This window comes from Eucyclogobius newberryi, unplaced genomic scaffold (assembly GCF_026437365.1).
Source record: "Eucyclogobius newberryi isolate DKJ021-1_F unplaced genomic scaffold, fEucNew1.0.hap1 SCAF_5, whole genome shotgun sequence".
NCBI classification, from domain to species: domain Eukaryota; kingdom Metazoa; phylum Chordata; class Actinopteri; order Gobiiformes; family Gobiidae; genus Eucyclogobius; species Eucyclogobius newberryi.
The window spans coordinates 15,638,700-15,705,165 of record NW_027316167.1 but is presented as its reverse complement, the minus strand read 5'-3'; the positions used below and the strand labels follow the sequence as shown (position 1 = coordinate 15,705,165).

The 66,466-nt window shown below is 39.6% G+C and overlaps 3 protein-coding genes across 4 annotated transcripts; 2 read left to right on the top strand and 1 right to left on the bottom strand.

The window, feature by feature from the left end:
• The first annotated feature begins 13,852 nt into the window (after positions 1-13,852).
• On the top strand, positions 13,853-16,433 carry mnx2b (motor neuron and pancreas homeobox 2b). Its single transcript, XM_072465174.1, has 3 exons — positions 13,853-14,237; positions 15,539-15,699; positions 15,905-16,433. Exons 1-3 carry the CDS (start codon positions 13,853-13,855, stop codon positions 16,256-16,258), a joined length of 900 nt encoding a protein of 299 aa, XP_072321275.1. The 3' UTR covers positions 16,259-16,433.
• Positions 16,434-19,566: 3,133 nt separating this feature from the next.
• On the top strand, positions 19,567-25,622 carry atic (5-aminoimidazole-4-carboxamide ribonucleotide formyltransferase/IMP cyclohydrolase). Its single transcript, XM_072465344.1, has 16 exons — positions 19,567-19,675; positions 19,821-19,947; positions 20,123-20,266; positions 20,665-20,753; positions 20,826-20,977; positions 21,806-21,962; positions 22,219-22,344; positions 22,673-22,780; positions 22,946-23,031; positions 23,105-23,194; positions 23,704-23,829; positions 23,972-24,064; positions 24,142-24,324; positions 24,816-24,971; positions 25,286-25,478; positions 25,509-25,622. Exons 1-15 carry the CDS (start codon positions 19,660-19,662, stop codon positions 25,403-25,405), a joined length of 1,773 nt encoding a protein of 590 aa, XP_072321445.1. The 5' UTR covers positions 19,567-19,659; the 3' UTR covers positions 25,406-25,478; positions 25,509-25,622.
• Positions 25,623-26,499: 877 nt separating this feature from the next.
• On the bottom strand, positions 26,500-52,804 carry fn1b (fibronectin 1b). Of its 2 annotated transcripts, XM_072464983.1 has the most exons (46): positions 52,618-52,804; positions 52,300-52,425; positions 52,073-52,210; positions 51,843-51,974; positions 50,997-51,134; positions 50,387-50,530; positions 49,794-49,988; positions 48,840-49,022; positions 48,294-48,470; positions 47,328-47,483; positions 46,567-46,695; positions 46,342-46,485; positions 45,330-45,451; positions 42,892-43,060; positions 42,304-42,480; positions 42,083-42,211; positions 41,475-41,564; positions 41,202-41,396; positions 39,689-39,967; positions 38,692-38,955; positions 38,515-38,609; positions 37,940-38,108; positions 37,717-37,803; positions 37,381-37,572; positions 36,415-36,693; positions 35,941-36,132; positions 35,783-35,872; positions 35,382-35,648; positions 35,197-35,313; positions 34,928-35,086; positions 34,654-34,809; positions 34,209-34,325; positions 33,086-33,355; positions 32,671-32,858; positions 32,504-32,591; positions 31,854-32,033; positions 31,530-31,619; positions 31,016-31,204; positions 30,686-30,775; positions 29,650-30,068; positions 29,437-29,575; positions 28,932-29,093; positions 28,561-28,686; positions 27,885-27,991; positions 27,712-27,804; positions 26,500-26,684 (listed from the first exon to the last, which is right to left on the bottom strand). In XM_072464983.1, exons 1-46 carry the CDS (start codon positions 52,751-52,753, stop codon positions 26,607-26,609), a joined length of 7,362 nt encoding a protein of 2,453 aa, XP_072321084.1. In that variant the 5' UTR covers positions 52,754-52,804; the 3' UTR covers positions 26,500-26,606. The 2 variants fall into 2 exon arrangements, with proteins under 2 accessions (XP_072321084.1, XP_072321085.1); XM_072464984.1 differs by lacking the exon at positions 36,415-36,693 and having other exon boundaries at positions 52,618-52,803.
• Between the last annotated feature and the right edge of the window lie 13,662 nt (positions 52,805-66,466).

Below are 66,466 nucleotides of genomic sequence, written 5' to 3'. Positions count from 1 at the left end.
GTATTTTTTTAAATTCTCTTTTATTCCTGAAATATAACAATTATTGTCTTGTGTAAGTTTAGTTTTCTCAGGGTTCACGCAAATCTTAGTATGTTTTTTAAATCTGTTGTGTGGTGATATGGGGCATTTATTTAATGGTTTAGTGGCTTTTTTGAGAGGGACCTGGAGCTTGAAATACACTACACGTGGCAGTAAAATTGTGCATATGTTGAAAGTAGAAACAGAAATTGACATTTTTAATTATTTGGATATATCATATTACTTTGTTGTGTACTTGTATACAATGGTTTCACCCTGATGACAAATTAAAGCTTTGCATTCGAGTTTTGCTGATTCTGTTCATGGTCTAGAAATGTAAATCTGATGGGGTTTCAGATGTAGGGCTGATGAGGAATGATGATGGAAAATAAATCTTTATCTGATCCATGTTACAATATGCTATTTTGATTAAATTTCCATATAATGATTTAGTAAATACCTGTTTAACCCAGCAGCTCAAATGAAGACACTTTTTAAACTCATCTTCTGTTGGTCAGCCTCCATCATGCCTCGAGTGAGTGACAGGTGGATTTCACCAATCATAGTGAAGTGTGTATTCTCAGAAGCAGTAGTTTTAGTTACTTCCTACAGGCTACTTATTTCAAGTAGACATAAATTGTGATAAAATCAAAATAGTTGTCAACGCTCTTGGGATATGACGTCCCTATTCAGAAGACATCACAACATTAATATCTATTGACATGCTTTTTAAAATATTTAGTACTTTAAAACAAAACAGCATTATAGAAATTAGTCTATTGACTTCCTCTTAAAAACTGCAGATCTAAGAAACTAAGTCATAGTAGCATTTCATTATAACCAATTATAGGTGAAAACACATTTTCTGAGCATGGGAGCCTCGAATTCAGGACAATAAAGAATTCACTTTCAATTTCAACTTACTCATTTAGGCTTTATTTTACTGCACCTGAAATGAAGCAAATGAAATGAAGCAAAGAGTAGGGAGAAACATTGAGCAGAAAATCTAACAATGTAGAGGTCAAGACGGTGCATTGCACGTGTGCTGTAAACAAACCCCTTTGACCATCCTGCAACACTTACAATGTTTTATTTGTATTGTTATTACCAGTGGTGAAAAGTAACCAAATACGAAAGTAAAAATACTGTACTTTTACGTTTATTTTGTTAATAAATCTGTTGTTGTTTAGATTGTGGAAAGCCTGTGGATTTACACAAACTTTGCTCCAGATGAAGTGATGCTACTTAAGGAGTTCTTGACAGTGTCATCAAAAACACAAGGTTTCCTGTGTATTTTTTATGTTCTATTTACTTGTTTTAATCCTGCTGTACTTAAGAAAACATATTTTGTATCTGTACTTTACTTTTAATTACTACCATTTTCTTACTTATAATTTATGTTGAGATCTTGCCTAACTAACTAACCAACTAACTAACCAACTAACTAACCAACTAACTAAATTTAATGAATTAATGAATAAATAAAAATAAAAATTAAGACATTAATTCACTTGCTTCTGTTGACCAAGAATAAGTGAATTCTTTATCAAAGTAGTATAGTTGAATTAATACTTTTACTTTTTAGTTTAAAGGATACATCGTAACATTCATCCGAGTAGATCTTTTAATGTGATACTCTACTGCTTCCCCCACTGATCATTACTATAGTGGGATTAGCCTTATCCTTGCCACTTTAACAATTATACAAATCATTGCACTGCTCATATCAATTTGTGTATAAATTCAGACCAAGTTAATTGTATATTATTTTTAAATTCTAAATTGTATCCTCTTTGATATATTTTGCTTCTATTAGTATTCAATGTTGTATATTGCACCTTAATGCCAGAGCATGGTCCTAGTTTGTGAATAAACCCCAGTCTAATTCTGATTCTAATTCTATTTCCTGCCTAGAGACCCCAGCAACCAAGGCCCTCCTCCCTTCCCCATTCTCAAATACATACACAGCACACTTTAGCTCTCAACTCATAAAACATATGGAAGTTTTATCGATTTGGCAATGAATCAATTAGTGAATTATTTAATTAGCGAAGCATTATAGGTCAGTGCAGAACTGCTGCCTTCCAACCGTGCCCTATAGGTCTTACTAAATCATTAGACGCATTTCATGTTTGTGTAGCACTCAAAAGTTTTTAGACATGATTTGAGTTGGACCTTGTTAAAAAGGCTTGTAAAGTTTCCACAGTTTGACAAAAGACTCCAGAGCTTTAAAGTTTATGTGAATGGACTGAACTTTTTCTGTCCGTCAAGCCTAAATTACTCTTAGAGAAATAGGAGCATTACGTCTGCTCTGTTTTGTGGATGAGTTATGACTTGTGTTTCCCAGTGGCACTTGTTAATTCATGGGAGTGTTTGGGTTAAAATGCATAATGGCTTCATTAAAGGGGATTGGAGTAATCAGTAAAGGTATTGCCTTAATTACTGGCTCTCCTCCAGACCTATCCGTCCCGGTTTGAGATCTGCAACCCACCCTGTCCGCGCGCCGCGCTAATTTAATTAAGTGTACAAAAAGCTACACCCTAACGTCACCCTTGGGGGCAATTATGGAGCGTGAGATTGAAGGATCTCCACCAGGGCTTTTTTTTACTTACTGGCAGGAGATTGCCTGTGTCAGTTAGCTGATTGCATTGATTATATTGATTTGTAACAGCTTTTCGGGTAATTTCATCTGCAAAGGTGAGAGCACGTTGGCCCAAAGACTTTATTATTTACTCTTTCTTTATTTAGACCTTGGACTCTATGGCCAAGTGATTAGATGAAATGAAGCTACACAATAAGTCTTTTAAAGTGGGAGTTGGGCAGAGAGGATCGATGTTTTTTTATTTTCAGAATAAGGTCACCGCAGGTTGGATGTTATGACTTTTTTAAAGAGCTCAAAACCACTTTGTTGCAACACTGTTTTTGCTGAAGAGTAAGTTAACAAGATACAATAGATACAGCATTTTATTCTCTTCTCTAAAATATATTTGATTTGGTTTCAAAAGGTTAATTGACACCACTTTATAATAAGGATGATTTAGGCTTAGTAACTACTTAATTAAGGGGTTAGGGTATTAAGAAGTTAATAATAATAATAATCTTGAAAAACTACTGGTACTTGTTCATCATGAATTAAGCCTTTGTTCATGCTTTATTAAAAGTCTAGTTATTACAAAGTTTTAATGCAGTAACTACTTTAACCAAGGTATATATCAAAATACCACAAACTAATTCAGTGAAATGTGTCAACAGTTTTTTTTAGTTTTTGATAATGCAATCGATTTTTTCAATATGCTCTCTCATACAAGTGTTCATTATGACATTTTGTAACCCCTTTGCATTTATAAAACACTTAAATTAAAACTATCAAATCATACGCTGCCTGTCCAAAAAAAAACTAGATTCAACTAAGTAAATGCAGTAGGAAGTAGGAATGCCTAATCTGCTTTTGAACCTAATCTGTGTTGCAACACAGATTAGGATTTTCCCATTGTGGGACAAATATCTTATATTATCTTATGGATAACTGCTGCAGGTGATGATCTTTCAGCTGCAACATGGTATGTAACCATTTCTGAAACAACTATATGGAAAGACAAATCCCATGGTTATGGAATAGCATTGTGTTTGAGAAGGGTCAAATCATTGGCACCAAGCAGAGAAAACGTCTAAGGAGAAGCAGAAAGTAGTCTACAGATCTGAAGCCCAGTGAGAGTCTTTGGGATGAGCATTATTTTCTTGATGAAAAAATAATGCAACACTGGAATGAAGTAATCTTTTGACATTGTTATTGAAGTTTGTGTCAGCCATTTCTTTGTGATGGCCTTTTTCCTGCTACCAAAAGTGTGTTCTAAAGGTTTCCATTTATTTATATATTCCATGTATCCATGGCAGGAGTTTTGAGGTCCAAACACATACATAGTTCTAAAGTTGAGTGGGATGACAATGTCAAAAACAGTCTATGCATTGTTAATTAAAACATTGTTAAATGTCATCGTTTCTCTAGCATTTAGCCCTTCCTTGTTAACTTGGACATGGTGTTATAAAACAGAATTATTTTCAGACATGGAATGGGATATACATATATTTTCCCATTCTTCGTCAGTCGGGTTAGGGTTTTTCCCCATTTACTTTAATATTAGTAGAGTGGCTATCCATATTGTTAATACACATATATGATTTAAGTATTACACCCCTTGATTGATATGCCTTAATAAATCAGCGGGTTATAATGGTCGTTGTTCGGGAATAAGAACTCCTTATTTGTAAATATCTATAAAAGATTTTAATTTGATTATCTTTTACAACTTGGTAGAAAATTGTTATTATTTTTGTTAGCCAGACCTTCAATCTCAGACCTGTACTGTTTGGTGTAAAACTTCGATCACAAGCTAACCAGTTTAAGATTTTAGGCAGTGTATTTTTAAAACCCTTATAGGAATTTACTAGATATCCCTATTTAGGGATTATTCATTAATGTTATTTTGACAATCCACAGCTAACCCTAATCCTCTACCCTAACCTTTTTTAGAAAAATAGTGGAGTGGAAAGGAATATTTCTCTCTCAAATAGTGGAATCAATGTAACAACTACTCTACTAAACTATGACTCAAAAATATAGTTCCTCTCCTCCTATTCTATTCTGGATGTTGACCGCTGTTGTTACTAGTCGACGTTGTACATTCACATTCTAAAGAATATTGTTTATTACGTGATTATTATTGCTTTATTACTGCTTAATACTAGGTTGTTATAAAGTTGTTTAATACTCAATAAACCCATGAAGCATTGATATTATTTGTGATTAGCTTTAGTCATTTGTTACACACTGTGATCCTTGACACTGTCCCGTTTGTGGACAGAGGCAGAGCCGCTAATGGTGTGATGAGCAGTTCATCAACACTGATTAAGAGCAGCAGATGACAAGATAATCCAGAGGTGGCCCACTCATTAACGTACGCCACAGGAGAGTAAATTAGCTGATTAAACAAGTGCTGCGGCCAATAGCAGGTGTCCTCCAGGGAGGGGCACCCTGAGTGATGGGATGGGGCTGTTTGTGTCGCCTGCCAGCAGAGTTGTCAGTGAATGACTGAAGTGTCTTCATCAATTTGGAGCCATTACCATGTCAAAAGGAGCGGCGTGAGTACAAACCTGGGGGAGGAGAGAGGCACACGTCCCATCTGCATACGACAAGCCTATTCATTTGGCTCAGCGCTCTACCCCTCCTCCTGCCGTCCCGTTTACCGTAAGGCCCTTTAATTTTCCTGAAATAGGGCCGTGACAGTGGTGTCATGCTGATGAGGAGAGTGGCAGCCTGTCACATCTCATCTATCTCCGCTCTGCTCCTCCCTCCTTGTGCCGTTTTTCTTTCCTTTCTGGGCTTTTTCCCCTAAATAAACACTCCGGGCCCTATCTGTCGCTCCGTTTGTTGGCACAGAGCCGTGATTGACGCTGAAAAAGGGCAAAAGTAATAAGCGGGAGATGTTTTTTATTTCACCTGCATCGGTCGTTATAGCACTCTTTATCATCTGACCTGGCTCAATTATGCCAATTGGCAAATGCAGTGACACGGTGAAGTTATGAGGACGGTAAAATGAAACAGCTACAAAATCTAAACGGTGGGTCACATCGGTGGGTTTTGTAAGCAGAAGAAATTGCTTTTCTTTAGTGGAAAACACAGCATTAGGATGTATTACTGGACACAGAAAAGGACAACAATTTAAATGTTAGTGATGTCATTTCCACCTGTCACTCACGCCCCACTGCAATAAACTGGGCCCCATTACAGAAATGAGATGTTGTTGTGACCCCCCATGTGCACATGCTGTTTGGGGCTTTATGTAAATTGGACACAAATCTAGTAAATGACACTGGGGTAAAATCACGCATCAAAGCTTGAAATCTCCATAAAATAAGTTTGTAAAGCGGGTAAAATCAACAGTGTGAGTTGGTTGTGTTTGTGAAGCCGTAACCTCACTATTATCACCAGACGTCCACCTTTAAATTAATATGTTTCTCACAGTTTTTGTGCCATGTAATAAACTCATGTAATATGGCCAAAACAGCCGTCATGAGCTCATCTTTTTAAGGGTTAAAGGTGCACTATGTAACTTTCCAGTGCTTGTCTTCATGGATTTGCCTGGAATGCCACAGTGTAGCATTATTAAGCTTCTATCTCCATGAGACATTTCCTTTTGATTCATCTGCCATTTCTGACCATTATATCAGCAAATCTTTCTAAAACCACTGTAAATTGAGACATTTTTTAAATCAATTGCAGCACACTTCATGCATTTACCTCAGACCTTACCACAAACACAGATAAACTGCATATTTGATTTAATATTTTACTACTATTTCATTTATTTATTTATTTCTATAACAAAGGTAACCTTTGTGGGAGCTTCTGCTTTGCAAATTGAAACCCATTCTCTGAAAATGAATAAAACAGTATAAATTGAATGGTCTGTTGTTATGTTATTGTCCCGTGAGTTTAAGGGCATGTTTGGGTGGGGCGACTTGACCTCCCCATGATTGGAGCATGTCCCGCCTCTCGTGTTCACACGTGCATAAAAGACTTAATTTGATCCCTGAAAATCATCACTGTTCCTGTGTTTCCCTCACCCTCTCTCTTCCCCGAAGCCTGCGCTGTCTCACTTTTATGATTCAAATATGATTTAAATGAAAAGGCCACTGGCTGGTGACACGTAAACAAGGCCCCAGTGAGATTAAACTGTGCCTTTAACATCTTTCACATTGTGTGTTTGTGATCAAATACAATACTATACTATATAATATTTATTTATTTAGATTTTTTACTAGAATTGATACTGATATTTTTATAGTTTTTATACTGATAATCTCAATGAAAGGATATTTGAACTGTGGTTAGACATGAAGCTTCTTATCAGTTAACATGGTAATTGCTAATCATCAATGACCACTACAGTCTTAGTTTAAATCAAACACAAAGCTATTTAAATACTTATGAAGACAGTTGCCCTCCTGAACTCCTGAACTCCTTCCTCAAACATCAAACTACTTTCGGCGGAGGAGCACAATGACTTCAAACGCACCGCTGGCCCTTGTCTTTCTCTACAAAGACCCGCTTTATCAAATGTCTGTAAAACTAACTGCCTGCAGGAGTTTACAGAAACATTAAAGAACTTATCAGCAATTACAGGCATAATTTTCAATCATTACCACCGCTCAGACAGTGGGCTGGTCATATAACTGGCTCAGGTATGTCGTCTATGTGCATATTCAGCACAACTGGGTTGCTTTATCCTCTGGGTTTGTTTAACCTGCTGATAACATATTTTGTACTGTTCATAATTGTCTGATAGTAATTATTTTGGTGTTTAAGAAAATGTAAAAAGCTGCACTGTGGCCTAGGGGTTTGGTCGCTGCACACATTCAAGGCAAATACAAGCCTTGGCATCATGAGCTCAGTTGGTCAAATGTCTCATCTCCCTCTTTATTATTAGTTATTCATTAGTTTCGTTACCGACCTTTTGTGGTTGAGTTTTTTGGTCTTAACTCACAATGCAACAGAATAAAATGTCCTTGAATCCTGAGCAAACTCAAAAAATGTATAGCAATTAAAGACATTTTTAAAGTGGGATTATAAATTGTGGATTGTTATCAGTTGGTAAGTGCAGGCAGATGCATCTAATTCTGCACATGCCGAGGATGTCCTGGGCTCTGAGCTGGCCGCAGGGTTGCGAGTTTGATTCCCGTCTCCAGCGATGTGCTACATTTTTTATCCTCGTAATACTGTCCATAACTGGAGTCAGTCCCTCTAAGAGTAGGAGGTTGGATTGTTTGCATATCCTGTTTTTCCTACATCTGGTCTTTTGTTTATTTATTTTAGCATTGGACTGATCTCGCAACCTTTTGATAGTCTAGTAAACTTTAATCTTTATTGCACCAGAATTCCATTCTCTGGACTTTTTTTTAACCTGCACCACGTCCAAGGCCACCTGCTTGAGTTTTCCCACTGGATTCCATCATCAGCGCTGACCATGGATGTGATAAATGGATGGGCAGCACAATGGTCTGTCTGTACACAGAAAACATGCCCCGTGTGCCTCTGGTAATTAGACTAATTCCCACAACGTTGGCAGCAATCAATAAATCAACCAGCTTTTCCACCAGACCTTGATCCCAAAATGAATGTCAACTCATTAAAAAGATAAAAGTAATTTATTTTAAGTTTTACTTTTCTACACAGTCTTGTGCCTAGTGCAGATTACTCATTGACCAGGATTTAACACTGCAGGTGTAATAGATCTATGGACATATATTATATTCACATGGATCACAGGCCTCTCTTTCTATGCAAGCCTAGACACTATAGGGGGCCTCCAAAACAGTACTGAGTTATTAGTGGGTGCTAATATTTTATTTTATTTTGGTGACAAAAACAGAGCAAAATATCTTGCACAGGGCCCATGGCATAGGCTACAGAAACAACCCAATAATAGCGACAAAAGGGTTGTTATAGCGACAAAAGTGGAACGCTGAAGACTACACCCTGAAGAGAGAGGCTGCGACACTCTCAACCTTTGCCAATGGACAACTAAGGTCCAGAGTGAAAACCATAGAGGAGGATATCAAGAACTTCTGCTTCACAAAGGGAACTTGAGCAGAGAATGGATCACATGAAGGCAGAAGAGATCCACATAATTTCAGGAGGAGGAGTGCTGTCTGGAGAAGGAACTGAGAATAGAGCAGCAGCAGAGCAGCTCTGTGGAGGAGGAGCGCCGCAAAATACTTAATTGCAGAGGATCTGCAATTGGTGGAAAAGGTAAAGAAAGTGGAAAAGAAGAGGAACAAATGGTGCAGAAGAATGTTCAAAAGTTTCATAGAGCCATGCTTCACCCTGTAATCTGCATTTAAGAAAGAAAAAAAGCAGGAACATTAAAAATATAACATTACATGAAAGATATTTTTTTCCTTTAGTACAGACCACAAAATATGTCATATGTAAATGTTTAGGAAAAACTTTGGTGCTTAGACCCACACAAGTTGCAGTGGGACGAGTCATTTTTAAATGGAAATGTCCAAACATAAACATTGCACTGCTAAAGTTTCCAATATAAAATGAATGTCCAAAATATTGCAGATTTTCTTAATTTGAACTGCTGTTACTCATAATTACAATATTATGTGCATTAATATAAGGTATGTCAGATTATTATATTATGTTGTGTAGTCGATGCTTGTGAAACTGATTGCAACAAGACATCTCAATGCAGAAGTACAAGTGCATTTTACAGTGGATACTACGGTACATTTGAGAGCAGGTATGTTCTTTATACTCCGCTCATTTGTTGCCACGTGTTACAACAATTGAATAATAATGTCCGTTTCCCTCTATCTAATGAAGGATGATGTGATATGAATTGCTCTGTTGTATATCACTAATCATTGCCAGTTTAATAATGCAGGGGAATTTGATAAACTTCACTCGGGACGGGCCAAACAGCGCAGGTACAGAGTCTAATTTGGGGAATTCCACCTCGTCCCTCTCCCTCACCTGTCTCACCTGTTTATTTTTTCCGCTGAGAAAACAAAAGCCTTCTTTGATCACAATCTCCAGCAGCGAGAGTTTATGACCATTTAATAGGTTCTTCCATTTAACTGCCACAGGTTTTACTGTCCCATACAAGGGCTCCTTTGTCAGATAGGACGGATGAAAGATAAAGGAGGCTTATCAGAAACAACAAGGATCATTATTTTCACCAGGCTATCACATTGTCCCGCTCTATCACACATTATCTGACCACTTACGAGATATTCGGACCATCAAGGGCTTTGAAGAGTCCCGACATTTAAAGCAAATCAATTCTTTGACAGGCCTGAATACAATGTCTCAATGGGGTTTGTAACACCTTTATAGTCACAGGCAATTACTCGGATTACAAGGTTTAGGAATAAGACCAGGTAAAAACGAAGTATTACATTTCCATTTTGGGCCTTTAAAGCACAAGTTTGATCTGCCAGTAATGAACATGGCTAGATGATTTTAACAATATTCTTTATGCTAATTTTGGAAAGATTTGCTTTTCACCTTTCACCTAAATTTCTTTTGTATAAAGTCCTACATAGTGCATATGACAGGTTATTCTACACATTTCACCAAAACATAGTGAACTTGAGTATATTTAAGATTTTACTAAAAGGTTTGCTTAAGTTTCCCCAGTTTGACCATTTTTGTGGCGTTTTGTACTTCCTGGTTGGACATGAGCAGCAGATGTGACAGAGGTAATTCCACAACTGTTACCTAGCAACCATACTGTAAACAAGGACCAAAGTTCAAATAATACACACAATAGTTGTGATTTGACAAATAATAATACCTGAAAAGACCTTTATTTTGTTAAATTATTGTTTAAAAGGTCATATAAATGTGTCGGTTGGGTGTAAATTGCCCCTGCTTTTTGGATGAAATGTCGCTTTTTGATGACCTGGACATTGAAAAAACTGCTGTTGTAATTTTGTAATATTTACATAATAAATTGAATTGAAGTTCTGTAATTTTCAACTTTTCTTTTTTTTTCTGTGCCACTTGACTGATGTAATACTATACTAACATGATAATGTGTCCTATATATATATATAACATGCACTTTTATGTTCTTATTTGAGAACTCTTTCCCTAAGTAGCTCACAGCACAGAAAGAATGCATGTTTTATTTTGTTTTATGTGTTATCTTTTAATAAAAACATTTGTATTCAAACAAATGTGACATTAGTTTAATACTATAATGTGGATTAAGATCAAGGCGGTTATGGTACATTTTATTGTCCCCATAGGTAAATGTGCACTTCTCTGCACATTTATATCTATGGCTAAGGAGGCACATAATGATTTTCTTTTTTTAGACAATTGCAGCTTCCACATTTAATTTCCTTAACTTAATTAGACAAGTCACTTTGGGTTGAAAAGTGGCTAACATTTTACGAAAATCAATCTGTTTTTGTTAATGCAAATCATGAACCCTTTTTGTCAAAGACCCTGGTGTCAATATCTGCAAAATTTGAATGATCCAATCAGTCAATAAACTAATGCATCGCAGTTGGCGTTTGTCACTCAATGAAATGTGCAGCAGAAGTAAATCACAGCCCTGTGTTGTGTTTTAATGTTACTCAATTGATCAAAATGTCGCAGAGGTGTGACAAAGCGCGGAGTCAAAATACCAAAACATGCTGTGTGAATGAAAGATATATCTTATTACTATGAAGAACTTTGCACTAAGAATAAGCCAATAAAGATACCAATTATCAGTTATATAAATATTGCTATGGTATGTTTTGACTATTTCTCCACATTATATAGGCCCTATATTTACTGCTCCAAGGGTAAAGGGGTCATAAGAGTCATCCCTCTCTGTCACAGTGCTAATTGCTTTGAATTTGCAGCCACTCCTCTCAATAAACGGTGTGTGCTCAATCTTTAACGGGCCTAAATCATTTTTAGTCTACCTGTCACAAATAATTAAAGAATTTAACAGAAGGACAAATGTGTGGTCTCTGCAAAGAATGAGCCACAAAGACGTCAGAGGAACGGGATGTGCAAATTGTTGACTACCGGTACATCCATTATTCATTTCAACTTTAACCTTATGTTGGATGTGATCAGACAGTTTTAATAGCCAAATAGCTGAAATTATTGTAGTCTTATGGCACGAGATGGTTAATTGTAGATCCAAACAACTGAAGGTTACTGGTCTTTGGTTCTGCAAAAGTCAACAATGAATGAACAGATGTGCTTTGATTACAAAACGCAAAATAAAAACGAAATAAATCATTCATGACTAGCTGACCAGCTCTGCTAGCAAATATTATTTTTTTTAGAATACATTTTTCACATGCAGGGCAAGGTTAGGATTAGGATTAGGTTTAGGAACAGTTAATTTGGTTAAGTTTAGGGCTTTGAGACAGCGTTGCTAACTGGGTCTCGGCGGAAGGGCTCATTTTTGTAGATTGTCAAACTTAATCGTCAACATATCAACATCTGAAAATGCATAGGACTTTATATAAGCTAATATTTAGTTAGCTTTAGGTCACAGCTCCTGCGCTCAGATGCACAGGTGTGTGTCTGATCTCATTCATCAGGCCTGTTAACCCTTGGCAGGAGCAGTATACGCAGTGATACAGAGTGACACAGAGCAGGGGCCCGGTGGGGGACACAGGCACTTGGTCTAATGAAAATCCCCCTTTCACAGCCCACCCACGACACACTGCCCCTCCCTCACAGACCAGAGAGAACTGACCTACCGACCCAGCAACAGTTCAACCAATGCGACCTAGGCTTTTGCATATTACGCTCACACAAGTATAATTTACTGTTTGGGTTTGCACCACTGAATATAGAATACTTAGATACAGTTTATATTTTGCACTGAGACAAGAAAATCAAGATTTTAGTCTGTTTTTGTAACAAAAAATTATAATTTTTCTGTAAGTTTTTTAACAAAGATGCAGACGGCTATTTTTCATTTTTTAACACCAATTATTTTAGAAAGAATTCAATGAAACAAATATGGGATCAACTTTGCCTTCCAAAGGCTTAAGTGCATCCTGTTTCAACTTATTCCAGGCTGTTTGCACTGTGCAGCGCATGCATTTAATACTGGCTCAAAAGAAATGTTTCATCATTGACATGTAAGTGACATTAATGTGAGCGTGTGTTTGAACAGTATCTAAGTACAGTTATAGTTTTGTGAGGAACCGGGGTCACTTCAGGGTTAAGAACAGTGCAATCTGTCTAACTGACAGCACAGGTCACAGCAAAGACCAGATTTATCAACCTTGAACTTTGGCAGGTCTGGACACAGAGTGAAAGTAATTATTCTTCACCTTTACACCTTTACACCTTTACTGCAAGACTTTGTGATTAGGAAATGTCTCAGAAATATGGGCTTCATACAATATAAAAATGTACTTTCAAATATGAATTAAAATGGAAGTAATAGGTTATATATTCAGCTCTGGTCCTATGTAGTCAGTGTAAATGCATAATGAACTTTCCTGCTTTTTTACACATTTAGGGAGTTTTTCTGAAATCAATTTAATATCAAAAAGGTCCTTAAAACATTTTCACACTGTAATGAGACATTGAAATTCTTTGGCCTGTACAGCATTTAAAATGTGTCTGTCATTTAACTGTGTTCTGAGCTGAAAGTTATTGCACTTTTAAAAGCTTCAAGTGCAATTCTTCGCCGTAAACAAACAACGTAAATGGTTTTACACAGGCTCAGTCAATAATATCAATTAATTTGGTTTTGACGCATGCATTGCGGTTAAAAGTGCGCATTTCACCAGTTCTATGTTTGGGACAAAGTCAGGCAGTTTTTGGCTCGCGTCAGTTATATCAGCATCTGGCGGTGTGATGGCTCCTGAAACATCGGGCTAATCTTCTAATGCACGGAGCTTGATATAGCTGAAGGTGTTCGAGGCGGGACAGGGGTTGAACATTACCTCACTCATAGCTCTTTGTGCAGAGAGAAACGAGCAGGTAATTAGCTGATTAGAGGCCCGTCAGAGCGCATTCAGAGCAGCCAATCAGCGCAGAGCAACGCGAGGGGAAAAGGACACTGATGGAGGGACTGAGTGAAGAAGTTGGTGTGGGACAGAGGCGTGATGCTGCAAGAGGAAGTGGCGCGTGAGTTTCTGCCCAGAGGAACGAGGATGTTTTAGGGATGAATGAACGCTTTAACTTCAAGTCAAGAGAAGCTGTGTCAAAAACTTTTTGACTCGCGCAAACAGTCTAAATGACGCTGTGAAGACAAACTCGGTCCGTACATTCTTTCTTGCAAACTCTCCAATGGAAAAGTCTAAGAACTTCTGCATCGACGCGCTCCTGGCGGACAAGTGCACGAGTGCGAGCAGAGACTTGTCCCCGGGTTTGAGCAGTGAAAGTCCAACCGGAAGCCCCGGATCAACGCCGTCACCGCGCGCGCCTCAGCTCTTCTCCAAATCGGGCGTCCTGAACATACCGCACGCCGGGATGTCCGTGCTCCCGGGCCTGTACCCCGCACCCATGTACCCACTGTCGGCCCTGAGCGCGCAGCATCCAGCCTTTTACGGCGGCTTCTCGCAGCTGCACACTTACCCCGAGCACCTGAAGGCGGCGGCACTCGCGGGCTCTCTGCCGCTGGAGCACTGGATCCGCGCCGGGATCATGATGCCCCGGATCCCCGACTACGGCTGTGAGTTTACACAAACCCATCGTTTTGTCTCAAAGAAGGACATGCGTCTGCTCTAAACTTTGGTGTCCACTGAGCAGTCCATTGTAGCCAACTTTTTGAATGTTAAACGACCATCTAAATTTAGGCTATGTGTTTATTTATTGTATTATTTATTTATGTATTTATTTTCATCCTCTAGTTATTCAATAGGTCTATATTCACCAGACCAACCACTGGGTAAATAGGAATAAAACAATAAAACAATTATGGTCCAGATCCCACATTTTACGCACATATTAAACGATGATTAGCTAACTGAATGGTCGATCTGCCAATTTATTTATTTGTATTATTATATTGTATAAATATTTGTATTTGTTTAACCACAAATGCAAAGCCACAACATCATGAAGATAACATTTGATAACAAAATATCTGTAATAAATCTGGAAGCATTTTAAATTTGAGCCTATTTCAGCCCATTTCATTACATTTAATTTTAGGTTTGAACTAAAAAGCTTAACTGTCTATCGTATTCATTATATTACATCCATTCATAGCTTTTAGTTTCTGACCCTTTGTGAGATTTGTTTTGTGTTGAGGCACAGTCACAATCTCCATAAATGAATTGGCTGCTTATTTTAATTTACAGGCTCTCTGAAAGCACATTCCCAAGCCTTGAGTTGAGAAGTAAATTATTGTAATCAACAGTGGCCCCTTCACATCTCCACAGCATTATCCCACACCGGCCTCAGATTTTCATTTGGCCTCATTTATTTATCTATAAACGGCTTGCCGATTGAAACTGTCTTTGTGTGACAAAGAGACGATAAACAAACACCTAAAACACTCTGTAGTTCATCAATAAAAGCCCAAAAGCATTCATTGAATTTTCATTAAGTTAATGGCACGCCTGTGTTTTTATGGCCTCTGCGCCGTGTCCCCTCATCAACAATAAACTGGAGTAAAGCTATTACAGTTAATGATGGCCACACAGTGCAGGCATATGTCTACTGTTCCCTCCCACAAAATTATACTTCCTCTGCCCTTGGCTTTATGTAAAAAACAATGAAAGATACAAGACTATGAGCAGCAGCAAAAAGCGATGTCAATTTATGTATAACAAAGCGTCACCGGCGGGAGACACAATCCACTGTTATTTGCAGAGCAGTAACACACACAGTCAGGCAATCTACTCTTGATTCATTCAAGGCTAACATAGATCAACAATTTGTTATCACACAGAGTCCTGACACACACTGTCCTCAAGCTCTCAATGTTTAATATTTCAAACAAAGCTCTAATCCAGTGTTCCTCTGCAGCGGGCGCTCAGTCTGGTCTTCTGGGGAAGTGCAGGAGGCCCAGGACGGCCTTCACCAGTCAGCAGCTACTGGAGCTGGAGAACCAGTTCAAACTCAACAAGTATTTGTCCCGACCCAAACGCTTTGAGGTGGCCACTTCACTCATGCTCACTGAAACACAGGTGAGAAAAACTGTCTGTTTGATGTGAAAAATGTGTCTTGGGTTTTTCTTCCTCACTAAAACTAATTAATGTTCTGTCAGCATGTCAATACGTTTAAAATGTGGAAATAAAACTTGATTAATTTGCCATTTTACTTTGATTGTTCTCCACATTAGCCCGCACTATCTTTTTATTCACATTCAGTGAAACTCTTGTCTGTTTGCAGGTGAAGATCTGGTTCCAGAACCGGAGGATGAAGTGGAAACGCAGCCGAAAGGCAAAGGAGCAGGGGAGTACCCAGGGACAGTCTGAGACAGAGCGAGGGCGCGGGACAAACAAGAGCTCCTCGGACAAAACAGAGGCCAGTAGACGCTCCTCGGACCCTGACGACAGAGGCATCGTCCTGGACTTAGAGGAGGATGACAACGAGGACGATGATTACCCTGTTACTATGGGCAACGGGTCCACAGACTTCCTGCAGCAGAGCGCAAGCTACAGCCCGCAAAGTCCCTTTTCAGAAGACGAGATGGACGAGCTGCAAGTGGGGGACGCAGACCGGAAGATTGGGGCCGGTCTGTGAAAGTCAAAAGAACATTACAAAAACAACAGAGCGTGTGCAAACCCTGATAGTTGGACTCTTTCAAAAACATGACACAAAAGTCATGTCTGTACTGTTTGCATGCTCAAAAACTCATGCATTTGTCATTGTTCCATTATGTGTTTGTCTTTTTAAACCACTGAATGCACTGCACAAAGGGCTCAAACGTGTAAACAAAAAAAAGTACTGAGCGTCATTGTGGAATATTTATGTAAGCATTTTTCATATTGATGTTTCTGAATTTGTCATGTAAATGCTTTAATTTATTTACACATTTAAATCATATATGTATTTATCTGAAACATGTCTGTGCTGTAATGTCAAATAAAGCACCAAAATAAGGATCTAATCTATACTACCATATATTTATTTTCTGTACAGTGATAAACCTTCTTCTTTATGGACTCACTTGTGAAGCCATTCCCACCTTAAATCTAGAGAGAGGCTCTCGTATATTAATTACTGCTTGTGGCTTATACTGATGGCCAAATAATTAAGTTAATGAATTGGAAATGTTCTCCGCCTGATGGTGATGTCAGTTGGCGGGACGGTGGGAGGCTGCTGGATGTTTTATTGGGCAGCAAATTAATGTCTTTGATTAAGGAGCAGTCCGCAGAGCACTGTGTCATTGAGCCCCTCTCAGACCACTTCCACATATTTATACAGTGATTAGACACATTAACAGGTGCCCAATCGACTGTAAATACAGTGGACAGAAAAGCCATAGAAAACCATTAAGGACGTAGTGCAATTTCTTAACACATCCCCTGCACTATAAAAAATACATCCCACTAAGTACAGGTCAGTCATTCACTGGTTATTATCTTCTCTTTTGAGATGAGGACAATATATCTGACTGCACAATATTTTGAAGGATTTTATTAAATCTACTTAAGCCGGGCTATCTAAGTTTTAACTCCCAAAACAATAGTCAACATTTTCAGAAAGCAGTTGTTCATGCAAACTCAAATAAGATATTCAAAATCTCTAACAACTTGAAGCAATACATTTAAACCTTGCTCTCAAACACATGTAATTCTGGCCATTGCACACATAAAATGGCTTATTTAAACATGGAAATATTGCACAAGGAAAAACATGTAATACTTTTTTCTGACATTACATTCACATAAGTAAACTACAGTAGAATTTTCAAATTTATATCTTTAAATTTAAGATTCACCTGCAGTGTCTTAACCTGTGGTGAACTATTTAAGCGTAATAAATATCAATATTGTCAAAAACACAGGACACTTTAGGCCTACTGGAAACGAAACTAGATCAAGGCAAATATGTTATATTTATATTTATTAATATTTATGCAGTGTTATAGTGTATTATCAAGTAAAATGATGCAGAACAATACATTTTAAGCGGGTTAGGACAATGGTCTAAACAACATCCCTGTCAGGCCCGATCAAATCTTGACCTTGTTGATTTCAGCAAACGGTGCAGCTTGACTTATGACTATAGTTATTTATTACACCAATTTACAGAGAAAAAACAAACAAAAACAAACATCTTGTCCTAATTTAGAAGTCTAGTGCTTAAAAATAACCTATTCACAGCCCGCGTCCTGAGAAAGTCAAAGTCACCCTAAATTATAGGCCATTATTAGGACCTTATATTGGAACACAAAGAAAAGTAAATAACAATACATTTGAAAAAGAACAACTCATCAACAGTCATTACGGGAAACGCCAGTGAACAACCCAAGTTTGTGGCGAACTTTTGATTTAATGTGGCCGCATATACATTAACCTCCATCACAACCGCGGCTTTTAATTTGGCCGATGAAACAAATCACACGAATCAATAAGCTCATTTAGTTGTGCGACTTGGCAGTTGCGTGACAAACACTTCTTGGCCTGTTTATGGCACGTCCCTCCACAGCACGGATTCCCTCTGACACGCAAATACAAAAAATCACAGCTAATTGATACGGCGATGTGGAGGTAATTGATTGCGCCTAATTCAATCCAAGTATGCGGAGTTGATTAAAAACTGCACGCGTTGTTGCTGATAATGCTGCCAGAAGCTCCAGGGACGGACATGCAGAAGTGCTGACTGACATTCAACTTTGAATTCTTTAGAAATAATAATAATAATGTCTGAGTCTTTCCATTAAATTGGTTCACTGTCCATTGAATCACTCAAGCCATCGCCAGTTTGGCCCTTGCGCGGCGCAGTTACCAGAAATCCCCATTTTCATAGTAAGACAAATAAAAGCGCCTCTTTTTTTTGCTTTGATGCATTATAAATCAACGGGGCCCTTAAAATATTTACACCCTGTAGTTTAATCAATCAGCAGAACGTCAGAGTCATTACGTGAATATGAACAGATTGTCCGATCTTTTAACGTAATCACACAGATTGGAGCAGGTTCCTCTCAAGGCCCCTGTCCTGTCACTTAACTAATAGGCAAGCGAGGCCCTGAGTGACACGGGCCAATAAATTTGCATCTGTCCGACTGAAAATGCTGTTCTAAAGCATAAAAAGCCACCGTTTTTGGCAATAAAGTTTATGGAAAAGGCGGAACCTCAGATGCAGCCTATTCATGAGCCGTTTATTGATGCAGGTAATGTGGGCAATGTTAGGTGTGCACAGGGACACAGAGAGCTTCACCCACTCACCAGAGGGTCCCTTTAACCTTCAGGATGTGCTAATAGCTTTTGTTGTTCTGAAAGGGCAGCATTGTGTAAATACTGACGCGTGCGTAAAGTGTGTTTGGCTGCTCATTTATAGGCATTTGTGTGTTTGCAATTGCATTAATGCAGGTGTCAGGCCTATAACTTAATAAGATCGGTTTATCTCAATAATATAATATCCACAATTGATGGTTACCAAGAAACAAGTGTGTGTGCCGGTGATTGATGACCGTAAGTTGGACTGTCCGGTGAGGAGGATGTGACGCTTGTCCTGTATTCACCAAAAGAGCATTTGCGCCCTCTTGTGGCCAACTCTAATATTGAATCTATATTGTGAAGCATGGGGTTATTTACCGTATGTATTGTAATGGTGTTTACAACAGGACAGTCTATTACATATTAATAGTATTTCATGTCATACTAAGCTTTGAAAGAGTTGAACAAGTTGAATAGATGCGCAATAATAGATCCATGTGCAAAAGGCTCCAGGGGGGCACGTGTGTCTTTGGGGCACGTGTGTCTTGGGGGCGGGCCTGTGTCTTGGGGGCGGGCGTTCTCCTGCAGGGGCGGGTCTTGCGCGCTTGAAGCACATGATGAAGCATAAAAAGTTCATTGAGTAAACTCCGCGTCTTCTCTTTCTCAGGCTGAACCAGTGCTTTTCTCTCCGACAAAGCGCGGAGCGTCACGTTCCTCTTCGTTTTCAAGCGCATCTTTACAACAACTGACACAGGAAGCATGGCCTCTGAACTTGGTAAGACTTTTCCTCATGTTGGCGTAATTCAATGTTTTATTGGGGACGTGATGGAGGTTAGCTCTTTGGCTAACTTTAGCCGCGTGGTTGTCATCTCTGTGATCAAACATTTGTTCTATAGCTGCATGTTTCTGTTTGTTTGCAGCACTCTTGAGTGTGTCCGACAAAACTGGACTTGTGCAGTTTGCTAAACGGCTGGTGGACGTGGGACTGTCGCTGGTGGCTTCTGGAGGGACGGCCAAAGCTCTGAGGGATGCTGGGCTGGCAGTCAGGTCTGTTTTACTGCATCCATGATGGCCTAAACCATGCACTCATGACAAGGCATCAGTACGTGGGAAATGGGGCTAATTCTGAGCAACCAGCATATTTAAAAATGTGCTTGATCGCACCTCACATCATCAACTTTAAAATGAATTCCAGTGACATTTATGTGTTGTTCCTGTGTAGAGATGTGTCTGAGCTGACTGGACACCCGGAGATGCTGGGAGGAAGAGTGAAGACCCTCCATCCTGCGGTACATGGAGGTATTTTGGCCAGAAAAAGCCCTAGTGACACTGCAGACATGGACAAACTGGGCTACAGTCTGGTCAGGTGAGAACTTCTGACAATGATTTTTATTTATTTTTTTACAGATTTTTAGTGTAAAGTCTGAAGCATGTCTTTTTTTCTTTTCCGACATGACCAATGGCAGTCACACGGATCACAAGTCCATATTGTGAAAGCATGTGTGGCTCATTTAGTGCTGCCAAATTGGAAACTGCTGCTACTCAAACACAGTCCTGTGACTCCCATTTGTTTAGCGCCTGAACAATCTGACAGATGAAATGGCAGCTAATCAGTACACACGATGTGGGTCTTATTGAAGTTGTCATGTTGAAGTGGTTTTTAAGCTTTTTTACTTTTGGATTTTGCATTTTTGTCCCCTGCATTGTATGACCAGTAGTAGAATTCTTCTCGTTTATTTATTTTGACCAATGCTTTATTTTCAGAGTGGTGGTGTGCAACTTGTACCCCTTTGTAAAGAGTGTCTCCAAATCCGATGTCACTGTGGAGGATGCTGTGGAGCAGATTGACATTGGTACAGTTTGAAATGGAAACCATTACATTTAGAAAATAGAATATTGCATTATTTCACTTATTGTGTCTTTAGGTGGTGTAACTTTGCTGAGAGCTGCTGCTAAAAACCACGCTCGAGTCACGATTGTGTGTGACCCTGATGACTTCTCTGTGGTGGCCAAGGAGATGGAGAGCTCTGACGACAAAGACACAACCTTGGACACACGCAGGACACTGGCACTAAAGGTACAATTTACCCATTTTAATGTCAAATTCCCCCTACAAGGACATTAAAGTGTGTACCTTAATTGAAACTTATTTGATGATAGTCTCTCAAATCATTCAGGCAATCATTTGGCCCGTTCCACTTATGATATGAGGAATTGTTTTCATTTCAACCAAACTGTGCCGAATCCTACGTTTGTCACAGTTTAAGAAGATAAAATTGCTGAACAAAGTAAATATCAGTGGGCGTGACACAGGAAGACCTAATGTAAAACATTTGCACAAATCACTGTTAATAAAACAATGCATAATTTAATGTTAAGGGTGAACAATTATAATGTGGTTAAAAGCTCAAAGTCTATTTTGCCTAATGGGTAACAGCTAACCATGTGAGATCATTTCCCAAAGACGTTTTATTCTTTCGCGTGTTGAGACTTGATTTCTCGACTTGTTTTGTGTGACTCAGTCTTTGCGTACAGCCAAGTATTGGGCCAGATTAGTGCTGCGACCCCATTGTGTTAAAATTGCTTTCGGATGGATATTTGATTGAAATTGTAAGTGCACATTTTGTAATTGTTAATGGAATCATTTAGCCCCAGTTTAAAATGTTCTCGTGTTATTTGAATGACAATCTGCAACAATTGACATGAGGTGCTGATAGGTACCAGTGTTTATTTTTGGATAGGCCAAGACAAAGTCCAGCTGTGTTTTTTGTTCAAATCAGTGTTTAGGTTGCAACATGTGGCGACCCATGACCTTTTACCTTTATCAAAGTCTGTGCAATAGAGAAGCAAATGCAGTAAAGTTACAAAATTATAGCTGACTTAAGTTGTACGTTATGTTTTGTAGGCATTTACTCACACAGCACAGTACGATGATGCCATTTCGGATTACTTTCGTGGTCAGTACAGTCGTGGAGTTTCGCAGCTGCCTCTGCGTTACGGCATGAACCCGCACCAGGCTCCTGCTCAGCTCTACACCTTGAGGCCGGAGCTGCCCCTCAAAGGTACAACATCGGACAACGTTGTAGAAAAGATTTCACTGTCTGCTTGCATCCAAAATCCATTTTCAATCTGCAGAACTTGTCTCAACACCTCGAGTATTTCCTGCTTAATCCAGCGGTTTCTCAGATCAGATTGAAAATGGCTTTTCGATGGAAGTCTTGATTTTTAAAACTGTTCAGATGATTACCTTTTCTACGATTGATTGCTCCAGGACGATTGAAGGATCACACTCACAGAAAATATTACTTTTGTCTCTAGTTGTCAATGGTTCACCGGGTTTCATCAACCTGTGCGACGCTCTGAACGCCTGGCAGCTGGTGAAGGAGCTGAAAAGTGCGCTTGGCCTGGCCGCTGCCACGTCCTTCAAACATGTCAGTCCTGCAGGTGAGACTGCAGCCACTACATTCCCTGTAAACTATGCTGTAGTTTCAAGATGACAATTAAACTTCATTTCCAAAAGAAAAATCATCTAATGCTGCAATTTACTTTTATTGAACACTTGTTTTGAATTTTATAGAGCAGCAATTAAGAAGTCTCAAACTACACAATGACATTTCTTCAGTGTTTGTTTCCAGTTATTTGAGCTTCACTTGTCTGAATAAGACCACATACAAATGTTCTACCATTTGTTCAACCTCACTTCACTGTCCAATAGTTGTTGTTTTTTTATATGGACTTCTACAGCATTAAATGACTGCCTTTTATTTTGTAGGAGCTGCCGTAGGAGTTCCTTTGTCTGAAGAGGAAGCCAAAGTGTGTATGGTCCACGACATGCTGAAGGATTTGAGTCCACTGGCCACAGCATATGCCCGAGCAAGAGGTCAGGAGTCACAAATGCAGACAATTATTTTTGTTCCACTTGCCTCCTTGATTCCTAAGTTAGTAGACTGGACAACTGAGAAATCAAGGATGCAAAGAAACGAGAACAGATTATGTCCACAGACTTGTTCTGTTACCTGCTGCTAATTAAAACTGCTGTGTACAGGTTCAGACAGGATGTCCTCTTTTGGAGACTTCATTGCACTTTCAGATGTTTGCGATGTTCCCACTGCAAAAATCATTTCAAGAGAGGTGAGCGCTTAGTTTAATAATGTACAAAATGCTTGACATCACATGGAGAGTAATTAAAATCTGAACTTCAAAGGTTTCTGATGGCATTATTGCCCCTGGATATGAAGAGGAGGCACTCAAGATCCTCTCTAAAAAGAAAAATGGCAACTACTGTGTGCTTCAGGTGAGATTTTGTTCATATAATTTTAGATATGGAAAATGCATTTTTAAAGTACATCCATAAAATCCAGTCAAACTTTTCCTATTGCACATTTTATAAACGAAGAGCGGCAACTTGCTGTGTGCGAGAATAATGTGAGGCTTGTGAACAAAGGAAGCAAAAATAATACATTTTTAGCTTCGTTTAAAAAATAAAAAAAAAACAATGGGTAAATGGCTAGTTTACAGTCTCAGTCCCCGATTTACAGGAAAATATTATACGATGCAATTACCCCAGGTCAACGATGAGAACAAATCACAATGTTCATTCTCTGACCCAAACACACATCTCACACGTTCAATCCTCTCAAACAGCATTAAGATTTTACAAAAACACTAATCTTATAAAATATACATCGACCGACCACTTTCTGAGTTTCTTCTTCTTCTTCTTCGTCTTCTTCGTCTTCTTCGTCTTCGTCTTCTTCTTCTTCGTCTTCTTCTTCGTCTTCGTCTTCTTTTATTTTAAATTAGATGGACCCTGAATATGAGCCGGACGAGATGGAGGTCCGGGTGCTGTTTGGTCTGCACCTCAAACAGAAGAGAAATGGAGGTGTCATTGACAAAGCATTTTTCAGCAACGTTGTCTCCAAAAGCCTGGTACATTTAAGTATTTAACGTTCTTGGCGTAATATGTTCTCTTGTATAATTTGGGTTTCGAGCATCCCCGCATTTTCTGCATTCTGGGTATTAAAGACGCCTAAACATTGTAATGGCACTCGTTCACTCATGTATTCATCAGCTGACGGATGTGGCCGTGAGGGACCTTACTGTGGCCACGATTGCTGTGAAGTACACCCAGTCAAACTCTGTGTGCTACGCTAAAGACGGACAGGTTAAATATTTAGACATTCCTAATCGTATCGGCCTCCAGGTCCAGGAGATGTATAGAATGTTATTTCTGTGTCTTAGGTGATTGGGATTGGGGCCGGGCAGCAGTCTCGTATCCACTGCACTCGTCTGGCTGGAGATAAAGCTGATAACTGGTGGATGAGACACAATCCCCGCGTCCTCGGCATGAAGTTCAGAGCTGGTGTGAAGAGGGCCGAAATGGCTAATGCTATTGACCAGTACGTCAGCAACACCATTGGAGAGGCAAGAACTGTATTTATGAATCCCTTGCCATCCATTTATTTACGGAGCACATTTTACCAACGAGTCAATTTCCAAAGTGCTGTAGTCTATTATAATTCCTCTATTTAACCCACCGGTCACCATATAAAAATGTGTTCATCCAAACAAGGGCATTGCTCTGAAACCAACAATGATAAATGTGAAACAATGAATTTAAATATACAAAACAAAAACTGATTTCCATTTAATGGGGCAGCTCTCTGGTGATGGAAATCGGAGAATAAAATGGGCCTTAAAACAAGATGTGATACATGAGCCTTATTAATGACTGGGATGATGCAATATGCCGGTGTTGGCTTTTTTTTTTTCTTTTTTTTTTAGAAGAAACCCACAATCTAATATACATGATTTAAAACAAATTGAATAACTAAATCATTTTAACATCCCTAATAATGGCTTATTTCATAATCTTATTTTTTATTTCTGTAACGTCTCATGCATTTTGTCTGAAGGGTCCGGATCTGGCTGTGTGGAAGTCCATGTACGAGGAAGTGCCGGAGCCTCTTTCTGAGACGGAGAGGAAGAACTGGATGAGTTCTCTGCAGGCGGTGGCTGTTAGCTCAGACGCCTTCTTTCCCTTCAGAGACAACATCGACCGGGCCAAACGGGCAAGTGTCCACTGAGAAATGTCATCTGTGTAAAGTTGATAGCTTCTTGCATTATGAATGAACTGGACTATTTATTGTGAAGTTTTGCTCAAGTGGAATTAATAGAGAAAATCAAATTGCACACTTAAACTCGTGGATTGATAAATGTACAGGATAAAATAACATTTGCATTTTATGTAATGTTTCTGCTTTTTCGTTATGGTCCAACTTAATTGAACCATCACATTGACATTTAAATTGCCCGTATCTGTGCATTTCTTTATTTTGCACATTATGAATACATTTCTGTTCATTAAAACGGTTTCTCTTTCCAGAGCGGTGTGAAGTTCATCGCCGCTCCTTCGGGCTCTGCGGCCGACGAGGTGGTCATAAACGCTTGTAACGAACAAGGCATCACTCTGGTGCACACCAACCTGCGCCTCTTCCACCACTGAGGCCCTAATGTGTGTGGAGACATCCAAGGTCAAAACATTGTCAAAACACTGCTGTTACTCCAGTATTCCAGCTGTTACTCCAGTATTCCAGCTGTTACTCCAGTATTCCAGCGTCCTTGTGCACTTTTGTAACACTACCACATTCCAATTTGAACTGATGTGCATAACTATGTCGTGTTTCATCACAAAATAAATGTAATGTTTTCCTTCAAAAAAATTGCCTCACTGTTTTTAAGTATGAAGGTAAGAAATGATCACTTAATTCTACAAAAGTAACAATTGGTATAACTTCCTGCATTTAGAGGTACAGAGTTGTGCTGTATGTAGATGTAAAGTAATTGAACTCTTTTGCTTTGTTAATGAACTAGTAAAAAGTGTTTCAGAAAGATTTAACATGCCATAGGACGAACTGCCAAAACATTGGTATTAGAATGTTTAGGTTCGAAGTAACAAAACATTTTCAAGTCTTGCTACAGAAAATGAGTTATATTGTGACATTAAACCCTTTCATGAACAATGTATTAGAAACGGCTACAATATAAAATGTGAGCCGCAACACTAACCGTAGTGTAGAAGTGTTACTTTACTATTGACCTTCTACAGCTCAAATTGGCTCCTATAAGAAAAAAATTGTTTGATCTGTCATTTATTAACAATGAGTCTACATTTTTCACAAGGCCTAGCTAGAACTACCCCACCTATAGACCGTGCAATAAAACTACGTGATTTACGTATGGATCTGAGATGTGATGTTGGTGTGAAACAAAGATACTTGAGTGCATTTCAGGATCTCTCCAGCTTTATTACAACAATGGACTTGGTAGAAACAATTTCAGCTCAAACGATGTACAAAAATAGGTTTGATTTCTCACATCAAGATTGTTACATTCACGCGTTGAGATTAAAGGGATAAATTATGAAATGTGTCGGTTTCACACAGTGCTTGTTAAAGGGAATACATGAAGTTTAAACTTGGGTAAAATATGACATTCTTGTACAGAAGTCAGTGCTCACATTTCTTAAGGCGTTTTATTAGAAAAGAAAACATTGGTTTACTGTCGATTATGGCTTACGGATGGCATAATTTGGATAAAACAAGTATTTTACAGCAGACAGGGTTTAGTTTTTGCTGAAACTATTGCCATGAAATGAGGGTGAAAAGTGCAGTGATTGGATGGAGGCAGGGCAAAGCGCTGATGCTTTATTCTCGTGGATTTGAGGGAACGTGAGCGTCTGCCAACAGGTCGGGCCGAAGACACTCGATCGGGCAGTGGATGTTCTGGAAAAGAGAAGACTCGTGTGAAGGGAAGACATTGTTGGCCTTCGGGGTGCAATGTGTATAACCAATGAGTTATAACAAGAAAGGGCGTCGCCATGGTAACAGACCGCAGGGGTTCCCAAACTTTCCCCAAAATAATCATGCAACTGACTTGGGACTGCAATGTCAAGTTTAAAAAATAGGTTTATTTGTGTTTTTCTTGTGTTCTATGACCCAAGTTCACTAAAATGTACAATATTCAATTAAACATTCATACAAGTTCATTTCACGACGCACACCTTAGGAACCACTGATCTAAAGTAATCATTCCAGCTCCAGAAGTCATACAAACTAGTAGAGCTGCACCTCTGACTTATTTTGTATTTTACTTTATCTAAGGCTCAAGTTCTACCAAACTATGAAAAAACATTCATAATTGTAGGTAATTATTTTTTAGAGTAAAAGGTTGTGAAGAAAACAGAAGAATGATCAATGGCCTCTATATGGTCTTGGTGACACTCTAATTCTGCATAAACAAGTGCAGTGTTTTTAAGAAATCTCCTGACAAACACGGGTAGAGTTTTAGATGACTGCAGCAACCATGTTTTCTGAAGCCTTCATAACTCATTGGGCAAAATCTTATTTCACAATGAGATGATGCTACACTCCCAGATGTGGGGCCAATCTTCTCTATCTGTATTTTCCTTAGAAATATCTAAAAGTGATGTTTATTACAGATTATAGAACTTGCTATGTACATTTAAATAGAAATCTATCTTTTATTGGCCAATAGAATGTCATGATGTCGTCTGAAACCCAGCAACTGATCATGTGACATTTCAATAAGAAATCACCAAAAGAAACGCCTTTAAAGATTTAACTTGATAATTTGAACGCTGTTGAAAAAAACCTGCAGGTTAACCATTATTATTTACTCCTTGAATATTATAGGTCTATTAAATGTTGTGATTTAATCTGAAAAGCTAAAATACAGATGCACCAGTTCCCCTTTTGTCAGGCTGCTTTGTTTTTCATTCTTTTGTCTCACCAGTTTGCGTAGTGTGTTGTCTCCGTATCTCACAGGCTGCAGCAGAGTGTCCACGTCTGCCCCCGGCTTGCGGCAGTTGTCACATCGCCAGCCCTGAACCAAACAAACAGTCACATATTTTGCACAGTAACATTTAAGATTCTGTCACATTTTTCTGACCAGCAGCTTCATACCTGTTGTCCTCCAAAGCAAGTGCAGGTGCAAATGGCACCCAAGTATTCCTTCTGCCACTGGTTTCCCACTAGGTATGTTTTACCCTCGTCATAGCACACAGACTCATCTGCAGAGACACAAAATGACAACATAAAACAAAGTACAAACAGTAAAAAGACTGTGTACTGAAACGCTTTGAGGGTGAGGTCAAAGAAGTTGCTGATGGACAGATGACAACTTTATAGAAAGTTACAGAAGAATCAAACATCTAGGTAGTGGCAGGAAAGTTAAATTATTTTATTCATTTACACATATATATGTATATATATTTTTTTTTTTTATTTGAATTAGGACAAAATTAGGACATTAATCAAAGTGTTAGCAACAGCTTCAACATGAATATGCATATAATATAACAAAACCATTAAATAAGACAACAGACTACTTGACATTACAAGACATTAAACATTAAACCTAAAGACGCTAAGTATGTCCACAAATCTGAGGTGTTACAGATAAAAAACAGATTATTTACAGTAAAAAGCAGCAGTCTGAAGTTGAAAGAGCCCAGAAAAAAAGCATAGGATCATCTGTGGGTGCAGGACTGGTCTGTTTTCAACCAATATTTAAGAACTGTTGTGAAGGTTGTGTAGTTTTACAGTTTCTGATGTTGAGTAATAACTTTTGGATGCTTACGTGGTTCACATTTAAATTCTCCTTTGCCATTTCCCAGACAGGTGCAGCTCATCAGGTGTCCATTCTCAACTCTGCGATCCCACTTCTCCCCAACGCGGTAGTTATTCCCACTGTCATGGCACCACTCTGAAAGAACATGAAACGGTGAGAGAAACTGAAACAAGCATCCAAATCCATCAAAAGACACAGTTTAAGAAGTATAATACATTCAAAAAAAAGAAACAGAGGACCACAGTTTGGTTTGGTTCTAAATTGAGCCCATTTTAGACCTGATGTGGACTTGGTTTGGTCCAGTTCTAATCCTTCATTAGTCCTGATCAAGTCCAGGTCCAGTTTAGTTTTTAGTCTCACATACATAAAAGTCGACCTACTTGACGAGTCACATCTTAAGTGGCCGCTGCCGAGGCCCAGACACCTGCACCAGAGTTTGAAGCCCGTCTCGGACATGCGCTCCCACTCGGAGCCGACGTCGTGGTGCGTCGCCGTGAAAGAGTCGTAACATGAGTCCGAGGAGGAGGGAACCCCATCTGGGACTGGAAGAAGATCATTCATTACATCCATTCACACATCACCACTTCCTCAATTAATTTAGCTTGAACCAAAGAGAATGTAATGTAAAACTGTGTGACTTTGACAGGGGTAAGCTCTATGTTCACCTTTATTGGGTTGTAGGGTTATGATTAAACTTAGGACCAGGATGAGGGTCGTAAATTAACTTTAAAAGATGCAATTTAAATACAATTCAATACCACCATCTTATTGCAAATCACATTGCAAATCTACAACAATTCCCCTTTAAATTTGAACATATTTCATTTGCATTATTCTATTAGTATATTTATCCAAGTTTGTTTGGTAAAAGTGAATCACACATACTTGTATTTCCAGCGGTGACAATCTGCTCTAAAATCTTGTGCTTCAGTGCTCCCAAAATGGCTTCAACAACGACGTTATAGTTTTCTCCCGGGGTGAGTCCAATCAAAGTGGCAGTGGTGGCTGTACCAGGCAAACGGACCTAAGAAATGAATAGAATATAGTTATGTAATAGTCTTACAAGAAAAAGGTGCAAAGGATAAACTGCTGTCTTACCTGGAAAAGCTTCTCCTGTAGCTTCGACAGTGGCTCACAGGACACTTCGTAGGCGTTGCTCTTTTGGTACGGCTTCCAGGAGATGGAGGTCTGAGTTTGGGCTTCTTGGGGCAGTCCTGAGTCATGCCCGATGGGCGCTCCAATGGGCACGTTTATCTTCACTATGGGCCTCCTGCGACCTTCTGCATCGGGAAGGGGTAGAAACACCAAAGGCTCACGCACTTGCCCGTAAGGAGACTGAGGCCCGTTGTTGTTATACTCTGTGTACTCCACATTCTGGCTCTGACCACTGTGCCCGTCCTGCCCGCTGTTGCCCACTAGCTGGATTTTGTTGTCCAGGTCGGTTTCGGGCACGTCGAGCCTGTCGTCCACGCCAACGGGACGGTGCGGCAGCGGCAGGGGAAGCAAGGATTCTGGCTCTAGGCAGGAAAAAGCAGGTTATGGAAGCAGGCAGGTTAGACTAGAGGGAGGGAGGTATGGCGAAGCTGCAGTGACATATCTCAGCCAACAGGGGGAGTTAGATATGCACTACTACAGCTACAACTCAAAAGCACTGAAGTGTCTATTGCAAACACACAGGATTATTTTGAATGGCATTTCTGGGCACATTCAAAATAAAGGTAATTGTTATTTTTGGGGTAAACTACGGCACCACTTTATGATAACTACATCTTAATAAAGCATGAACAAAGACTTAATTCATAATGAACAATAGTTTATAAAGATGATTCAGGTTAGTTGGGATAGGAGTTAGGGTTTTAAGTAATTACTAAGCCTAAATCATTCTTAATAATCTATTTCTTTATTATAACTTAAGTCTTTATTCATGGTTTATCAAGACTATTAGTATAAAGTGTTACCGAAACTACTAAATCAACTCAAAACACGCTACAAAAGCTCACACTACAGCTTAAAAAACAAGACTTACCCAGCAAATACTGTATATTTCTTTGGTCTCTTTTCATTGTGTAATTAAACAATTTTATACAGTTTATCTGAAGAGGAAATCCATGAATATCTAGTTTAGAATACTCACTGGTAATGATTCGACCAATTAGAGGGATGCTTCTCAGGGAGTTTTGGATAGCAACGATTTTGATGATGTACTCTGTCGATGGTCGCAAATCTGAAACAAGTTGGTAAGGTTATTGTTGTGGGATACAAAACAAAAATATATATATATAGAACAAAATTTACAATGTACTGAAAATGTGACTTGTGAAGCGTGACTATATTTATCAAGGCCAAAACCTGACAAACTTTCAAAAAAGCCTGTACTATCGATTACATTGTTTCTATCTTGAAATGATTTGACACTCCTGACCTGGGAAATACAGAGCATTTAAGTGTGCAATAGATAGAATACCAGATATTGTGGCATAGTTTTGTCCAGCGTGTGGACGTGGAACGAGCTCGCGCGGCAGTCCTCCTGACTGTTCATAGGTGATGTAGTATCCCGTGATGTGAGTGGATGGGGGTCTCCAAGTGAAGGACACGGAAGTGGGCGTCAGAGAAGTGACCTGCAGGCTGGTGGGAGCAGGTACAACAGGCTGAGCTGGGGAGAAAATGCAATAGACCAATGTAAAATTTCAAATGAAGGTGGAAGAAGTGGGATAATTTAATCTGTATAAGTAAATAGGACGCCATAGCAATTTAGACAACCCATTTCACCCAAAAATAATATAACAGTGTGCATTCATCAAGACTAAAGTTTTATTAGCGTTGCCCTAAACATGTATTTTTTGGCAATTTTTTTCCTAGTTAGTAAAATAATAAAGCATAATTTCACTTTCATTTTATTTAGAATTTTGATACTTTGAACAATATTTTAAGGTCAAAATACACTTTAATATTACCAGTACATGATTAAGGCACCTTACCAGTCGTAATGGTGAGGACAAACGGGGCACTCCTTCCGTTGTCATTCAAAGTATACATCTTAACGTTGTATGTGGTTCCTGGCTGTAAACCTGATCAACAAAAACATTTAGACATCTTCAAAATAAAAGTATACATCTTAACGTTGTATGTGGTTCCTGGCTGTAAACCTGATCAACAAAAACATTTAGACATCTTCAAAATAAAAGTATACATCTTAACGTTGTATGTGGTTCCTGGCTGTAAACCTGATCAACAAAAACATTTAGACATCTTCAAAATAAAAGTTTCTTCCCAGTCGTTTGCCTTTAACCTCAGCAGTTTACCTTCGACGCTGTAGGAGCGCAGGTCTCCAGAGATGGTCCTGATCAGGGTGGGCTGTGTGCTGCCCTGCGGCTCGATCTCGATCATGAAACCAGTGATGGTCTCAAATTTGGTGCGCCAGGTCAGAGTGAAGGAAGTGTCTTTCACGTCAGAGAGCCTGACTCTTCTCGGGGGGCTGATGTCTTTTAAAGAAGAATGGGGAAGTTTAAATGTAAATAGAGGTACTATTGGAAATTTATTTTTTCTTCGACCGAGCGTCACTAAATTGTCCTGACGTGTTATTATAACTGTCTATTTCTGTGTTAATGATGATATTATAATAGATGATAATAATAGAATAAGAACAATCTAAATGGTATCAATGGGACTAATAAAAAGCAGTGTAACAATAAATAAAGTAAGAAATGTGAGGTCAACTGATCCGCACAATTTCGATATTATAAATCTTGTGTCTAGTCACCTAGAATCTAATCGTATCATTGTTGTTGTTGTTGTTGGGTTTTTTTTAGCTTTTACCTAAGTGGGAAAATGAATGCCTTTGTGAGTTTGTTTCTGCAATCATCTGGTAAATATCCTTTACACTTTGTCTAATATCATAGATGAATAGATTGTATAGGCTTCGGTTCTTTAAGTATAAATACATTTTATTCACCTTCAAGTGTGGAAGCTTCTCCCTGCAGAGGTCGACTGGTTACAGAGTTCTTCAGAGCATAAATGTAGATCTGGTAGATTGTTGACACCTGAAATGGAACAAAACATACAAGATTAAATTGACCAATGCATTGACAAACCTTTACCAACTACAAATGTGTTACTGACCATCAGTCCCGGCACAGTAACTCTTGTTGTATCGGGGGCAACGTTCATTTCTTTGGATGGTCCGTTGACGTCTTTGGGGCTGACGACGATGCGATAACCAGTAAGACGTGCGGTCGGAGGTCTCCATGACAACACAAAGGAAGAGGGGCCAATCTCAGAGATCTCAAGGTCTGATGGAGCTGGGACAACTATGGAATGGAAAGAAATGCAAATAGTTCATAGTCAACAAGAAAATAACCAAAATGTACTTATAATGGCACTATTTTATCATAAGAAGTTTGAATATTTAACATTTTACATCCAAATCAACCCCAGAAACCTAAAAATCTTTTATTTTTAATTATTCATTAACCTGAAAAATCACAACACACATTAATGAAATAAGAAAGAAATAAGTATACAATATTGTTCATACCTGTGGCCTGCTTTCCAACCAGAGGCGTGCTCTGCGTGCGTCCATTCACAGCTACCACTCTAAATGTGTATTCTGTCCCGGGACGCAGGCCTCGGATGACCACAGTGTCCTGGTCCCCTGTGGGTGCTGGACGCAGCTCTCTCTCGCCCTCTTCTGGACTGGTGTAGAAGACGCGGTACGAGGTCACAGTGCCTTCAGGGCTGTCCCATGTGATGCGCATCGAGGTGAAGTCGATGTCGGAGAACGTCAGGTCTTTGGGGCGGTCCATAGCTGCAAGAAAAGTTCCCTTTTTATCCCCATTTACATTGGGAATAGAAGATCAAACAAACCTATACTTATCTCCTGAAATACACAGGGAATTAACAAATTACGGTACTATATTTTCAAAACATTATTGTATTTGTAATTGAGTATAATTCTGGTATGTAATTGTTATTAGTTAGATTTAGTACAGATACAGGTAGAGTACATTATAAGTACAGAACAATTCTCAATTCTGGATATCGCATTGCTGTATCTGCTCCTTTATAAACCGACAAACACTCAAAACAACACTATTGTATTGCCTGATCAGCAATTATGCGGATAGTGGTCAAAAACCACATCATTCAGTGTTTCAAAAAGTCGAATTAATCAAGATTTGTATTGAGTAAGTTTTTAGCCATGTACCGGTATCTACTTTTAGACTTTTTCAGAACTCTTTTCACCACTGAAAATACAGTCTCGTTGGGGCAAGTGAATAAATAATAGCCTGAAAAAATAGCGAAGCACCAATCACACTTTTTCAGTTCTGATATTGATAATTGAGCATTGGGGGTCTGCCGATACCTGAAATCATCTTTCCTCATGCATGTATAGGTGAATTCATTCTGCCAATATTGAATTAATGTGACATAACAAGTACGTAATTGTTATAATTTGCCCTGTTACTAACAGGCCATTGTCAATGTTGAATTCCACATTAGGCTCTAAGCATTATCCTGATTGGTAATAAGTGAAATGTTTTCCAAACTGGTTGAAGAAAACTACAATAATTACAAACTGATATAGAGTTTGTGTAACAGTCCCAGATAATCCAATCCACCTTAAAGTGGAAGAAAAAAATACATTAAATAATGCAAACCTGTGATGGCGTTGTCTACAGCAGGTGATGAGGTCTGTCCGTCTGTGCCCAGGGCGTAAACATTCACCACATACTCAGTCGTTGGGATCAGACCAGTGAAGATCATCTGAGTTTGCTCTGTAACATCCCAAAGAAGAAGGGAACAATGGTCAGAATTCAGAAACACATCAGATAATACGGTTTCATGTGGTAATAAATAGGCAATATTTATTTTTTAATTTTCGAGCAGATAAGACATTTTCCAAGCGAGAATTCAAAGATTCAATGTCAATGCATGCTCTAATAACTGAATGACAAGTTTGCAGGATGAAATGTTGCCAGAGATAATTAAAATCCTTACATTTTCATCAGTTAGAAATCAAACCCAATGTCAAAAACTACACACTGTTTACTATGACACTGTGATGACATTTGCTAGTTTCAGATTTGGCACTGCTGTTTTTACCTGGGCCGACCACTTCAGAATAGGAGGGTCCCAGGCCGCTCTTGGGGGCACTTGTAATTCTGTATCCTCTGATGGGACCTTGAGCAGGAGACCAGCGCACAGTGAGGGCGTTGTCACTCACATCAGTAACCTTCATGCCAGTAGGAGCCTTTGTGTCTGAAATTCAAAAGACAATAAGCTTAATTAGTCTCTTTGTGTCTCTCCGGATAATATTTACTCTCATGTATAAAGTTGTCCAATATGTTGGCATGTAGAAGTCTTTATTTTAACAAACCTGTGCGGTGTGTGATGGTGGCTGGGATGTTAGACGAGGGGCTGTCTCCTCGTCCCGTCACAGCGTACACGGTGATGGTGTAATCTCTGCCAGGTCTCAGCCCATTGATGGTGGCTGTGGTCTGGGTGCCGGGGACCGTGAACTCCTGAGGTGTCTCTCCTAAGAGTTATAGATGTAGAAGCTAACTTAATTAAATATTATATAATAGCTATAGCCAATAAAACCTCCAGTAATAATCATCGCTTGGACTTATTTAAACCAGCTCATACCTGTTGTGCCGTAGTTGATCTTGTAGTACTTCACGGTGACAGAGGGGGCGTCCCAGCGGATGACGATGCTGGTCGGGGTGCTTGACAACACCTCCAAGTCAGTTGGGGCATCAGAGACTATAAGATGTAACAGTGTGTGAAATGCTGAATCCACAGCAGACACAGAGTATGTTGTGGAGACTCACTTGTGGCCTGTGTGCCGCTGAGGGCCTGACTCTCCTGATCTCGACTCACTGCGTAAACATGAACGATGTACTCTGTCTCTGGACTCAGCTGGGTCAGAGTGTAGTGGGTCCTGGAGGGATGGACCTTCTCTTCTTTGGTGCGTCCTCCGCTCGTCGGCTGATAACGGAGTCGGTACCCAGTGATGACGGCAGTGGGCGCCACCCAGTGGACGGTGAATGAATTCGTCTGAATGTCAGAGAAGTCCAGGCCAGTAGGAGCGTCCAAAGCTGAGGATAAAAAGTAATTAATCTTTACTCATTTTGTCATGACAACCATAACCATCTTCCTGGCACTGACATTACTGTCCAAACAACATTTCTACAGTATAAATTGTATCTTTAAAAACATTCCTGGTACTTACTTGTCTTCTGAGTTCCTGAAACTGGTTCACTTTCTCTTTCACCATAGACTACGACAACACTGATGGAGTACTCAGTGTTTGGCAGCAGATCTGAAAATGTACATATCATTAAATCACTGTTATCGAAGCCTTAACCTTAAAGAGGTTCCGTATCTCACTCTGGAGCAGGTAGGTGTTGGTCGTTCCTCCCACATTCACCTCCTTCACGTCGTCGTAGGTGTTGATAGGGTGAAAGCGAATGACAAAACGAGAGATGTCGCTTGGAGTGGCCACACGGGGCACTGCCCAGGTCACTCTGATGTGGTCCGGACCCACCCCACTAAACTGCAGGTTGGTCGGGGCAGGGATGGCTGCAAGAATGATGGAAAAGTTTTAAAATTTGATGAGATTTGATTAAAGTAGGTGACTTGACTAACCTTTAGGTGTATTTTGTACACTGTAGTAATGAAAGTCTAAGCTCCAGTTACTTTCAATTTGAGCTAAAAAGTATGATTGAATTGTATCATGTTATACATTAGCTATTGCACTATTATGACTGATAGAAGATTATATTAACTCAAATGTGTTTGACTGTATTCATTTGAATTTTTTGCCATTACTCCTCCCCTCTGATTTAGTGAGTGGTAAATCACCCGCTTGTGTTTGCTTTGTGTATGCGATGGGCTCGCTCTCTCCATCTTCTGTTACTGTGGTGATAGAGATGTCATAGTCCACCCCCGGCTCCAAACCACGGACGGGGTAATAACCGGCTGACACCTCCACCAAATCTTGGAAAATGGGCAAACTCTCGCCCGCTGCCACTACCGAAATCCGATAGGCAGTGATGGAGGTGTAATTCAGAGGGATCCAGCGCAGGCCGATGGTGGTGTCAGTAATGTCCACAAACTCAATGTCACGTGGTGCTGGTATTTCTGAAAGGGTTATGTCATTTGCAAAAGCGCAAGCAAGATTAACAGGCAGCAATACAAAACTCACAAGCAACAATTATTCAAAGACAATTACATTCCAAGTATTAGGTCTCAAAATTAATTGTGCACATGCTTTTGTGAATTACACACTCCTACATTGTAACTATTGCAGTACATTCACAGTTAAACTATAATTACAGGCAATGTTGTTTATGGCATGCTTTTATTAATAGGATTATGACCGTGCAAATGATAGTTTAGCCAAAAACGCTGTTAGTATTGTAGATGTCGTTCTTGAGTCCTTTTTGTGTTTCCTTTCTTGGATATGTAAAGGAAATAGTTTACTTCATATTGTAAACTGATGAGTGTGATCACTATGTTAAATTATATAGTGAATATACTTTCTAAAACCAAACACATGTATCAGGGTTTGGAGCAGAATCAAAAGTACATCGTGATTAGTGAAAAGTTTGGATTGTTACTGAGAAGAGACAAGTCACAGAAAAATGCTGGAGGATAAAAAAATACATTTGGCTCATTGGCCTTTGCGGACATTATTTAGGGAAAAGGTCGAAACTCTGCTGTAATATTATAACCTATTCATGTGTGTGTGCTAGTAACCATGAACTGGGCTGGTGATAGTACTTGCAACTCAACTGCAGATGTAAAGGTTTTCATTAAGACTCGTACTTGGTGTGACCACAGTGGACACAGGGAGACTCTCCAGATGTTCTTTGGCTGTGAACACACTGACGTTATACTCCACGCCCAGACTCAGGTTTTCCAGGATACAAGAAGTTTGATCAGAACGGACAATCTCCTCCAGGGAGTTTCCTCTCTGGCCACTAGTGGGCGTGCTCGTCACCCTGTAGCCTGTGATGCCTTGGAGAGAAATGAAAGAAAACCGAGATAAAAGAAGGTCAAACTGGGTATTTTCAGTCCTTAAAAGACTTTTTCCTCAGATTGAAATGGGACAGGGCCTACTCTTGGCCTGGTCCACAGTGCGTAGGAAGCTCAAATATTTACCAGGTGTTCTGGAGGCGACCCAGTAGACAGTGAGATCTCCTCCGGTGGGGCTGGACTCCACTCTAAGGTCCGTGGGAGGAGAAAGAGCTGCACAGACAATGACATAACCATGAGAAAAACTGACCTCCAGACAAATAGTTTTAGCAGAATCTAGTATAAATCCAACAAAAGCCAGTCGGTTCATAAAATGTGATGTCACTGATAATAAAAGTAATGATCTCACAGGTCACAACATTGCGTGTGATCGGGTTTCCTCTGTTGCGTCCGTTGAAGATGGGCTGGACACTGTAGGTGTATTCAGTCCCAGGGATCAGACCAGAAACATAAACCCGTCCTGATTCAGACACATCCTCTCTGGGGGACTCGCCTTCTTCACTTGGAAGAACAGTCAGCTGCAAGAAAACAGAACAGAACAGACCGCAGCGTTTACAATCCATTCACTGCACTTTACATATACATAAACATAGCTACTTATTGTACATAATAGTGTCGTGTTTCACAGTGTTGTGCTAGATTCAAGTCTATTTTATAGTTATTTATCTTCATTTTTATTGAATATTTCTATTCCCCTGCTGTTCATGAGTGATTTTCCACTTTGGGATGAATACAGCTTATCTTATCTTACAGCAATTTTATTTGAATATTAAAACTCAACTCAGGTCAACTTATAATACTATAATTAAAATGGACACCCAAGGGATCATTAAATGTTGGCATGTGTGAATGTTTTTTTCAAATGTTAATTGTTACATGCAACTTTTGTCCAGTGTAATCACGATCAGATTTGTGATCTTGTACCTTATAGCTAAATCTGCGCAGTGGAATCCAGGTGACAATGATGGAGGAGTCAGTGACTTCAGTGCTGAACGGAGGAGCATTTCCCATCTGCGGAGCTGCAGAACAACAAAATTCATATTCAGAACATATTCATTCTTCACTGTCTGTCTAAAACATACCACACACTCCTGTACACACCTGTAGTGAAATATGAGGTCACGCCTTTGCTCAGGTCATTGTCGACTTCAGAGTGCAGAGTGGCTGTGTACTGTGTTTCGGGCCGGAGGTTCCTGAGCTGGTACTGGGACACGGCGCCTGGGATCCTCTTCTCGATGGGACTGGTGCCCTCGATGCTCAAGTACAGTCTGTATCCGGACACTGAGGCACGAGGAGCCTCCCACACGACCAGCACGTTGTCCGAACCAACCTCTGTGAACTGGAGGTTGGTGGGAGCATCGGGCTCTGAAAAGAATAGAATTAGAAATTAATCATTATTCATTTGAGGTAAGGAATAATTATGTTGATAAACCACAACCGTAGATTATCTTGATGAAAATATGATATACTTCTAAAAGTCTAGCTACACACTACACACTATTATGTTCACCTCAAAATATCTGCACAGTTTTAACCATTTGTCACTGTGCCAAGCAAAAAAATAAGCGGTACATTCTATTTTTCCACTTTTCTTGGGTTGTAGGATTATAATGTTGTAGGATTATAATGTTGGTTAATGTTAGGGTCAAGATGAGGTTAGGGTTATGATTAAATGTGAGCAAACAGGGCTGTGGGGTCGTAGAGCTGTGGGAACATAGGTACTCTCCCAAAATAAACAACAAAATCAATGGCTGCTTGTTGTTTGGCTCCCCACAATATTCTGTAATCTGATGCTGATATGCCCATTTAAATCAATGATAAAAGTCCGACCAGAGAGACATAAAAACAGACAAATCGCCCTCTTAGAACCATAAAGTTCTATTGGTGCTCTGGGCAGTTTTGAAATATTGAGGTTAAAAGTTCTGACCACTCACAGAGAACAAAGGAACTGGGGAATAGAGTTTTTGTTCACATAAACCTAAACAATACACCCAAAGTTCCTGGACAGAACGCTATAATTCTATGAAAAAATACCAAGTAATTTATTGAAACCCAAGTCTCTAATGTACAGTCTATACTTTGGGAAACAGCTCCTTACTTGTGGTCTTCTCTCCCATCAGGGGCTCACTCTCCACGCCTCCGTTGATGGCGTAGATGTAAAAGCGGTAGAGCGTCCCGGGCTGCAGGTGGGTGATTTCGGCGTATGCGTTCGGTGAAACGGGAAGGTGCAGGAGTCTGGTCTCAGAGCCGTCAGGTCCCACGGGGGAGAAGGTGACCCTATACCCGGTCACTTCGCTGGGGGGTCCCGTCCAGGTGATGGTGATCTTTACGTCGGACACTTCATAAAACTGCAGGTCCGTGGGGGACGGGACCTCTTCTGAAAATGGTCAGAGCACAGGCAGGAGTCATTTTACAGCACTAATGTACGCTGGATTTGTGAAGATAGGGTTTCCTGTTTGTTAGTTATGTGGGGTCTGTAGTGGGACACATCATAGAAGTAAAAAGTAGTAACAAAACTTCACATGATGCACAAAATCTGATATTTTCAAAGGATAGACCACAATGTGTCACGATATACACAAATGCTCAAATCATTTCATATTGTTCTGAGTACTACACATCTCTGCTTAAAGCCACAAATGATTATACTATTTAAGGAATGTTAGAATCAGCGTTTGTGGACGAGAATATCCCCTATTTAAGTCGACTTCTGGGCACTGTAGTCTTAAAAATTACAAGAGAAAATGCTAGCTTGTTCATGCATTACGGACAGTGAAGTGCATATTTTCACACAGTCTTGGTTTTCCAGTTTAATAAAGCTTTACGTTTATCTGTGCTGATCAAAATATGCAGAAGATTCAAATCTGTAGCCGTACTGAGTTGATAAGATCTGTTTTCTTTAATTAGTGTTCAAATACATCTCCATTCGTCCATGTTTGCCATAAGGCCTCGCAGGGGCCACCGTAAATTTAGGAAGAGGCTGGGAAAGACTTTGAGATGCTATAGAAGATACAGCTGTTGTTTTGCAGACACTTTCTCACAGACACTGGGACATTGCGTTTATGCCTCGGGCTGTGCAATAACATGGTCGAAGCAACATATTTACATGTTTAGTCTTGATTAGAAGACAAATAAATCTAATTCTTCTACTTTTAAATTACCTACATGTACTGATTTGCAAAGTGAATTGTAATACATTTTACATCAGATTAGGGCTGGCTTATATCAACTTGATTTGAGTTTGTCTCACTAAATTTAACTTGCTTTCTTTATTGAGTTCCAAAACATAGGCAGGCTTTGAATCTATGCCATTCAATACAAAAACATGAAAATTGTAACAGCAAAATCTGAACTCTGCTCCAAACCACACGGTTTTACTGACAGAAGATTGGCTTTAGAACTCTTAAAGACCAATTCAAATTACCCAAATTGATCATGGACGATGAGAAATGACTGAATCTCAATCTTGATTCAAGCTCGAATAAGCAAACAGCTCTACACCAGATGCCCTTCCTGCCAGAAACCTACTTTTATATTTATTTGTAACCAATTTGTGACTTCTTGCAGCTGGAGACAATTTCTTTTCATCAACATTAGTCAAAACCGTGTACCTGGCTGAGGGGTGCCGGCGGTGTTGACTTGTACAAAGACTGGCTCGCTCTCCAGCTCGTCCTCCACGGCGTAGATGCTGATGTTGTACAGACGCCCGGGCAGAAGGTCAACCAGAGTCACGGAGGTCTCTGTGTCGGGCAGGTTCAGCTCTGTGCTACTGCCTTCTACTGAGGGAGTGTAGATCACGCGGTAGCCTAGTGATAGCAGATAATAGGTTAGATACAGTAGAAAATGGTCAGTGTGGTTGTGATTTGAATTGTTGGCTGTATTACCAGTGATAGGAGCCTGAGGGCGAGTCCAACTGATGCGGATTGAAGTCTCAGCCACGTCACCAATGGAGTGTTGGGCCGGAGCGTCTGGAGCTGAGGGAAGGAAATACAAAATACATTTGTTCAGAACATAAACAATGCTACAACTGAACAAACAATGGTAAAAAAATTGTTATTGGCCTTCAAAAACACTTCTGAGAACTTTAACTTTGGCATTTCATGTCTTAGTTTATCAGTCAGGCGTTTTCCACGTCAGGAATTGAGTTTGAGTTCCTGCTACTGGCTACAGAAGGAATAACATAGTCTGGCTATGACTTATGGACTTTAAAATGGCAAAGAAGATTTCAGAGTTCGACCTATGACGTCACAAAACTGTAACATTCAGAATTGTGTGTTTGTGAAGGTTAGTGGAGAGGAACAGCATTCATAAAACAAGCATGGTTGGAGCCAATTACAACACCAGGTATGTATTTTATACATATATTTTTTTCCTAATAAGTGTCTGTTGAATAAAACTGTGAGGAAAATGCACACCTTGAACCGCGTTTGTGCTACTGTCAGCTTACTAGATCTCTGAGATTAGAGGAATCTTAAACAAGGCTGTGTCAAACCTGTCGTCTGTGAAGTGGTGAGGATGAGGTTGGGCTCTCCCTGCTCTGGAAGCTCGTAGACATTGACGTTGTAGCGGCGTCCGGGCAGGAGGTCGCCGATGGTGACTGATGTTGAGCTATGAGGAAGATCTGAAGAAATAAAACATTTATATATGATATTTACATGACCTTTACCCAAGCCATTTTTATTATACAATTGAACATTCTTTTTTTTTTTTTACCCAGGGTGTTGCGTTTAGCTCCATCTTCACTCAGCTCGTACTCTACTCTGAACCCGGAGACAGTGGAAGCTGCGGACGCCCATGAAACCACAAAACTGTTGGAGGTGATCTCTGTCACTGACTCAGAGGTGTCCACCACTGGAGGAGGAGGCGTGGTCTCTCCTTCTGAAGTCTCCACTGAAGAGGAAAAAATAGATTTACTTCAACTTAATCAGCAGAAGAACACATTATTGAGTCTGCCAAATATATATGAGCAAACCTGGGTGCAGTTGGAACAAATTATGTTTCAAGTCCACTATAGTATTATGGTACATTGATTTATATATTTTTTCAGAAAATCAATCCAACAACAGCCAGACCCGGTGTTGCTAGAACTAGTCTTTGACAATAATGTGACTTTTCTATTGTAAAAATGCTCTAAAATATAAACCATGAGCAACTTTAAAATACGAATAAATCAAAAATGTTCCCAACACACGCAGATGGTGAAAATAAATCCTAATAGTCCAATACGACATATAGCAAGACCTTTGATAAATCCTACAACATTGAACATGACTGTCAGGGTAGTTCTGATTGAACACTCACAGGACCCATATGTGGTGGTGAAGTCAAAACGTGTGACCTCGCGGCGGCCGAATTGGAGGATGCTGATGAGTTGACCCTCGTAGGTGACTCCAGGACGCAGCCCGCTGATGGTGTAGGAGTTCAGGTTTCCCGGGATCACGGCCTCCCTCCAAGGAGCACGAGTATTTTTCTAGAATCAAGTGAAATATATTGTTTTTTATCTCACCTTAATGAGTTTTATACTATTTATGGCTTTTTAGACTTGTTGTTTTAATTCGATGTTTTATGTGCAGCAAATGTTGACAAAATGTGCACCAACTAGATGAATAGTGTATAATTAAATGTGCACTATGAAACTTTTCTGATGAAGGGTCCGCCACCCGCTGGTCTTCATGATAATGCAATTGCTTCGCCTGGAATGCATCTGGAATGCATTAAACACATCTATCTCCATAGAGACAAGCAAACAAGCACACCATCAAGTTATAGGTCAGATCTGTGGAGGGGGACATGAACCTCTCACAGAAAAGTTACATAATGCACCTTTAAACATTGAATGCTTGGAGATAGAAGTCTCCTTGCTTTCCTGACACAACTCTTGGTTCTTTATCCAAACTTGGAACTGGTACAAAAATGCTGGCTTATGAACTCTTCTGACAGGTAAACATATAATAATAGCAATTCGTCCAAAATGAAAGCATAATTGAAAGGAAGTCTGAACATGTATAATATTATTCAAAAGTAATAGAGCATATACATTTATAGAACGTCAATATTGAGAGTGTATTTTGGACTTGGGATCCCTTTGAGCCACATCCTGTTTCTCTGAGTATTTAGACGTTAGTACCTTTCCAAAGAGTAGAAAAACTAAGCATTGAAGTCACAGCATGAAAGGGCGATGTTGAGGGGAAACTCAGCTCTCCAAAAAACACATGTAAAAAGCCCGTAAAAGGAAGTCTGTTGGACTTCAATTATGTTTGAAAACATTCCAATGCCTCCACCATCTTTGAGGTTTTCAAAAAGAGAAAGTCAAGAGGGGAAGAGCAGCTTGTGTTGTGTATGCAGAATATTAGGATCATTTTATGACAGGGTTATCATTTTTAATGCCTCATGTTCCAGTGAAGCAATGACCTCATCCAAACTGTAAAAAAGATTTGCACAGATGTTTTTTTTCACTCACATGAAACACCTGTAAAAACCATAAACATGACCATAACTGTACATTTAAAGATGTACTTGTACTGTCCTCTCCAAACGAGCTGTAAAACAGCTGCAATACATCCAGAACGCTGCGGCTCGGGTCCTGACTAGAACCAGGAAGTACCATCACATTAGTCCTGTTCTCAGGTCTCTGCACTGGCTCCTGTGGCTCAGAGAATAGACTTTAAAGCAGCTCTGCTTGTGTACAAGTCTCTCCATGGCCTAGCACCAAAGTAGTGCCATATGAACGATCTCGGACTCTGAGGACCTCAGGGAAAGGTCTCCTGCTGGTGCCCAGAGTCAGGACTAAACATGGACCGGCCTCCTGCTGGTGCCCAGAGTCAGGACTAAACATGGACTGGCCTCCTGCTGGTGCCCAGAGTCAGGACTAAACATGGACTGGCCTCCTGCTGGTGCCCAGAGTCAGGACTAAACATGGACCGGCCTCCTGCTGGTGCCAGAGTCAGGACTAAACATGGACCGGCCTCCTGCTGGTGCCAGAGTCAGGACTAAACATGGACCGGCCTCCTGCTGGTGCCAGAGTCAGGACTAAACATGGACCGGCCTCCTGCTGGTGCCCTGTTTCAGTTTTATGCAGCTAAAATCTGGAACAGTCTTCCTGAAGATGTGAGACAGGCTTCTACTCTGACAATGTTCAAATCTAGTCCAAAAACAGTTCTGTTTAGCAGTGCATATGACTGAAATTATTTTATTTGCACTCTTCTTTCTTTTATGTCTCAAACTGTTCTGTGATTTCTGTCAAGTCTTTGTGATTTTAATGATTTTTTTTCTGTTGTGTGAAACACTTTGAATAGCCTTGTGTACAAATTGTGCTTTACAAATAATAATCTTGCCTTGTTTTGCTTCGTCTTACTTAGTCATTAAAATATGCAGTATGAGTGTATATTTTATACGCATGGACCATATGTTTGCACTCTGTCTCCTTAATAAAATTGTATAAATTAATGTTTTTTTATTTAAAATATCTCATCATAATGGAATACACACCAATGTACTGTTAAAAAAATACAGGTGTATACAAAATACAGGTTTTCCCTAAATTTTCAAATTCATTTAGTTTGAAAGAGGGAAACGAAGCACATACATACACTGAGATAATATAATCTAGTCCACCATATACTCATGTGTTTTTTTTTAAATCTAATGTATTTTGTTTTGTAAATCATACACATACGTCACTGATTTCTCAATTAAAGTGATCAAAGATGTCTGTAAGAATTCACAAACGCATAACTCACGATCCTCCATTTAAGGATGTACTGGGTAATGTGGACCGATGTCGGGGCGTTCCACTGGATTGGATGAGAGTCCGGCTGCTTCCCTGCCTCCGTGATGATCACCTGCACCGGTCTGTAGCCGTCTGAAAGCGCCATGATTCATCACATTTACAAGAAGATGTGAGAACGCTTAGAAATAGAAACCTAGGCAGTGCTATGTCAGTGAAAGATGCTTGGCTCAGTTTTATATTTGGGACAAAACCAAATCCCCAGATGGTGCTAAACCCGGGCCGACACCCACGGATATCTTCAAGTCCCATTTAACATCACTGCTCTACATTCATCACTGTTTGGCTTTCCTGTGATCTCATGAGGACAAGCATAAACTACTGTGGTACATGCACTTTTAAAATTGGTCGTGTGAGCAAAGATTGATACTTGTCACCAATTTGATATGTACAAATTACTGCGGGATATGTAAATTAGAAATAAAGTTTGAGTTTACAATTTACAGTAAAAAATCAAATCTTTAAACTATACACAGACAAATATATATCTCTAAAGGATAAAAGGATTTTCAATACTTCTTACAATACAAACAATTCAATACCAAGGAACAGGCTTCATACACATTTTTATCCCATAATGTGAAGAGAAAATGCTCTTAACTTTTAGAATAGAATGCAATTTTCAATGCAAAAGGTCAAAATGTGTTTATGCTTTTTTAAAGTATTGATACAAATGAATATCTAATTTCAGTACTGGTTTTGGTACCAATTACCGGTAGTATCAACATTTTGTGTTTTTATAATGCTATATGTGATATATATAAATATACTGTATATGAGCTACTGTGTTTTGTGATGAGAGAATGATGAAACGGGTGAAATAACAGGCCGGTAAGTATTTACTTCTCACCACTCCTATAGTGTAGTGTTTTCTGTTAAGGTTTGGTGTGTAGTGCTTAATAAATGTTTTTGCATTTGTTTATACGTCTCATCAATTCAGACTTTAGAGCAGATTGTTTTCTTACCTGGGGAGGTCTGCAGGGGCTCACATCTCAGCTCTCCATTCCCGTTCCCGTAGCAGTAGCAGCGATAGTGGATGCCATGTATACTTTTATCCCACGACTCTCCGACCTGATAGAAGGCTTTGGTCTGAGGTTCTTGGCACTGATCTGATTTTGCAAAACCAAAACGTTTCAGACTGACTTAACCGTGCCAAACTTTTCCCAAACTATAATAAACCGTTTACATACCAATTGCATCGCACTTCCAGCGCCCACGCCCCTGTCCAAAGCAGGTGCAGTTCATCATGTACCCCGCGTCATGGCGTTTGGAGAACTCCTGGTTGGTTTCGTAAGTGTATCCTTCCACAATGCACTGGTCTGGTTTACAAGGCCAAAGGGAAAAGAGAAATCCAGTTAAAAAATAGTTCATGAGCTCTGGGGTTGTATTAAATAACTGCTATATACAGCTTTGACAGATTTATAGACGCTGTGGGTATTGTTTTTTTCTAAACTAGAGTAGTAACATTATTATTCCAGGTGTGTTGAGGATTAAAATGGGAATAGGAAGGAGGACTATAGAAGCAACAATATACTGTCTCCACTGGGTCATATTGTGCAGTTTATGCCTCATGTTTCAATCTTCTCTAAAGTCTTAATGCTAGAAAACACATTTTAAACATGTTTTTCATGCCTTCTGCAAATCTAATCGCAAAAAGTGCTGGAAAATTGCAATTACTTATTTTTCCAAGTACATTCAGCCCTATTTCAGAGGTGGACAATGTTTAGAAGATAAAATCAAAGAGGAAAGACAGACTGTTTGGCCATGAAACAGTCATACATTATTTCTGTAGAGTTTGCAGCATTTTAGAAAACCTATCCATAAGATCAAAGAAGGAAATTAGGTTTGAAATGAAGAGGGTGAAAAGACAAACTAAGCTCTGGGCTCTTGTCATATAACTCGAGAATATATATATATATTTTTTTTGGACAGTTTCATAGTAAGTCCCGACCTCGCAGCTGGGAGTAAGCGATGCAGCTCCACTCTCCGCGGCCGCTTCCCAGACACGTGCACTCCATCATGTGACCCATGACGTCGTGCCGTTTGTCCCATTTGTCTCCAACACGACGCATGACTCCATCGCTCGTGGTGCAAACTTCTTCGTGAGCTACAAAGAAAAGGGAGGAAAGAAAGGACAGGGTGTACAATTCAAAGTCAGTATGTTTTATATCAAGTTTTTTTTGAAAAGGCATGACATAGATACAGTTTATTCCATTCCCGGCAACACTTATCTGTGTCTATGCTCTGTAAATTATGGTTACTTAATCAAAGTTAGCATGAACATCTATGGGAACCAGAGTTGAAGATTGTTTAAAGAGAATTAAACAAAAGGAAATCCAGCTGTGTTTGTTTTAATTATTTTTAAATGATTGTATGCCTGGATATCTCAAAACCTTCATCATTTAATCAGAGTACAAACCTGTACACCTTTCTTTTTAATCCTTTCACATCTTCCGGGCTTGGGACGAGCGTAAAATTCCAAACAAAAAAAACTTACACTGGCTTTTATACACCTATTATAGATTATTAAGAAGGAAATTATTATATTAAAGGGACTAAACATCTAAGCATTTGCAACTAAACTGTGTAAGTGGTGTTTAAATTGCATTCTCTCTGAACCCATGTCAATTTATGGGCATTTTAGTGCAAACTAACTTAATTTGCAGCTTTGTGGTCTAAAACTGTGCTGCCACCAATGGCCTAACAATGGACGATGACATCACATGCCTCTGCTGTGATTAGACACCAGCCTGTAGGGCGGAGTTCGAAGCCCCTCCTCCTCCTTTAGTCCTCCAGGCACTGCCCAGTTTAACAGCTCATTTGAACTGTGACTGTGGGTGGCTTTTAGGTGTTTGGACCAATTCTAAGTCAAATTTAAACTACACGAGAACTGAAAAGGAAGTAGCTTTGTACTCACCAGCCATGGGACAGAATCCGAATTTCTGCTCGCCATCGTAGTTGTAGGTCGTCCCGCACCACCTCATTCCGTCCCGTCGACCATCAGCAGTGCAGTCAGTGTAGTTACGGCCGCTGTACAGATACGGGAAGTGGCACAGGGCACCGTTGGAGTTCCCGCCTCGAGTTGCCGCAATGGCTAGAGGAATAAGATCGCTCATTCAATAGATAATAATTGATCAGAAATAGTAACAGATATTTAGAATATCTTCAAAACATCTAAAAATGATTAAAGAGATGACATGAGAACAAGGCACCTATTTTTGCCTTTACAGCAGTATATTGATTTAGATTAGTGTTGAAGCAATACTAACATTCAAAATTTGATTTTGATACAATGGTAAAAAATACAAAATGTAATAGATAATAGTAGTTCCTAAAAATGTTCCATGCGGTTGTATACTCAAAGCCGATTTATGTATTTTTTCAGTCTTATAATCTGGATATTTGTTTTTTTTTAATACACTAATTCAGATACATAGAATAATTGAATGACATCGACACTTACTATACTTCTCAGTGCAGAATGAGTATTGCTGGTCTGTTTCATAGTCAGAGGTTGTGGAGCACCAAAGCTGACCGTCAGTGCGTCCATCAGAAGTGCAGGAGTAAAAGGTCTTTCCCATGAACACAAATGGAAACACACAGGGCTGTCCATTGGAGTTCCCCCCATATGCCTGGCTAGTGGCTTCTGTAAAAACAATGGAGAGGACAATTAATCTAAATACAGTATATTATGTTGTTACTTTGTTGAGACACAAGCTGTGAAAAAACCTGGAATAAATGAGTAAACTATGTATACCAAATTTACTGACGGACTAATGTAATTTAATCCTAATCAAACCATTAAATGTGCAATAAGTAACTTTTCTAGTGAGGTTCACCACCTACTTGTCTTGATGAAGATGTCATTATTTGTATTGTTTTATTGTTGAAAAAAAGATTTCCAGTGGTACAAAAGTAAAGGCCCTGTATTATTTTTCACTTTAATAACTTTTATAGCAGACACTTTTCACTTTTACTTCACTGTATCTGCAGATATGAGTATTTCTACTCCACAATATTTTTTAAACTCAAAAGTGTAGTACTTTTCTTTAGGGTTTGAGATGCCTGAAATGGCCATGGTTTTGACAAAAATGTATAAATACGATGAATTTGGTCACATCCTTTGACCAAACATCAACATTTTTTTTTTTAATAAAGAGGAACATTTGACGCTTTAATAGTTCTCAAAATTGACTTACTCTAAAAGCACATTTACAAAAAAATTTAAGTGATACTTTTACTTTTATTTTTTTCTCGTGCTTGTACTTTTACTTAAGTAACAGACATACTTCTTGTGGGACAAGCAGGTGACGGACCTTCCACCAGATACATTAGTGCTTCTGTATGGGCATTGTACATAAATGATCGTAATATAATGAGAAGCTCAACACATAAAAGGTCATTGGCAAACACATACCCCACTCCTGACAGGTGACTCCGTTGCCCAGGCAGGTACAGAGCATCTGTTTGCTGCCCTGGTTCCTGATCCATCTCTGTCCATCAAAGTAAGAGGCTCCGGAGTCAGTTTTGCAGGTTCCTTCGAGCTGAGGCTGAGGCAGAGTCTTAGGCAGCACCGGGGTCAACACTGGGGTCACGACCAGAGTACCTGAGCCTGTCAGCCATCATAACAACAATGAGAAATAATGATGGTTCAAAAGGTCATGGGCCAGCTGCATATCTATAGCAGATTGTTAAAGAGACTTAACACAGTCAATACAATAGGCCTATAAACAAAATAGACAACATAACACAAGCTACAAACATGTTCAGTTAAAACATTTATATTGAAGTGAATTATATTGTGTTAACTTTTCCTTATGGAATATTTTGTTGAATAAATGTATATATATTCTAAACGATCATCTCAAATTGTTTGCTTTGGATCAACAATTAAAACTGTTAAAACAATTACATTTGTTTTTATTGATCGCTCTGAGATTCTAGAAAATGCTGTGAAGAGAATATTCCGCCTAACTGTTATGTTACTAAAGATTCTGCTTAATGTCCCACCTTGTTGAGCGTCTCGCTCACATTTCCACTCCCCGCGTCCGTTGCCCAAACACACGCACTCCACCATGTGTCCATCAGTGTGCATTTTGCTCCAGGTCTGTCCAATACGATACGACTGCTGCATGGCCTTGTCATTGCAACGGTCTAAAAGTCAGAGAAACACTTACTATCCAGTCCAGTGACGGAGTTGAATATTCAGTTTTGAATTGGTCACTCTGAAACCCATGGATGGGTTTGAACCTCCTAGACTTTAATAGATTGCATAACGGATAAAAGAAACAAGGATCACAGAGATGAAAGCAGAAAGTCTAGTCCATGACTAGGGATGCACTGATGGTCCAGAAATGTATATTGATCGTCTGGCTTTAATGTATCTGCTGATTTCCAACATCAACAGAAACTTAACATTAACCACAATTAACTTACCTCAAAATTGATAAAATCATGTTCTTGACTATTATCTATATGAAACGTTCTAGCCAATCAATTGTTCATGGATTGGTAATGCCAGTATCAGTGCATCCTATACCCATTACATTAGATATGTTGCTGAAGTTATCATTTCTAACAGTTGAAAAGCTTAAATTAAAAGTCTGCTTCATGCACATACTTCTGGATGAACAGGTGATGCGCCCGTTGCCCTCGCCCACACAGGTGCAGTCCAGCATCATCCAGCCCTGGTAGGATTTCTCCCACGTCTCGCCAACCGTGTATGAGGATGCACCGCCATTGTCGTAGCAACGCTCAGCTGCACATGAAAAAGACAAGGTTAAGAAGTGCTACCAGCATTCAGCCCAAAAAGGTTACAGATGAATATAAATCTAACATCGTGATTCAGTGTTTGGTGCTGCTCTGTCCACAGTCCCCCTCCCACTCCTACTATTGGTCAGCTTCTGCCATGCTCCAGAGCGTGAGGGGCGGATCTAACCAATCATAGTGAGGTGTAATTTGCAGAAGAAAATATGAATTACTTTTTAAAACAGTATAGTAGCCAAACTGTCTCGAGTTCCCCCTAAGCTTTGTCTCACACTGGTACTCTTAACTCTGCTTTTAGGAAAATAAATGGGATTTCTAATGGTATATTGTCAATTATTACAACTATATTTTTTTGTTTTAATTAAATGTATGTCCCAAATCTTCCAAAACGATGGAAAAATGTACCACAAATATGTTTTATTCAGATAATGGGCCTGTTACATTTCCCTTATACTTTTACAATCTGAAACCATTCCAAGTCACGGTAAGTGCTCATCATGATCAAGGCTTGTGAAAACATTGGGAAAGGGAAACCCAGATGAACTTGTGATTTATCTGATGTCACTAAATACACAAATATTTGCACATGTAACACAACAGGCGTCACAGAAATACCCCATGCACATTTCTCATTCGTAGGATAAAGTGGTGGAATTGCTAAAACCTTTTGTTATAATAATAAGTATGATAATGTACTGACCCAGAGGTTTGCAGGTCCACTCTCCTTTGCCATTCCCCAAACAGACACACTCCAGCATGTTGTTCTGAGTCTCGTGAGGCCTTTGCCAAGTGTCTCCAATTTTGTACGACCTCCCGGCTTCATGACAGCGGTCTACAAACAACACGCACTTGTCACTTTCCAATTGTGGTACAAGCATTTCATTTCGGGAGTCAATGCGGTTGTTTTAACTTGATAATAATGACACTCACTTGCGATGGTGCAGCTGATTTTGCCGCGGCCGGACCCGAGGCAGGAGCAGTCCCAGATCATGCCGTCCTTCGGCCGCTCGTAGGTTTCCCCGACGCGGTACGTCCGGTCATTGTACTTGTCATAACACGTCTCCTCAACTGTGGCACGGGGCAGGAGGATAACGAAAGGTCAAGTAAATATTATGCATGTACAGTTTATGAACTTTAGGCTTTTTGTCGCCACTGACCTGCTGGTTTAGTTTTACACTTGATGCCCGATGCGCCGCTGCAGGTGCACAGCAGTGTACTCCCGCGGTACGGCTTCTCCCACTGCTCATTCACCCTGTACGCCACCCCGTTCTCCTCACACCCATCTGACCAATGCAAAAGCAACATGATTAGTTTAAATAAGACGCAATGACAGATCGAAGCATCAGTGACGTGGCCACAGGTCGGAAGGATCTGTGCCGAAGCCTAATTGCCTCTCCAATTACGCACGACATTTCCACAAGAGCTACAAAAGGAATAAAACAAATGTATAGCTTTGAAATCCTATAAAGTCTCACCTGAAGTCCCCGCTGCTATTTCGTGTAGCTGAGGATACACTTGATACTGTCCAGTCTGCCTTCTGTTTTTGTTGTTCCCCGAGTACGCGCCCGTGACGCACAGCGCCGCCAGCAACACAGCGAGCGCCTTTGCCATGTTGTGGAAAGATGTGCACAAAGGATAAAAGGAAATTTAAGCGAGGTTAAAAGGAAGGGAAAACTGCAGATATTGGTGTTTGGAGAGACCCTTGTGTTCCACTCCTGCTGCTGCTCTTCGGGCGGTGTGTGTCCGCCGCGCAGCTCTTGCACCAGGCCGAGCAGAGGTGCGCGCTCTGCCTTTATACGGGACGCGTGGCCGCAGCCCGGGGAGGGAAGGGGAGGACTCTGACTGGAGATGGTGAGCCATGCGCCCACTTCGCACTTAAACAACACTTTTAGAGGATAAAACATGACCTGAAACGTGACGCGTGGTCGAAATATGCTGGAAGTTTCGCTGATGCTGATGGGAAGGCATAAAAGGTCAATTGTTCCATCATGATCAAGTTTATTTGGGGCAAAATAAGCGTATACAGAAGGCTATGGATGCATTGTCTTGACGTGTTTTGCTGCAGGCATCCAGCATTTTGTATTTCCATGCAAACTTAAGCCTTTCTCCATTACACAACCGGGCTGATTTTGACTAATGACCACGCAATTATTATGTTATGGTTTGTCTCCATCAGTTGACTGCTGAATAGCTCAGATTCTTGGCTGCAGTTTTGACGGCTCTTGTACACAGTTTTAATGATATAAAGCTGTGGGTTTGACCTGTGTAATGGTCACTTAAATCGTTCCTAACTCAGACACACCCAGACACTTACTCACTGTTTCTGCTCCCAGTGCAGCACATCCATCAAACTGTCTCCCCTCTTCATTTGTCTGGTTCAGAAAAGAAAACGTAATATGGTCTGTAAAAGTCATTATGGCCCAAACAGTAGATCTTTATCAGCCTGCAGTGCAAATGTAATTATCCATTTATTTTCTCAAAGATAAGTGATCTAAAAGTTCACTGGGAATGGACAAACATGACATGTGTTCCTTGTACATTGAAGCTAATGAATGATCACATAACGACTGGTTCTTTCTTTCTTTGACCCTTCACTAAGAAAAATACTCTTGTGAATTTGCTCTCTCCAAATGATTCAATGGCATTTTACCACATGCAGGGAAAATTGAAATGATGCTTTTGGGAGGGCATCTGTTGTAAAAGTTTCTTCTTTATTTGTGCTTGGTTATGTGCCTAAATTAAACCTCAGAGTATTAAATTAAAACGGTCAGCTTTAATTTTGTGCAGACCAACAAAAATGGTCAGCCCCTAAATGTTTATATGCAGGTCATTTTCCATTTTTCCAAATTTGACTTCAAATTGAATTGTCTTGTTATTACTTAAAAGTGTCTAGTCTCTGGGTTAATGCGTGGCCCTTTTACCGTCATGCCTCTGCCCTAAAACTCATTACAGACAGACATTGGTTTGGTGCCAAATTCAAGTCGTTTCAGTTCAGCAGTCTCTCCTAAATGCCTCACTCATGTTTGTGGTGCGGAGGGAGCCACTGTGAGTCTGAGTTTGGGTCATTCCTGTCCAGGGCTGGTCCAGAGAGCGGAGGCCGAGGAGGACAGAGAACAGTAGACATCCCAAGGAAAACAGTGAGGCGCACAGTGGGACTCTTCTTTGTTTTAAAAGACACAATGTAGGAGTGCAATATCACAGAAGCTAAATGTCTGTATTATGTAGCTTTATTTGTTTTAAAACACTTTTGGATTCACCTGCCTAGTAAGATGGTAAAGATAAGAAGAGAGAGCCATTGTTTGTGCCACAATGGGGCAAAGAACATGTCAGCCATAAAATAACTCATCAGTTCAGGTTATTGTCAATATAATCTAAGTGTAATTCAGTTTATCAGAAGCATTGCCGTGACCTCAGTCTCAGTGTTTTCTATGAAATCTAAAATACCACTTGAACAAAGTTTATATAGAACATAATATTAGTTACATAATATTTCACCTGATTGTAAACATGCAATTTGTTGTCGCAATCTTAAGAAGAAACTTCATAATATATAAAGAGAAAAAGGCTATAAGGATATATACTATTTGCAGGTGGTACATTAAGTTCAAATTTCGAAGAAATTATGTAATTGAGCTCTATACGATTTATGAGCAGCCTCTGGCGGCGTGCCTGGTCTGTATCATGATGTTTCACCTCATGCAGGCTTCATACAAAGCTCCTACAACAATTGTGATTTATGGTCACTGGGCTTTGTTTTGTAATGTGTTACTAAGAGTCATTTGTTACAAGTGAAAGTCACAGTAATTTGCAGTAATTTTCATAACACCGTTTTAGGTAAGATGAGATAATACCAACTACAATCACAAAGGGTCAGTAAACATATTTATTGTCAAATAGAGAGACTTTGTTCCTAAAACTTCCATATCAGTTGTTAATTGCTACAGCTCCAGTGCCTTAGTGGAGGTTTGTCAATGGTCCCAATTTTACACAGCATCAGTAAGTTACATGCATTGATTCACTAAAAGTATTGATGCTTATTGCTTTTCCTTAAGTGGACAAGAAACTTGAACCAAAACATGTGCTGATGCTTTAGATCATTTGTACATTATAGACTTGTCAGTACAACATTAAAAGTCTTGCCATGCCCCCAAAAGCAGTCATTATGAAGTAGATTAAGAGTTGCCAGCACTTGTTCCATGACTCATGTGTTTTTTTACTTACATGACTAAAAGAACAATTGTTGAGAACAGCTGCTAAGTTTTGCGCCAACATTTAAGTATAACCAGAATTTATTACAGTTCTGTGTCATGGTGAATGGACAAAGGTAGAGTTAGAACGTTGCAGCTGGGACAGTTTGTGTATTAAGGGAGTAGAGGAGGGGTTTAAAATAGAAGTAGGCTTTATGTACAAAAAGGGTGAAGCTTGGTGAGCAGATGTGACTGAGGTTTAGACTATTCTGTTCTGATTTTAACAGCTTGAGCTATTGTTTGTTTGGATGGGAACAAAAATATGCACTGTATTTTTATTAGCACAGCAGTCTATTTGGAGGTCCCAGCAAGGAGGGTCTTTGGGTTGAGAGTTCATCTTTACAGTGTCGGAACAGCTAGTTTGTAATGTCTAAAGCCGCATGTTACAATGTACAAGTGATCAAAATTGAGAGTTGGACTGATTGATTAGTCAGAATAATTTTGACTATGTGACTATGTATTGTTGTAATCGTTGACTTTTAATCTTTTACATATTTAAACAGACAAAAAACAGAACATACAAAAACGTCAGAGAGAAAAGAAAAGCACAAGCAGCATAAGACATTCTGTAGAGTTAAGTCTGTATTGCCCGGTGTCTCAATTGGTCTAAAGTTTGTCAAATTAGTCCATTAGTCCAAAGGTAATCTTTTCCATTTTTTTCTTCTTTACATTATGTCAGTCCAGTCTTTGATTGTTCAGTTTGTGTCATCCATTACTTGATTAGGGCCTTTTTCTTTTCCCTGCCGCCAGAAGTATGCTCAAATGTTTATTGTGTCCATGGCAGGAGTTTTGAGACCCAAATACACAGTTCTGAAGTCAATTCTGAAAACAGTTTGCAATGTTATGTTCTCTTTGTCTCAAAACACATGACTCGCCGCTTGGCGAGCACAGGTCCTGCAGCAGCAACCAGTACTCCCCTGTGGTCCAGAAATTTGATTATTTTAGATTGATTCTAAGGTATTTGATCGGAAAAAAATATTAACTAGTGAGATAATCATCCTAATTTAGAATGAATGTTTGATTTTCTGTGTCTGAGCTAGCTTAAGCTGCCCACTGCCCAAGATGGACCGCCATACCCCCAAAGTACGTGTTGAAATTGTCAATTAATAAATGCAGACCTATGCTTTTTCACAATGCATATACGTACATGATATGGAAAAGTGTTGGTCACATCAATATTAAAGAGGAACCCACTTTGCAGAAGTCCAGGCTCAACCCAAAGGTGAAAAAGTGATTGAGCAACACATGTCATCATCTGTCTCCGTCAGAGCTCCTGCAAGTGTGAATCAGCAGTTTGTGCTCAGGATGTGAAGATGTGTCGGAGCTGACGACAAGCGCATGAACTCGAAGCATCTCCAAAACATTCCACAACAACCTGCAACCAGGAAGTGTTGCCCTGGAAACAGAAGAGGTGTGGCCTCAGCAGAAACATTTCAGCTTGTAACGTCCAAGGATGAATTACTGTCTCTGATGATGCACAGGGAAAGTCAAGGGGCAAAGGGTCCAAGTACAATGTTCAATATGTCAGCCATAAAATAACTCATCAATTCAGGTTATTGTCAATATAATCTAAGTGTAATTCAGTTTATCAGAAGCACTGCAGTGATCTCAGTCTCAGTGTTTTCAGTGAAATCTAAAATGCAAAACAGCTTTATAATGATTGCACTCATTACAAATCCAGGAAATATTGTCCTTTGTCAACCACATTTGGCTTTGAACTCTTACATCTCTGGATTAAAATTACATTACACTTACTTGCAAATGTTTGCCGTAGGCCTGAGCTGTGTCTATTTGTGTCTATGCTTATTTCTTAGTAGTAACTCCATTTAGAATTAGATTAGAAATGTTCTATATTTTCACTTGAGCTCTCATTTGGTTATCAACTGAATTAGATGTTACACAGTGCATTTTCTCCTTCCACCCTGGAGGAGACACACCAGAATAACAAAACTGAGGAGGTCCAGTGACTGGATTAGGACCTTTACAGAAATCACTGTCACTCCATCATGGCATGCAAGGACTTTGCAAGGAATTCAATTATTTTTGCGCTTACGAATGTTACTTGAATAAATGGTGTAATTCTTCATTCTGCCCCCTCAAAACACGGAGAAAAGCCACTCTTCTGATTTGCACAACATGGATTACAAAACATTACAAAACAACACAAAATGTCAACAGATATGTTTGAAGTTGAATTGAGTCAAATGCCTTAATCAAGATCATGCATTTCTTTTTTCTTTTCATAATCTAGCGGCGTTGGTCCACAATGCCATGACTAGAGGAATAGAAGCTCCCATATCTGACCATTTGATTCAAACTAAAGTATTTGTGCAATCCTCATTATTATTATTCACAGTTAATTTAGCAACATTGTTCTATTTTGTCACACTTAAATATAAGTCTCATTTCAACAGGAAAGGACTCAGCAGGGATTGTACGGGCAAAGATTGTGAATTGTTTAGTTTGACCTTTTGATAGCATCTGTCAGTCTCTCAATCAGACTGACAAAGTGCAGAAAGGCAAAGAGGACTCTGGGGTCACCGGGAAGATTTAGTGCAGGTCTAAAAGAGAAGTGTCCGGAAAATCTGCCATCTCTGAAGTATGTTTGACTGGAAACAGCCAGGGATGGAAAGTATCTACGGTAATCATAAATACTGTCATTGAGTAGCATTTTAGGACACTTGTACTTTTTAGTAGACTTTTTAAAACACACCGACAAACACACATACTAACACTGGATCGCTTGCTCTGATTGGACAAAAATGTGTAGATTGCGCTTTAGGACTTCATTAAGCTTGAAACTGAAGTTCTATAAAAGAGCAAATAGACTTCTCAAAGTGCATTCGAGAAGTCTGATGCATAGTTTCAGTTTTTACTTTTTTAAGTCATGTGCTTTTTCATATTTTCAGTACTCTTTCCACCACTGGCAGCTGATATAGTTACATTATCATTTCTCACCCACTTTTCATTAAAACCCCATAAATCACACATATGTACATTATTTGCTGGTAGTGTTGATGATGTTAGCTTGCCAAAAAATCACAATGAAACCATTTTAGTTTGCTTTAATAAGTGTTTGCGTGATATGCTCATTTGGAAAGTGTTTCTTTTGTCCACAAACAATGATGACAATTGTATTTGGTCTTGTTTAATAATGTGTTTTATTGGACACTAGGAGCAGTTCATAAACATATACATCTTTCACATTGAAAATATGCTGCACTTTTTAAAAAACACCACAAGAATCCACATTTTAGTGAGAGTTTCCCTTTCATAATTCAGCAAATAGACTTTTCTAACATAGTTTCCAAAGCCACAGGTACAGGAAATATAATTGCGTGCTGTGTACATAGCTGTGAGCTTCACCATTACTCACTCTGTCCCGTCTAGACACCGGCCCCGCTCACCTGAGGCTGAGGCCTGACTCTCACCTCAGAGGAGTGGAACCCCTCATCAAAGCAAATATATTTTTGTTTGAGTAAATGCAATGAGCACTGCCACTGCTATAAACACGCAGACGCAAACAAATAGCCGAGCAAATAACATTTATGAATGAAGATGGAGTAATATCCTCTGCTTAGGAAGGGGTCTTTCTGTGTGGAGTTTTAATATTCTCCCCTTGTCTGGGTGTGTTTCCTAAAACAGGCAATAGTAAGACACCACTCTCTACTTGCACTTTGCATTGATGAGTCAAATGCAGAGGAGGAATTTCCCAGGATAGAGCAAATAAAGTTACCTTGGATCAATAAAGTTAAAGTTTAAATCTTATGGGGGTAAAGGTAAAAGACAGTGAGCCGGAGGTTTGATTCATATGGGAGAAATTGCAGGGTTGGTGCAGCAGCAGCTGATGATGAACCATGAGTGTTTCTTTATTCACAGTTCACACTTGGACATAAACACACCTGTGGCTCTCCTCAGAGCCGGTGAAGCAGAATGTGTCAAATACTTGTCATGCTTTACTTTTTTAATGTAATGTTTCCAGTCTGTTGTGTGGTGAATGATGCTCTGACCCATCCATCGGTTTATCCCGGGCAGAGTCGCCCCAAACTTTCCTTCCCTTTTTTTTAAAGGATTGTTTTGTTTTTATTTCTCTGTAGTGCAGCGTGAAGCAGGGATGAGATCTGTCCTTCCCTCACTCGTGAACAAGACCCTGTGAAACGTGACCTTCTCCACTCCGGGTAAGGACCCTCCTGGAGAGGACAAGACATCTTTTCCCGGGGGAGAATCATGGCCTTGGATTTGGAGGTGCTGGTTTTCCTCCCGGTCGCTTCACGCTTGGCTGCATGTTGGAGGTCCTGGCTTGATTAGTTACCCGTCATGATTAAATATGAATATGAATGTTTGTCTGTCTCTGTGGCACTAAGGCACATTTGATCCTGATCATGACATTATTGAAATAGAAGGAGAACACCCAAGATTGAGTTTTTAACGTGTCAGATTTTGTATGAACACACCTCTTAATATGCAATAATTTGTCCTTTAACCTTTTTGTGCTTTTCTGGGCCCGGCTGGTCCAATTAGTATGATTTTCATCAGAAGCTGTCCCAGAAGTCGCCCCAAGGATCCTCTCAGAGTGAGGGAGCGCCTCGCCTCACTTTGGACAGTAAGATGAATTCCTGCAATATTTATGAATTCAGAAAATCACAATAATGTAAATCATCAAACTGGCTTCTCCAGGTTCCCCCGGGCCGCCTCATAGAGATGACTACATTTGTTCTCTTGTATCTTTGATTGTGTCCTTTTGTCACACTTAGTTCTTGTGAATACACAGACTGACCATGTAGACGTCAAACAGCCTGGATTTACGGCATTGTTTCCCAGCAAAACATCGAGTGCTTCGGCAGAAAACATTAAAGATGGAAAAGGACTTCTTAAATCTTTCCTCTCCAACCACTAAGTACATGTTAGAACTCACTACTACAAGCCTGTTAAAACCAAAACATATTCAATGAAAGAGGGAACAACTTACTCACTCCAGCCAGGAATTAAATGTTGTGTGTCCTTTTTGTATTTACAGGAATAAAGCAAGAAGACATTGCAAAAGCGCTCAAAAATGAATGATGCGACTTTTCCACTTTCAAGAAAAAAACATTACATAATATGCTCTGAATTCCAAAACTATGGTGTCCAAAGTTTTTGGATTGAATTGAAATTGTATTATTTTTCTTCTAAAATGGCCACAATTATGATCATATTGTGAATTGACATCCCGAAAAGTAAATGTGACCAGAAGCTCATATATTAGTCCTTGTAATGGTTAATATTGGAAACAGTGCCTGGCTTTGAGTCAATGTTTTTGCGATGGTCCATCTTTCAACACAAACCTCACAAAGTTAGCAAACGTATTTGTTTGACCCAATCTTGCAATGTCACTTTGAAATCTAAGATGCTGACAGTGTTCCAGATCTTTAAAAGTCAGGACGTTTTGAGAAATCCAGCACAACATTTTGAGAAAACTAAATCCATTTGACCTCAGATGTTTACTAGAAATACAACATTCAAACGTGTAGATGTGAGTAAATGAGGATTGTTGTCTTCACCCCAGCTCAAACACAGGTCAGTCAGTCCCTGCAGCGTGACGTGAGTTCAGGAGGGAAAAGTTCAGTCTTGAGGTGTTCACACTTCAGAGAGACTTATGGCAGACATCAATCACGGCTCACAACCAGACATAGATCTAACAGGAGCTTTCAAGCCACTATGATATTCAAAAAACCCTTTCAAAATCTGCTAAGCTTAACTTATCAATTTTTGCACAACTTTCAGACCAATCTAAATATAACTGTTACTGTTGGAGCTGAGTTAGTCGTGGAGGTCTTTAGTCACTGCTGAGGCCACGTCTGTAAAGCACAATGAGCCTGCCCATTGCCTAATCATAGAACATTTAATTTAAGAGACGTGAAAGTTTAGCTGTATTTTTGCCATCCTTTTTTTCTCCTTCTTAAAAAATAAAATAAAATAAAATAATGGGCCCAAAGTCACTGGGATAGGCTCCAGTCACCCGTGACCCCTAATGGGAAGAAGCGGTAGAAAATGAATGAATGTATAAAATAAAATTTAAATTTAAATTCAAATTTTAAATTGCATTAAAAATGCATTATTTAATTTAAATTAAATTAAATAATGCATTTGATTATTATTATTTTTTAATTTTGAACACTCAAAGATGCTTACAATGCAAATAGTGGCAGTAGAGGAGTTAGTAATTATTGCTTGTTAAGTATAACATATTTGCATACAAACAACCGTTATTTCAATCAAACGTTACACACTGGAACTAGAAAAAGTATTGTTCAAGCTGAAATCCACACCAAACTGACTGAGGGGAAAACACTTTCAAATGCAAATGTACACTTTTATATGTATGAAATGAGTAGGTCCCTGTTTCTTCAGCACAGAAATCATTCTATTGCTTTGTGTTATGTGAAAATCAATTACAAAATTATACTTGAATTTTAAATATTTCCCCTCATAGGTGTGTTACCTGTTTGATTATTGACTGAATAAACACAGGCCCAGACGAGTCACTGTGGAGCAGACGAGGGCAAACAGGAGCTCTGTTTGTGGTTCAGTTTTGGTCAGACTTCCTCTTCAAACACAAACCAAGTCCAGGTCCACAGGATTCTGCTGCCGCGGAAACTATGTGGACAGTGACATCATTAAACGGAGACCACCAAAATGAGTGTTACAGAGAGAGAGGAACAACATCACCACTGCACACGCGCAATTACCATCATTTACGCATTAAAATTAAGAGCGTGGGCAGACTGAAAGAAAGGCCTGCACTAATAGTTTTATATTGATGTTGCCGTAAATGTTGTAAAAGCTGGACTCATAAAGAATGTAAAAATCTTCTAAATTTTCTGACTTACATAATAAAGACCTCTGGCATCATAAGTTACTGAGTTCTTCTGACCCCTTTTGGGCTGAGTTGGCAGGACTGAATTACATCACTTAGAGTAATATAAATGTTTTAACCTGGACCAAGCACAAGTAAATTAGAATCCAGGAGGGGCATCTGGCACAGACGCCAAATATGCATAATTGCTAATATGTCAAATCTACTGTAATCTCATTAGTTCCATTGCCTGCAAGTAGGTATTGACATTGTGGTTACACTTAATGCTCAAAAATGTATATTTTAATAATACTTTTATATATTCTGTAAATGTAATTGTATGTTAGGTATTGTCAGTGTTGTGTAGTTTATAACAACTACACCAATACTTAATTCATAAGTAACAAATACTTCATTAGAATGATTCTGTCACAGTTTTAACTTTCTAATTAACATTGAAGTTAATCATTGAGATAATAGATTAATTGAGAAGATACTAACTATGAATAATTATTTATAAAGCATTTGTTAACTTTGAATTCATCCTTTGTTCATGTTTTAAGGTTATTCAAAGTGTAGTTATTATAAAGTGTTCCTCTTTTTGCATCATAAAGTTTATCTTCTTTGAATTGACCAACTAAATCATGTTCAGGCAGATTCAGTACATTCATGCGAGAGCAGCTTGTTCCTCACGTCCGACAGTGTCCCAACTTACCCCTGCTCCATTTGTCTGCAGAAAGCTATCCATCCTGTCACTGTCTGCTCCATCTTCAGTCACGTCTAAACAAACACTGATTGGAGAGGTATTTCTTATCTGTGCCTTTGGAGATTAATGCTTCTGGTAAATTCTAGTGTTTCTTGTAGTTTAGGCCAAGATTGGAAACATATGGCACGATTGTATAACACCCTGACCATGAAGGAGAGCCAACAGGACACATAATTATATGGACTGGTATTTCTCTCCTTGTGTGGCTTGAGGCTTGACCACTGACTGCCAAAAGAACCGCACTCTTTTGCACATGCCTGAAAACAAATGGGGACTTAGTCAGAGTTTCCTTTTCCCAGGGATCAGCACTTTACGGCACTGCGCGAGCTCAGGAAGTTCCTCATCCCCTTCGACGCTGCTGCTGCTGCTACTGCTACTGCTGCCATGAGCCAAATGTAACTTTATTATAAGACCTCAAGGCAGGAGCGCAGAAACACAACAAGGAAACAATGACAAACGTGTACATTTCATATGGTAATAACACACTTGAGCTGGCCGGTCTTCATAAATGCAGGTAAACAGATTGTTCGAGAGGAATATTGATTACTTGATAGAAAGACCACAGGCTCATGGGGCACAATTCGCATTTCATGTCCCAAAGCTCTATCTTAATTCAATGAATGGTTCCTAAACCCAACCCTAACCCTTACAACCATTTTATCCTGAATGTGAAAGAATATATTGTCTAAATTAAGGATTTGACAAAAAGTTTGGAAAATTATAGAATTTCGGTCCATATCCCAAAGCCCTAATCCTAATCAAATAATAATCAAATCAATCAATCAATCGATCGATCAATCGATCAAATCAAATAATTGATTGATTATGTTAGGAAAACAAAAACCTAATCCTAACCCAAATCCCCTCCACTAATTATTTACCTTAATTTCACCAGGAAAGTTGAACCAAGATATTTTTCAGGGGGATCCTGGTCCCAGAAGGAGGATTGCACATGTTTTAATGAAACCGTAGCACCCAGAGGAAACCTACACAGACACAGGGAGAACATGCAAAGACTCCAATCCGCCCAGGAGTTGCATCCAAGACCTTCTTGCTGTGAGGTGACAGTGCTGCGCCACTGTGACAACAGTATAATAATGGTGTTGTTCTTTTTTTAATCTGAATAATAATAGAGGATTACATCAATAGAAAACAAAATCACGGCACATTTAGATTAAAGTCCCACTTAGTCCAAAGTTTATCAAATCTGTCCATTTCCAAATGAAGTCTGAATGTCAGTTTTTCCATTTTCAGTCAGTCCAGTTCTCTTTGGTGAGGTTTGTGTCATCTATTTCTTTGTGGTGGCCTTTTTCCTCCACCAAAAGTATGTTCCAAAGGTATCTGTGACAATATAAAAAAATATATTGAGTAAAAATATATATTTGCGGATACAAATTTTGAAAAATAACAAAATGCAGAGTTCCACCCTTGGACAAAATGCTGTACTTTTAGGGAGTCCCTAAATAGTCCCTGCACTAATGTCGCTTATTGATGACACAGAATTCAGAATTCACAGAATTTTTATTTTTTGAATATTTCTTCACAACCTGCATATTGACTGATAAGACAGTAAAACTATGATACATATTTACTTTCCCACCAAAGTAAGTATCATATGCACTTTAATAATAGGTCATGGCTGCAGAGACGCGGCGCGGTCAAACGGTCCAGCAGTGTCAGGAACCGCGGCACTGCCGCCTCATGGCTAACGCTGACCCTAACCTTAACCCTAACCCTAACCCTAACCCTGACCTTAACCCTAACCCTAACCCTAACCATAACCCTAACCCTAAACCTAACCATAACCCTGACCCTAACCTTAACCTTAACCCTGACCCTGACCCTGACCCTGACCCTGACCCTGACCCTAACCCTAACCCTAACCTTAACCCTGACCCTGACCCTGACCCTAACCCTAACCTTAACCCTGACCCTGACCCTGACCCTGACCCTAACCTTAACCCTGACCCTGACCCTGACCTTGACCCTGACCCTAACCCTAACCTTAACCCTGACCCTGACCCTGACCCTGACCCTAACCTTAACCCTGACCCTAACCCTAACCCTGACCCTGACCCTGACCCTGAACCTAACCCTAACCCTGACCCTGACCCTAACCCTAACCCTGACCCTGACCCTGACCCTAACCCTAACCCTAACCCTGACCCTGACCCTGACCTTAACCCTAAACCTAACCCTAACCCTGACCCTGACCCTGACACTGACCCTGACCCTGACCCTAACACTAACACTAACCCTAACCTTAACCCTAACCTTAACCCTAACCCTGACCCTAACCTTAACCCTAACCCTAACCCTAACCCTGACCCTAACCCTAACCCTGACCCTAACCCTAACCCTAACCTTAACCCTGACCCTGACCCTAACCCTAACCCTAACCCTAACCCTAACCCTAACCCTAACCTTAACCTTAACACTAACCTTAACCCGGCGCAGTCTAAAATGGCGCGGTCAAATAGCGCAGCAGTTCTTCTGCAGCAGTTTCGGCCGCGCGCCGCGGCTCTGTAGACACTCCCTTAATAATAATAAACGTATATTTCCTCCCCCCTCATATGATTGATCAGTCTGTCCCGGAGCTGGTTTGTTTTAAGAGACTAATGATAGAAGTTGTTTGGTCCATATTTCAGACACTAGAACGTGAACATAAGATAGATGGCATCTTGATATGTTAAATGTTATTCAAAAAGATATTCAAAAACCATGTTCAAAATTTCTCAACATGGAAAAACATTTTTAAAAATCACAGAATGTACTAAATAGAACATTCCACATGTCTCACTGTGGACATGTCCCTCCTTTTACAGTAGCACAAGAACCATTTTTCACAGGATGTAAACAGAGGAACGCTCCAGGTACCAGCGCGCTCCCTCGCTCCGCTCTGAACCCACTGTTTATGTTTTATGTGGAGGGATTTCAGAGGTGAAGGCCTCGGGCTGGGCCAGGCTGAAGGGCGCTGAGGCCCCACAGCTGCTCATAAGGCAACAACTACACTCCTGCTTTTGTTCAGCAAATGGGCTTTAGAGGGGAAAGGGCTGGAGAAATGTGGAAAATGGCCATTACAAAAAAGTTACGGCATACCAGATCCAACCAATCAAACTAAAGGACATTTAAATAAACTATGGTAGCTCTCTGACTGAAAAGAACATGGACTTTGGTAGTTACACCCTAGAAAAGATATGTAAGATATGTAGGTGTACTGTTACTACATAATTATATTACTCAATTAGAAGTACAAAGTATCAAGGGAATTCCTCATGACATGAAAGAGATCAAAGCAGTAATTGGTTACGTAAACCTGGATTTATAATTTAATTGGAAGGAAAAAAAATTAAATAATGCACAAATGTATTATTTTCAACGGATAGACCACAAACGTTACAACTACATCATATCTGAAGGAGTGCTAGAGAGCTAGAAACACAAATGTTCAAATAATTTAAATCATCAACTTTTGT

Excerpts from the sequence above, each read along its gene's own strand:
- atic (XM_072465344.1), top strand. Across the intron at positions 19,948-20,122 it reads GATGCTGGGCTGGCAGTCAG|AGATGTGTCTGAGCTGACTG; the intron begins GTCTGTTTTACT and ends GTTCCTGTGTAG. Across the intron at positions 23,830-23,971 it reads ACGTTGTCTCCAAAAGCCTG|CTGACGGATGTGGCCGTGAG; the intron begins GTACATTTAAGT and ends TGTATTCATCAG.
- mnx2b (XM_072465174.1), top strand. The coding sequence starts at position 13,853 with ATGGAAAAGTCTAAGAACTTCTGCATCGACGCGCTCCTGGCGGACAAG. Across the intron at positions 14,238-15,538 it reads CCGGATCCCCGACTACGGCT|CGGGCGCTCAGTCTGGTCTT; the intron begins GTGAGTTTACAC and ends GTTCCTCTGCAG. Across the intron at positions 15,700-15,904 it reads TCATGCTCACTGAAACACAG|GTGAAGATCTGGTTCCAGAA; the intron begins GTGAGAAAAACT and ends GTCTGTTTGCAG.
- fn1b (XM_072464983.1), bottom strand. The coding sequence starts at position 52,753 with ATGGCAAAGGCGCTCGCTGTGTTGCTGGCGGCGCTGTGCGTCACGGGC. Across the intron at positions 37,573-37,716 it reads GGTCGCCTCCAGAACACCTG|GCATCACAGGCTACAGGGTG; the intron begins GTAAATATTTGA and ends TTTCTCTCCAAG. Across the intron at positions 35,649-35,782 it reads TTCAGGAACTCAGAAGACAA|CTTTGGACGCTCCTACTGGC; the intron begins GTAAGTACCAGG and ends TTTTATCCTCAG.